The following is a 72089-nucleotide window of genomic DNA, read 5'->3' as shown; positions in this document are numbered from 1 at the left end:
AACTTTTTGCACACAACAGAAAAATGCGTACACTTTCATCTGTGAAAAGGAGTTCAAATTCCCAAGGCATGCTGAATGAGACTCCAGGTAGGTTTTAAACTAGCTTTTATAAAACTTTTTAAAATGCTTCACTAACTTTCAGGGTGGAATCAAGAAATGTTGCTTCCATTAATTATTATTTAACAGTTGGCTAGCATTTCACTTCTGTATATGTGCTCCTTCTCATAAGTAAAAACTAGTGAACATTTAATTGAATTTTGATGATAATCTTAATAGCATCATCGTACATTTATTCCTTAAAGCAATTTCATGTTTGCAAATTGCTTTTGCATTCCTTTAAGCTAGTTACATAACTTACTTTGCTCAAAGAGTAAAATTAAATTCCTACGAATATAATGTGTTTTTGATGTTTCAGTGTAAATACAAATATGTCAAGGAATGCACGGAAATGATCTCATTTCAATAGGGGTGCATCAGTGCTCGTCACTAAGTGTATGTCCATGGCATTTCTGTTGGACCACATGCTGCTGTCCTCACAGGTCTAGGAGTGGTCTTGAGATTAAGTTCTAGAATATGGCATAACTAATGAGAACTTCCTGTATAGCACAGGGAACTCTGGCCAATGCTCTGTGGTGACAAAGAGGGATGTACGTATGTGTGTAGCTGACTCAGTTTGCTATACAGCAGAAACTAACACCACATTGTAAAGCAACCATACTCCAATAACAGAAATTATTAATAATAAAAATAAATAAAATATGGCATTTCCTGGCATGCGGTCAATTGATTCAATCATCTAAACTCTCATCCGCTGACGTCCTGGACCATCAGGCCTGGAGCTGCTTAGACTCCAGAAGTGGCTCCAAACTTGGTGTTCTGAAGGAGGGGTCCCTGCTGTTTAATGGTCACCCTGAAGGGCTCATCGATTTCCACTGTGGAAGAGCAGCCAAGGGAAGCCCCTCAAGCAGGTGCTCTCTTTATCGGAAACTCTTTGTAAGAAAATCCTAATGTCGGATAGCCATCAAGGAAGAGTCCAATCTGAGTAACCTCAGAATGCTAAACTGGGTGAAGAATGGCTCTGCAAGAGAGTTGCTGTTATTCTTACTGTTAAAAAATAAAAATAATCTTTCTACAGGGCTTGTGTGTTCAGGCTCAGCCTCCAAACAGCCAGTGGACCTGCAGGGGCTGGAGTGGGAGGTGGGAAGGTGAGGAGGTGGCTATGAGTTGGGAAGTTGCATTTCAGGGAGAGCTGGGTTTCACAGTCCAGGTGTGCTGTAGGGCTATGCCATTCAGCACCCAGCTGTTATCTATGCCATCAGTTTAGTCAAAATATTGCAGGGTCATCTGTTTGGAGGCACCCCAGGTGGAAGAGAGAGGGGTGGACTTTAGGCAGTTAGGACTGTTTCCCCAACTCACTCAACAACCTTTCCCTTAGAAGATCAACTCCCTGCCCCCCTGGAAAAATGCCTTCAGGGCTACAGTTCTGATAACATCTGGAGGCCTGAGGATGTTTTGAGGACTTTAATCTCCAACCTGTGTCCTCTGCCCACACCTGCTGTCTTTACCTGGAGTCAGGAGAAGGGCCTTAGGCTAGGCTAGTCTGAAGCCGCCTGGCTCCCCAACCTCTTCTCTCTGGAGAGTCCCCTCTCTGCTGACACTTTCCCCAGTTGTGTTGACTGGCTACCAGGACAGTCTGCCTCCAAAGACCATGCTCCCCCAGGGCCCCCATACACCTTCTACTTAAACCACATCTCCGGCTTGGAGCGTCCAAGATGGTGGTAGGTCAAGTGGCTGGTGAGGTCTGTCTTGGATCAAATGCACAACTTACAGAACAGAAAACCTCCTTGTTAGCAAAAGAGAAATTTCCCTCATATTCTTTGATTCTACAAGAGGCAGGGGCTTTAAACATTCTTCTGAGAATTGGAGTTTTTCTCCTTTTATTTCTGCTTAAAATTTTTAAAAATTGAGATATAATGAGCATATATACTCTATTATATATTAGTTACATATGTACAACATTACAATTCAATACATGTATATACTGTGAAATGATGGCTGCAATTAAGTCTAGTTAACATCTGTCACCATCCATAGCTACAATTTTTTTTTCATGTGATGAGAGCTTTTAAACTCTACTCTCTAAGCAACTGTCAAATACACATTGCAGTATAGTTAACCATAGTCACCATGCTGCATATTACGTGTGTAATACAGTAAGGAGTTTCACTCCTTAATGTAGAAATAAGCAGTTTTGAAATTTAATTCACAAGGTGATCAGTTTGGACCTTCTTAGTAGGTATGTATTATACACTTTCAAAAGCAGTGCTCATTTATTAACAATGCTTGTGAGAATTAACAGAGTACAGTATAACCTCATCAATTTTTCCACCTCGAGAGGAAAGACAAAAATCAATCACACTGACCCATCAGCAGACATGATCTGGGCATTTCTGAATGAGTGAAAATTGCAGATCCAAAAGGGCCCCTGAGTACCTGCGAGGCCGTGGAGGTTGTGCTGGTAAACACTGCAGTCATCAGGTGCTGGTCACTGGGCCACTGTGCAGATGGCTATCAGGGGGTCCAAATACCATCTTCCTCTCCATCAGTGCTTTGTGTTCGCTTTATTGACGCACGTCCCATATCACCATAGTAACACTGCTCATTCCTGCCATAATTCCCCTCCAAGATAGTAGGGCACTTCAGGAGGGTTGAACAGAATCCATAGGGACTCAGGTTGGGACGTGAGAAAGCACCCCTCCCCCAAATTCTGTCATGGCTGAGACTCTACTCCATAGGATATAGTACTTCATATTCCTCACATATATTGCTGTGCTTTATGATAAATATATTTTAGACATTAATTAAAAAAAAAAAACTTTCCCCTAAATCTAAAACTTACAGGTATAAGAGCTAGCATTTCTTTCCATTTTTAGTTAAGCCTTAAAATGTTTCTGAGCTCTTCATTTCCAGAATGGGCATAAGGTTGATACAAAACCCGAAGATGGACTCTCCAGGACACCTATTCTATGGCTTTGACGTGCTTACCTGTGGTTTGGACCCATGACTAAGCTCTCTCCTCCCCCAGCTTACACCGAGTGCTTCCGGGCAAGTCGGCATGTTCCTTGTAGATGGCATTGATTCTATAAACACTCATAATCTGCCATGCTGGGTTCCCTTTCAGTGGCCATTCATCATCCTTCTTGGATTAGAGCATGTATCAAAATAACTCCCCCAAAGATATTTACCTTTGCCGCTACCACTCATAATTCACATGGAACCACCAGAAAATACTGCGCAGGCGGCTAAAGAGAATGGCTGTGTCCACATGTTCTGCATGGGGCAGGTGTTTCCTTTTTGGTTTGTGGCCCTGACTTCTCCTTCCATAGCTGGTCACCCTGTCCATCCTCACACACCCATCCCCTGTGCTGCAGGTCTATCTCTGTCTGACCATTACATCTCCACTCCAGGTTTTAAGCAATTGGAAGGTGCACACCACAGTGTTCATCAAGTCACAGCTTCCCTGGGGTTGGGTAGACATCCTCTGTTGGCATAAAATTACATTCTCACCTTGTCTGGTGTGGTTCCTTTGTATGTGAGGGAAACCAAGGGCTTAACTAATGAAATTTGGTCAGTCTCCAAATCACATAGCTGGTAACTTTCAAAGCCAGAATTCAGGTCTAAGTTGAGTTGACTCCCCAGTCTGGGAGGCTAATGTCGTTTCTTGTCCCTGACGTTTTCCTGCCCCCAGGACACATCAGGAACTGCCTGCTGCTCCCGCATGGAGACAGGGGCCATCTGCCCTTCATGGTTGTGCAGACTCCACTCTCTTGGTTTGGTTCCATTAACTAGACTCACGGAGCACTTAAAACACTATCATGATATTCACTTTCTACGTGAGGAGCATCACAGCCTTCTGAACACGAATGTTCTCCAGTACACTAGAGGAAGTGAAATCCACCTGTCTTTCTGAATATGACTTTAGGTCCACATTTCAGGCATTCCCAGGGATCCTCTGATACCTTCTTCACAATGACATCTTATCTTCTGCTGCCTGAGAGTCTTCTCGTGTATAACAAGTGAACAGAAGACTTCCCTTTGTTTCCCCTCTGGCTCTGCAAAGATAAAGAGGGGGAAAAGGCGACTATTTTACAGTACTGATGAATTTGGTTTTTAATCTGTGCTTCCTCACTTGGGTGCAGTGTGGGTTACATGGTGAAACAGGCACATCTGTTTGAATGTCGTGAACCTCTGCAGGCAAGCCAGCTCAGAAGGCTGAGGTGATTGAGTTTACTATTAAACCTTCAGAAGTGGGCTGCCCCAACTGTCACCCTTGGGATGGAGAGGAGAGCTCCCCACCCCCCATATGACAGATTGCTCTGACCCTAACGTGTGCCTGTGGAATTAAACCCAGGTCAGGCTGACACTTCCTGGTAACAGCACCTCATCCACTGCCTTTACTTTTATCCCCCCACTCCCTATTCCTAGGATCCTTTAAAAGACATCTGGGAGTTGGATGCTCCAGCACCCTCCCCAGGGCTCTGGACTCACCTCAGGTCAAGGAGCACATCATAGTGCATCACTGCTGCTGTATGCAGGTTACTCCCACCTTTAGCTATTTTTCCTGGCAACCTTGAGGGCCAGGACTTGGGACGGGCTCAAGCATACAGTTCTCACATAGGGCCCCTCATGACATTGCAGCTGGACCTTGTCCAGAGCTGCTGTCCCCCGAAGGCTGCCTGGGCTGGAGGTTGGGGTGGCTCAGTGCTGTTGGCTACGAGTTTGGCCGAGGTACCGCCTGGAGTGCCAGCAGGTGACCCCCATGATTCCAGACTCTGCGGAGCTGGATGTGCAAGCATCCTGAGAGAACCACATTGGGGTACACAGCCTTCCCTGACCACACTTCAAGAGCATTCACCGTAAGTTGTGGTTGAAGCTGCCGCACCTCCAACCGGAGTCACCTCCAACCAGAGTCAACGGGGAAGGACATAGGCCCCATCCCATGAAGGGAGAAAACCCAAAACATGAGGCACCATTTGTCATCTATGTTAGGCTTGTCCCTAATTCAATCATGCATTATTGGGAACAAGTTGACATTGGGTCCTTTGTGCTCTCATCGGCCTGCTTAGACATGACAGTGCAACATGGAGGCATTTTGTTCAAAGAAGAGAAACACAGCGGTATCTTGATGTGACAAGCAAGTCAGACTGGGGGTCAATATTTGCTGATCACAATTAAATTTTGCGTAGCATATTTCTGACTGCACATATAAATAGACTGGCTATGGAGAAGGTTCTAATGGTGCTCTAGCCTGGTTTTCTGTGGGGATATAACCTTGGAAGTGGAACCTGCCAGCCCTACATGTCTCCTGATATATCTATCTAAGACTGTTCTGGCCTTGAGGTTCACTTATTTGTCCAGTTCTAGACTTGAGTTTTGAGGAAGGAGGCAGTTCGTCGCCTGATCTCTTTCTCCAACGCCAAAGAAGGAAGGAGCTGGGTGTCTGCACGCCACCAGCCCAGAGCACTTCACTCGATGCTTCTTGCTAAGAAGTGCATGCTTATGACTGCATCTGGAGAATCTTGTTTTCCAGAAAGCTCATGAGAAAAACAACAGAGCTAAAGTAAGCCGAGGGGAAAATGCATTTGGGGCAGGCTTCTGACCCAGGAAAAGGGTTCATCTGCGTTTGTATTAAGTGCGGCCCCACCCCGAAGGCAAGCTTCCTAAGCGGAAGGTAGACAAGCAGGCTGAGGCCATGTGACATTATTTTCCATCCTGGAGACTCCTCCTTATCTCAGTACAGAAATGAGTCCAAATGAACCCAACAGAAACCTGGACCTGCACACAGGGAACTTCACCGTTTACTGTCCCCATTTGTCTGTGATCTCAAAGGTTCAGGACATAAAGAGTGACTTCTCCCCATGGAAATCAGTGGACCTATCTGCAAACACACAGCAAGGCAACAGATTCCACTGCTCAGTAAAAGAACAAGGCTCAAGGGACACTTCCGTTGGCTGGGGAAATAGCCACCCTTCTCATGGAAGTTACACTCGTGACCACATCGCTTGTACTCCTACATAGGAGCATGGCTGAAGTCTGTCCTCATCCTTGTCTTTTGCACTTGCTTATTAACTAGGGCCAACATCCCTCTTCAAGATTTCGTATCCTTAGGGGAAATATATGCTACGGTTCATTAGGAGCGCTTAAAAATATTTACTTCCAGTCCCACAACTCAATTTGTAGAAAGTAGCAGAGACTGTGCAGGGTTGGTTGTCTTGAGAAGGTTCATTGTATGAAGGTGTGATACAAGGTGAGGGAAAGCTGTGCAATAGAAGGTAGACTCCGCAGGTTCAGTTCATATTCTGCTTGTCAACCCACTGCCCTAAGGTTGATCAGGAAGGCTGTGGGGGTCATTACTAATACTTCTATTTTAAAGTTGTAGTATAGTTGATTTACCGTGTTTCAGTGTATAGCATGGTGATCTAGTTGTGTGTATTATATTTGTTATGTGTGAATAATATATATGTTATTATGTAAGTGAAAGTGAAATGTTCTCAGTCATGTCCAATTCTTTGCGACCCCATGGACTATAGCCTACTAAGCTCCTCTTGTCCATGGAATTCTCCAGACAAGAATACTGGAGTGGGTTGCCATTCCCTTCTCCAGGGGATCTTCCTGACTCAGGAATCAAACCCAGGTCTCCCTTATTGCCAGCGGATTCTTTACCAACTGAACCACCAGGGAAGCCCTCATATATGTTATTGTATGTATACATATATATATAAATGCCACAATGGGGACTTTGGTAAACAAAAATTTTACAATAAGCTTTCAATAAATAAGATGTTTTTCTCATGACTAATCTTTGGGCATTCTCCAAGAACATGTTCAGATAGTGTAACATGTGGATGCTGACATGATGTTTTTGTAAATCAACTTCCTTTTGGAAGGAAGACGCAGAATCAAGATGTACCCACACAGATGAGCTGTAGTCATAGGACCAATGATTTCATGCTCACATGCAGATAATTTGTGCAGCACTTATTATTCTGACGCAGGATACCACCTTAGACTATTTAGAAAGATGGCAATTCTGCAATTTTGTGGTGTCTTCAGCATCTATTGCACTTTACAAAAAAATGCATTTATTTCAAGAATTCTTCTAAAAGTACCTAAGGATGGCACCTTTTCCAAAGAATCCTTGTATGTCATCCAGATGTCAGATTAGGAGGGTGACCTCTCTGTTTTCTATGATGGTGCAGTCAGAGGTGGTAGAGATGTCATCTGTTTAAATTAAATGAAAATACACGAGTCTTGTCTACCCCCAACAAAAAAAAGACACTCTTTTTTTCTGAAATCATCAGAGGTTTTTGGAAAACATGTGAAGTTAACTGAATTCCTTGTTCATTTCATTTTCTCTCTCAAATAGCAACTCTGTTCCCTGACCTACATTTGGTGAGTTAAACACAGTATTTAGTGTGAATTAAAATCTACAAGGCCCTTAATCGTGGCATCATTAAAACTGAAACATGGAAAAGAATAATATTTCAGTCAGGAATGACATTACTGCTACCACTCTCTCCATTTGTCCCACTCTGTTCCTCCCCCGTTGTGTCCACAAGTCCATTCTCTACATCCGGGTCTCCATTCCTTCCCTGCACATAGATTCATCAATACAACCTTTTAGATTCTATTTATATGCGTTAACATACGATATTTGTTCTTCTCTTTCTGACTTACTTCATTCTGTATAAATCATGTGTGAAGTGGATGCCTGCTAAGAGGTGGCTGTGTAACACAGGAAGTCCAGTCTGGCACTCTGTGATGACCCAGAGGGGTGAGATTGGAGAAGGGAGTGGGACTCAAGAGGGGGGTGTATATGTACAATTATGGCTGATTACACACACACACACACACACACACACACACATATATATATATATATATATATATATATATATATCGGGCTTCCCTGGTGGCTCAGGTAGTAAAGAATCTACCTGCAATGCCAGAGACTTGGGTTTAATCCCTGGGTCGGGAAGATCCCCTGGAGAAGGAAATGGCTGCCCTCTCCAGTGTTCTTGTCTGGAGAATCCCATGGACAGAGGAGCCTGATGAGCTACAGTCCATGGGTCGCAAAGAGTCGGACAGGACTGAGTGACTAACATTTTCACTTTCATACATATATCATTTATGGCTGATAAAGGCCCTGGTACTGGGGAAGATTGGAGGCAAGAGAAGGGGACAAAAAGGACGAGATGGTCATGGCATCACCAACTCAATGGACATGAGTTTGAGCAAGCTCTGGGAGATAGTGAAGGACAGGGAAGCCTGGCGTGCAACAGTGCATGGGGGTGCAAAGATTTGGACACGACTGAAAGATTGAACAACAATGACAAATGACTGATTTGCATTGTTGTATGGCAGAAACCAATATAATATTGTAAAAATTTTAAAAAAGAGTAACGCTGTGTTGTAGGGAGCACATGAGACATGATGTGACTTCTCTTCCTAAGGACACTGTTTCTTTGGCTAGCTCTTTTGTTTAAAGAGGAAGAAAGCGGAGCACTTTCGTTTTGGTTTCTGGGAAATTCGGTTATTCTTCCCTTCTGTTTATCAACAAGATGAGTAAGTGCTATCAGCCACACTGATTAGATACTTGGCAAATGTGCCTAAGATCAGCCCCAGCTATGCTCCATGATCTTCAAAGAGAAATAAAACCTGGATGAAAAACAACGTAGACTGGGGATAAGATGCTGCCATAGAACTGAAGAAGAAAGTAGGTGACAATGGAGAGTCTTAACAGATGCTGAGAATTACCTTTTGTCTGTAACCCGTCTGATTTCCACTAATACTAGCTTTTATTAGGAAAGGAAAGGAAAAGCCTGTAGTTCTTATCCATATAGATTCCCTTGTTCTAGGTATGGCATTAAGGTTTGTGGAAAGAAAGTGAAACATTAGAATACAATGATCATGTTGCTTTCAAACACTTTATCTCACTGACATTCCCAAGCCTAGTGTGGACTTTGTAGAGATATCAATGTCTCTATGAAACAGAAGGAGACTCAGAACTTGATGAAATGTAGTAACTTTCTTGGAAGTCTCCAGAATGAGTGAAATATCTCTCTGTGGTTCTCATGACCTCCCCACTTGGCTAGTGAAGTGCAAATTTGAGGGTTAGAGCTGGTCAGTATGCTAATTCTCTCTTCTCTGTGTGGCATAGGGAACAAATACTTTTAAAGTGTATATTCTACTTGTTTCTATGCTGTATCAGAAGAAAAGGCAATTTCCTTTTCACTTTGATATGTTAAGAATGAAACATTTGAAATGCATGCTTAAAAAATGAAATATATACTTAGTATGATTATCTCACATGGTGGATCTCAATGACTATGAATCTGTAGTATTCCTCGGATCAAAGTCACAATTTTAGATGCTTAGATATTCTATATAAGAACAATATCCAGAGTAGTCATCTAGTATGTTTAGGTTTTTTGCAATCAATTTTATGACAACTCTTAACAACATTACCAAAACAACTTTACTGTTCAGCTAAGGTGAAGAAGTCTCCAGAATGAGTGAAATACCTCTCTGTGGTTCTCATGACCTCCCCACAAGTCTATTTTCACTTGGTTACTCAATCTCTCAGAAGAGATTTTGGTTAAAAATATGATCATTTTTGTTTGACTTTTTGTTGTTTAGGTCCAAGTTGAGCCTTTCTTTGGATAACAATTGGCTGGTAGATGTGGAGGCTGAGTTTTCTTTAAGGAAAAAAGTTTTAGTTCAGAAAATATATTAAGTGAAAGACATATACCAGCAACATAGATATATGGGTTTGCTATAAGTCATATAGACACAATGCATTTTCCTGTGTTGTTTCCGGGCTGGAAATATTGCCATATTGGTAACGGAATTCCAAGCAATTAAAAAAAAACAAAAACCTATATTTTTTTTTAAGGAAACTCCATATTATTCTCCATAGTGGTTGTATCAATCTGTGTTTCCACCAACAGTGTAGGAAGTGAAAAGAAGTGAAGTGAGGTTGCTCAGTTATGTCCGGCTCTTTGTGACCCCATGGGCTGTAGCCCACCAGGCTCCTTGGTCCATGGGTTTTTCCAGGCATGAATACTGGAGTGGGTTGCCATTTCCTTCTCCAGGGGATCTTCCCGACCCAGGGATCGAACCCAGGTCTCCCGCATTGTAGGCAGACGCTTTACTGTCTGAGCTACCAGGGAGGAGGGTCCCCTTTTCTCCAAGCCCTCTCCAACGTTTATTGTTTGTAGATTTTTTAATTATGGCCATTCTGACTGGTGTGAGGTGTTATCTCACTGTAGTTTTGATTTGCATTTCTCTAATAATTAGTGATACTGAGCATCTTTCTGTGTGCCTCTTGGCCATCTGTATGAAAAGCATATTGAGGTTTCCGGCCAGGTTTTGATTGGGTTATTTGTGTCATTTAAAAATTTTTTTTTTATATTGAGCTGCATAAGCTGTTTGAATATTTTGGAGATTAATCACTTGTCAGCTGCTTCGTTTGCAAATATTTTTTTCCCATTCCAAAGGTTGACTTTTTGTCTTGTTTTACAGTTTCCTTTACTATGCAAAAGCTAAAAAGCATTTAAAGAAATAACTGGAGAGGGAAGTCTGACTGTGAGTATACCTGTATTTAGTGTCAACAGTAAGGGTCAGCAGAGGCTTGAATGGTGTATCCAGAGCCCCAGGGGCAGAATGCACCAGCAGAGGTAATGGGGAGGCCTCTGCTCTGAAAATAAGAAACTGGTTACTTGGAGGAGAGATAAGGTCACAGATTGTGTGGTATGAGATGATGAGAAAGCTTGGAATTTAGCCTGAGCACTGGAACATCAACAGATTTCTAACTTCAGGCTACATCAGGACAGCTCAGTTTACCTTAAAGAAAGTGGATAAAACCGAGTGGATATTGGAGAAAACCTGCAAATTGAAACAGCCTTCCAGAAGGAGCTGAAGAAACTGTCCCAACTCCTTGGTCTTAAAAAGAGAAGAGCACACTTGATGGGTGGGGGGGTACCTAAAACACTTAAAAGCTGAGAACAGAATAATTTAATGATAGGAAAGTTACACTGAGTCGGTGACATCTGAAGTATGTAGATTTATGTAAATGGTCTTGTCAATAGGTTTTCATAGGGTGCTGAGGTCCCAAACCATCAGCAAGGGTCAGCCTGCCCAGGAGCCCCTGTTATCACAGATCTTATGGAAAATCAGGAAAACCCCACAGGCCCCCGAGGACAGGTCCTGCCCCAACAGGATCCTGAAAAATAAGGGAAAGAATGCTTGGAACTGGCTGCAATTTTGAGGACAATAATGGGGAAGAGGACAAGGGGGTGTTTCCGGAATGTTCTCTTGAGATGGCCGCAGCTTCTCATTCCACCCTTCGCTGCCCCAGTGCATGTGCACGCATGCACACACACAGACACACACACATACACATAGACTCCGTCCCTCCATCTGCCCTGGTGGATGGGACAGTGTCACAGGAGAGGCCAGCCGGTGGCTGAGCTGGTGAAATTGGATTCACTGGACATTTTGCAGGGGGTGCGGGGGGCTGCCCCAGGAAGTGGTGTGGGCAGAAGTTACAATCCTCCCTCTTACAAAGGAGGGGTTCCACGTGTCCCTGGGGGAGGTGGCCTCGGGGATGTGGCCTCTCCCGTGGGAGGAGAGCGCCAGCCCGCTCTGTGTCAGGTCCCAGCCTCCTAACTGACCAGCCTTGACTCTGTGGCTCCAGATGGATTCCTGTAGAATCCGGGCAGGTTTCCAGGAGTCTGGGCCAGAGGAGACCTGAGGGCCGGGCTCACAAGTATCTTTATCTGATACCCAAGCCCGGCTCCTCATACCTGCCCACGGTTGCCTCACTGCTGGTCCAACACACCAGACCGGGGCCTCGTCCAGACCCTGGCCAGTGGTCCTCTCGCCTGGGGTGGGGCCTGGGTGAGCCTTGGCTGGAGTGTGGGGAGGGGAGATTGAAGAAGGAGAGGTTACTTCCTCTGCCCCCACCTAGACCCAGAAAGCAATCCGCGTGTCTTTGTGTGCGTGTGTATATCTGTATATACGTGTGTCTGTGTGCGTGTGTGTGCCCATAGGTATGTGTATCTCTGTGTGTACATGCATGTGTATGTGAATGCATGTGCATATATCCATGTGTGTGTGTATCTGTGTAGGAGCATATATGTATCTATGTGTGCTTTTGTGTGTATATGTCTCTGTGTACATGTCTACACATGTGCATTTGTCTGTGTGTGTGTGTCCATGTGTGCCCATATGTATATGTATCTGTGTCTGTGTGCATATGTGTGTGTGTGTGTAAGCACACAGGGAGGAGGTACAGGCTGGAATGAGGTTATGTGGTTTGCTGTCTGAGTACTGGTATGTTCCCAGCAAACACACACACACACACACACACACACACACACACACACACACACACTCCGCATACTGGCCACAAAGCTCTCTGAGACTCCAGGGTATCTGCCCCACCTTGTGTTTCAGCACAAATATGTGAAAGCTGAGCCCACTCAGGGCCCATGGGCACAGATCTTCCCATGGCATAAAGATCCACCACTTTGACTAAAGAATGAGTTTGTGAACATTCGCAAAACCTGTTCTGAAATGACTTCGAAAACAGTTAACAGGCACAACTGGAAAGGATGCGCTTTATGCCACAACAAAGTGCCTCAAGGCAGACACTGCTCTCAGCGCTCCGACGTCAGAACGCTCCCCACACCCTCGTCCATTTCTTTTATTACTGCTGAGTCTTTTGGCCTTGTATTTAATGACATATACTCTTTTTCTGAACTAGTGTTCAGTTCCTTTTAAATCGCAGTCAGAATGGAAACTGAAATGAGGAAAAACAGGACTTCGGCATTAGCCCTGTAAGCCCTTCAGAGACACCATCCAACTCTGAGCATTGTTATCAAGAAACAAGACAAGAGTTTCTGTTTGCACAACCTAGCATCAAAGGCTGTTTTGATTTCTTTAGTTTCTACATAAAGTCCAAGGATAAATTTATATAGGTTTTTAAAGGAGTAGATCTTGTGTGACACATAACTTCTCTAAGCCAGTTTCCTTTAATTAAAACGTGCATATAATCCAGACTTACAGACCACACACACTGTCTCGCACACTGCCTAAAACACAGTAACTGTCCAATACAGTGAGTAGTTGGTGATGGGCAGGGAAGCCTGGCGTGCTGCAGTCCATGGGATCGCAAAGAGTTGGACACAACTGAGCGACTGAACTGACTGACTGAGGGCAGAATAGGTTTCAGAAAATGCTGAAACTTACTTGACAAATGAAGCAAATAGTTCATTTTTTTTTTTTAAACCAACAGTATGAAGGCATTCAGACAGGCTGTCCAAACAACATCGCTTAATCACCAACATCCAGATCAGGATTTAATTTCAGCTGTTTTGAAAAGTGCTAATATGCTAATTATTTGGTTTTCTTTCATTGATTCAAATAAACATCTAAGCCAACTAACAGAGAATTCCAGCATACAGGTCCCAACACATTTGGAAAGTAAACAGCACATTCATTAGAAATTCTGTCCCGTGGCTGGAGCACAGAAGATTCTGACGGCAAAAAGGCACTGATGACAGTTTGTGAGTCAAGCATGAAGATGGCAGAATGTGCAAATCAGGTCATCAATGTTTTCACTGGGAAGAATAGATTTTAATCTGTTTTCTAAAAGACTGAGGTGTATTCAAGACGTGTGCAACAGAAATAACTTTCCCCATAAAAGGAAAACTTTTTCCGTAAGACGCATAAAAAATGTATTAGCAATTCCTATTTAAAATTGTATCCACATAGGTTTTATTTGCATTCTAAACAAGGGTTTGAAGATAGGCTATTTATAGTGTTCTGTACCTGGAATTTGAGCTGATTTTAATGCTATTCCTGAGCTTTGGTGACAGGAGATGATGGTGTGTGTGTGGGTGGGTGGGGGGCAGTGAGGCAAAGCAACATTAATGGAAAAATTGTACAGCTTTATTTTTTCCCCATTTATTTGGAAAGATAAGCTCTATATTGTACTGCAAAAGTGATCATTCTGATTGAGATCAGGTTTCTTTTGGGAAGTTAATTCAATTACACTTCCGTTATGTCCACACCAACATGATTTAGCTGTAACATGACACATACGGAAAATAGAGGCTGTGGTTAACGTATCAGACTTGGGAAGTAGAAGGAACAAATTCCGTATTTTTCAATGAAGCCTCAACATTTTCTGAATAACATTGAGCATTGCATTACGAAATGCCTTCGGTGTATGGCTTTTATGTGAAGTACTTTGGCTACAAGAGTGATTTCTTTGAATTCGTGAAGTAAGAGGGACACTAGCATCCTATCAGTCTTGTGACTGAGGTCTGCACTCTTCCACATCAGGAAGAGAAATTTTCTCTTACTGGGGCCTAATGATACTGCCATGAGTTTATGTACCTGCAGAAAGAGTTCAGATGATGAAAAAATTAAAGCTCTTTGCCCTATCGCCAATTGCACCTGAATTAAACCTGTGCTTTGGGAGTAACTGATCGGAGCAGCCTCAGTGTTCTTGTATGTGACTGAAAAGTCTTGCAGGTCACAGCACCCTGACACTTAGTTCTGTTCAGCAACTCTTACTGTGGACTTGCTAGCAGCTGTCAGAGCAGTACCTAAAAATGTGTTTTTGTTTTTTTTTCTCTTTCCCGATGTTTTTCTTTTACTGAACTATAGCTGATTTATACTGTTGTGTTCATTTCTCTTAATTCTCACCATATCTGCTGTAACAGCAAAATATTTCAATTATACATATACATGCATATTGTTTTCCATCCTGGATTATCCTGGGATATTGAATATTGTTCTCTGTGCAATAAAACAACACCTTGTTGTTTATCCATTCTGTGTATAACAGTTTGCATCTGCTAACCCCGCCTCCCACTGCATCCCTTTCCCAGCCTTGCCCCTTCTTGGCAACCACAAGTCTGGGGAACAAATTTTTAATTAAAGCAAAATGACGCTACAGCCAATTTCCTCAGAAATAAAGGAAGGAAGAAGTTTTATTTATAACAGCATGGTGATCATGCTTACATTTTCTTAACTTTCACATAAACTTATTATTTCCCATACCATCACTCTGTGAGGATGCCGAGGTATTTAACTCTCATTTCATGAATGAAGGATGGGATGCTCAGACTTTAGCATCCTGTGGTTAGAATCTTCAGGAGGAAGACAACAACCAAGTGTTGTGCCTTCTTGTTCAGTGCTTTCACCTGATTAAATATTCACATCTCATGCAATGAAAGAGATGGAAATTATTTTACCAGTGGCTACATGGATGAGAATGCAGCTTAAGGTCATAGCTATCACCCATCACTAAAGTAGAAAATTCCTTCTGCTGGGATCTTTCATCTCTAGACACCAGATTCTATTGTAGAGCCTGGGGTCTGATTTATGGGTTTTATTTCTTTTTTTTTTAAAGCTGCTTATCAAACTATAAAGCATAATTTGAAATCAATGGAAATATATATATATATATATAATATATATATATATATATATATATTTTTTTTTTTTTCTGAAGACAGTGGCTGGCAGATCCTGAGGAAGAGAAGAGAATCTTTACAGAGTCAGAAGCATAAAAGCTTATAAATGTAAGAGCAGAGGTGAGCAGGACAGTCAGGGAGATATTCACACCCTGTGCCAACAGACAGGATGGTCCTGGAGCACTGACTGTGGAAAGGCTCTTGGGGGGATCTCCGCCTCTTGTGTTCTCATGTCCTGCAGGGTGACACTTGCCTTCTCTGGGGTGAGTGCAGCCTGCCCAGGGCAGGACCCAAGGTGGGGCTGGTGGGGATGCTCAGATATCCCAACTCTGGCTCAGACTGGTTCCAAAGCACACCAGGCCACCCCTTGTATGAAAGAGGATGCTATCAGAGGAACTTTCTGAAGCACTACCATGTGGTCCCGTACCTTTTCAGGGTTTAACTGCAGCGTCTAATTGAGAGTAATGCCCAGATCCTGAGGTCTGCAGACAGGCTGTCCAGGGGGACGTGGTGTTTCTGCTGGGTAGTAGTGGCGCAATCGAGGGTTCAAGATTTAACCCACCCAAACTCTGGTTTCCAACTTAAAATGAGGAGGGTAGGGACAGCTCCCTGCCAGGAATACTGTAAAAACAAAAGGGGACAATCCATGTGATGTGTAGGTGCTTACTCTTAGCTGCTTCTGTTCCGAATGTCCTTGTATCAGTGGATCATCTTTGATGGGAGGAGCTGAGTGCTAAAGCATCATCCGTCCAGAGTTGAAGGTCTCAGAGGACGTGCTTCCCCTTTAGCCTGGTGGGAGAGGACCTGGGCTGGATGGAGCTCACCGCTTTGGTGATGGAGGATAGTTGTCAGAGAGCTGTTGAAGCGAACCACGAACACTCGAGGTTGGCAGGCGGACTTCGTGCTGTGGGAACACGGAGGAGGGAGGTTTTGAGAATGGCCGAAGGCACATGATTTTGAATTCTTCTTACACCTCCTCTGCCGCTCTGGACCCCTCTGTGTGAAATGTGTGCCCGAGACCCTGAGTGGAAAGCTGGACTCTAGCTCTTTAGATTGGGGCGGAGAAGGTTGTGACGCTGGTTCTGTTCCCCCATTATACTCTCAGCCCCATGGGGAAGGACCAAGCTTGTTCCCATCATATCTGCACACCAAAGACAGTGTTGGCTCGGCTACAGGCTCTTCAGTTTTCTCATCACTATAAAGACAATTTTCTAGAGTCATACCTTTGGACCTTGACCAAGTCCAAAAATATTTGTTTAGAATTCAAGGTACAGATTAACAAAAAAGTGAGATCACCAGTGGGATAATCATCAAATCTATTATAGGTTAGAGCTATTGATTTCTGAAAACTAGATTGCACTCTCTTGGAGGGATGTGATTTGGTTTATTCATCTTTATTCTGGGTTTGTTTCATCAAAGTGTTTGTCACACACAGTGCTTTTCCATACGAATCTTTAAAAAACCTTCCCGCTATGAGATTAAATTTGACCTATTGAAGAGAAACAGAGCTGATGGTCTTTGAAGAGAATGAAGACCAAAAGTTTAAGAAGATCTGACTGAAGCATAGAATGACAAAATAATTGGTATATTTAATCAAAAATTTTCAGCATTATGTGGACAAAACAGTAAAAATTGCTTCAATTCTGTATGTAGTTGGTTGAATTAATCACACTACTTAGAATTAAATGCACTGTTTTTTGTTTTTCTTTTTAATTCCAATGAATTAAACTTTAATGAACCAAACCTGTCTTAAAAATATATGATTTTTGGTTGAAGATTGCCCATGATATGGACGTTACTCCTCCTATGGATTTTCCTTTTGTGAATGTTTTATCTACTTAATAAAATTTTATTGTGTGAAAATGCATACATGAGAACTGAATCTTTGTTATTTATTCTAATATGTGATACATTTGTAAAACTGAATTTTAAAATTTGTTCAAATTAATAATTAAGACTTTTCAATTATTCATTAAATCTCTTCATAAATGCCTACATTTATTAACTCCATTGATAAATGTTAATAGCCCTCTAAATACACTTACCTATTGTGTAATATTAGGTCATTTTTAATGTTATTTTCTCTGAGGGATTTGAAAATACCTCTGACTCAATTGTAATCCTTTAAAGTCTGAGGAGAACCAAGTTTAAACAAAAAATTCCCTCATCCTTCCTCCAGTACATACACTATATGGAGTTTTAAAATATTTTTAATTTTATATTGGACTACAGTTGATTTACAAAGTTGTGTTAGTTTCAGGTGTACAACAGAGTGATTCACTTATACATATATATATATATTTGTTCTTTTTCAAATTCTTTTCCTATTTAGGTTATTATAGAGTATTGAGCAGAGTTCCCTGTGCTATATGGTAGGTCCTTGTGGTTTTTTTTTGGGTTTTTTTTTTTTTTCTTTTTTTAAAACCAAACTACTTTCTGATTTTTCAAGTCAGTTTTTTGGAGATTGATCAGTTAAAAATCATAATTTTTAACCCCAGTGAAGCCAGTCACTTTTCAGTCAACTGCTTGTCAAAGGCAGGTTGGTTTATGAACCCTTGGCTGTGCTGATTTTGCAAACAGCTCCCCTTGGCAGAGGAGCTGGAGACGATAAAGCAGAGGTGAGCTGTTAGCAGAAGATGCACTCAGAGGCTCGCTGCTGGTCTTCCCAGGATTTGCCAGCCGGAACTACAGCAGTCTGGCTCAGTTTTACTGTTACAACTTCATACCTTTTAAAAGCACTGTGAAGTTGGTTAAAACATGAAGCGGCTGGGCAGCCCCTGGGGCAAATTACTGATACTTCTTAAGCATCTTAATGAGTTTAGCATATTTGGCAATCCCACTAGGTTCTTAAAGAATGTGTGACTTACAGACTTTTAAATCTACCTCAGCAACAAGCTCATCAATGGACACAGGTTATAATATGGCATTAACTTTTTCTTATGCATTTACATGGACTATATAGAATGGCGTTTTTTTTTCCACTATACCCAATACCCTCTAGAAAACTGATGTCAGTGTAGACGCAGGGGATTAAGGCATGCAAACCATTAAGCATAAAATTAGCTACAAGTTAACACACACACAACACACACATAAATTGTGTAGTACAGGGAATCTAGAGAATATTTTATAATAACTGCAAATGGAGTATACCCTTTAAAAACTGTGTATCACTGTATTGTACACCTATAACTTATATAATACTGTACATCAACTACACTTCATTAAAAAAATTAAAAAAAAAAATAAAACGGCAGAAAAAAGACGAAAAAGAAACTAAAAGAAAACTTATACCTGTATTTTAAGTCATCTGTGTTTATGCTGATCTATTTGTACCCATAGTTATATTTGATTTTAAAGTGTTCATATCTAGGAATAGATTAGCATTGAAATTATCTTATATAGGTATTGTTTTTGTTGTGTCATTGTGTCTATGTAGGAATGTTTTCAATCTCAACATCTTTAAAAATAATATTTCTAAATTCTATGGATTTGATACAGATATATGATATTGAAAACTGTAGCCACTCAGATTGTCAAATTGTCCTACGCTCTTACAGTTGGAAGCAATGAGTTTATTAATTACCACTGGAATAACAGTTTATAGATTGTAGAATGCCCTTCTCAGTGAACTCCTCAGTGTTACCAAGACCAAGTCAAGGCCTTCACGATGTAGCTTTTCCACATTCTTTACGCTTCCATGGAAATTAAACCCTGGTTTGAATGTTTTCCTACATACATGCTTATGGAGGTTTGTCTATCCCTGGAACAGAATCTGGCTGGCTGTCCATAGCTAAGATCATTTTTCCAAAGCATGCAGAAATTTTAGCTCATTTCTAACAATATAAAAGGGCTGCTTTAAGTCACTTGTTATTTTATATTTTTTAATGTTCAATGTAAATAATTTGGTATTTTTTTCCTCCCCCGACAAAATAAGGCCTGTGTAGACACATATGCACAAATCAGAGCAGATCAGACCAGATTCACCAGATGATTGACAGGTCATCAATTTCACTTTAGCCACCTGGAATTAAATATAGGAGAAAGCTGCCAATCCAACTATTTCTACTCCCTTCTTTCTTGAGAGCTACCCTTCCACAGAGAAGGGACAGACTCTTAAGCCCAGAATTTGTTTCTGAGTCCTGCCTCAGCAGTCTTTGCTTAATCTCTCTGCGTCTCAGTGTATTTATCCAGGATGTGGTACCTATCTCAGAGGGTTCTTGCAAGGATAAAGTGAGTGAATATGTTTAAAACAATTTGAACAACGCCTGGTATGCATTTGTATTTATATTTGTGTTAGCTGTACATCTCCCTAACAACAATAATAATAGTGATAATGAGACAACTCACTGTGTCAAAATTATCCAGGATGGCTTAAATTTTAAATCTAAATTATATCACTTGAACAAATCTTATGTAACATATCTGCTCTGTTTTTAATGGTGAAAGATATTGTAGCTGATGGTATCTTTCTAATATGTGTGAGTGACTTCAAGCACCCTTATTTGTTCAATAGTGGTTTCTTGACATTTCTTCCACCTTTGCAGCTCAGCAGGAATTGTCTGTGGGCCTCTAATGCACAGGTCATTTCAAGAATTCTCAGGTCACCCACCCTCTCGGCTCAGGTTGGGCAAATGGATCTCAGGGCCCAACTCTGAGATGATCTCTGTTCTAGAATGATCCTTCTGTCCTCCTTGAGCAGAGCCAGTCTTGCCTCTTACCCTGTATTGAAAATTACTCCTTCTGAATATGACGCATTACAAATGCCCATACTGACTGTGAGGTCGCTCAGAGGAGTGAGAGGCCAGCTGATATCCATTAGATGGAAAGTAATGGTGACATTAGCGTAAAAAGAGGAGAGCAGGCTTCTAGTAACTCAGGGTGCTTAAACTGCATTATTGCAATTTTGGCAATATTTACCCTAATGGACTGAAAATTAAAATGCTGCAGATCTGGACATTGTACTGCACTTCTTCATTCAGTGTGGATGTGTGTGCTTAAAATGGCCTGGCTATTTGAGATAAAAACAGAGTAAGATTCAGCCAGGGAAGTTGAAATGGAAACTAAATGTTAACACTACCTGGTGGCGAGGGTAGAAAAGGGGCACTTAGTGGACCTGGGGGTGGGCAGGGCTGAGAGTCACATCTTCCTATGGGGTGAAGAGGCCCCAGATGGAGCCTCCAGGCGAGACCTGGGAGCTGTCCCTGCGGTCAGGGCGGTGGGGCAGCATCCACGTGGTTGGATCTGTGCTTTATTGGCGGTGCTCAACCCTGAGGCCAGGAGGAAGAAAGGTGTCCAGGCCAGGCTGAGTCTTGGAGGAGATGGGATGTGAGTAGGGGTTGAGGTGGGGTCTCTGCAAGATTATAAACAAAGAGATGGTATAACTAGACTTGTACTTTAGAAAAATGCAGCAAAAATGGAAATGCCAGCAACAAAGCAGTTGAGTGGGAGTCAGAGACTCTGAAAGCTTATTGCTAATCTCATCTGCTGAACTGAACTGAACTGAATCTCATCTGAGTTAAACTCAACCAAGGCCACACCTACCTTGAACAGCAGAATCTGCTGGTACCCCTCCCCCGACCCATCTGACAACCATCCTGGAGTTCTAAAGAGCCTGAGACAATTCGACCTTGAAGAAGAGGGCTATGAGGAGGGGGAGGGATAGAACAGTGGGGAAGAGGAGACCACTGAGGTTGTTTTCCAGAAGATGGGATATCCCAGGGTGTCAGCTTCATGGGGGTTGCTGAGACAGTGAAGGAGAAGGCAGACGACCCAGAAGAGTTAGGTCAGCATCACACGCTCAGCCTGACCCTGCTCAGCTCATCATGATGGACTGTAAATTGAATTCTGAACTTCCCTTTGATTAAAACAAAGAAGCAATTAGCTTCATTACAAGAGTTCAAAAGTTTAAAACAAACCAGTTGCTCAGTCGAATCACTAACTTTTCCTGGTTCTAAGAGCCGTGAGGAGCATTTCTAACAGGCCTCCTGAAAGCGGGGTCCCCACCAGATCCCTAAAACTTCCCGGGTGGCTCAGTGGTAAAGAACCTGCCTACCAGGAGATGCAAGAGATGCAGGTTTGATCCCTGGATTGGGAAGATCTTCTGGAGTAGGAAATGGCAACCTACTCCAGTATTCACGCCTGGAAAATCCCAGGGATAGAGGAGCCTGGTGGGCTGCAGTCCATGGGGTCACAAGAGTCAGACACGACTGAGTGACTGAGTACCCAGCACACCCCCATATGTGTCCATACAGGAGCAGATTTTGGGGGGCCACCTTGGTACTCTTGTTTGTTATAAAATATTACATATATACAAGTTTTATACATGTGCCTACAGACATGAATATGAAAGGCAAGAAGATACTAATAAAGAATCTCTCTATACACTAAATGACATTACCAATAATTCTGAGACCTTCTTACCTTTCTCTGACAGCATACTATTAAACTTGCTAAAATTTTGTACTTATTGCTTGCCTGATTTGATTTATACTTTTCTTTCACACTCATCCATAAACTGCATATTATTTACTTTTGAGATTTTCTGAATCTAAATGGAATTGGTGTATTTGCATTCTTCTGCCCCTTGCTTTATCTGTTCAATATCATGTTTTTGGTAATTATCCATGCTGCTGAGTGTTTTGCAGTGTGCCCATTTGCACTGCTGTGCAAATGGTATTTTGGTGTATTAATATACCACATTTTATTTTCCATTCACCTGCCAGTGAACTGAATTGCTATTTTTCATGCATCAATGTAGGCAACAAATAATATCAAGGGTAATTTAGTAAAGAAAGGGTAGGTTTAAATGATATTGCTCAAGTGTATAGCTTTCTGATAGTCTCCAACCAGAGTATGATTTATAATCTCTAGAGGATTGAAACAACTCCACATCCTCTGGAATTCCCAGTGCCTTTTAATACCAACCAACAGAATTACAATGATTTGATATGGCAATAATCAGTAAGCCCAAATTCTCTTTTGCAAATAAGAACTCTATTTATTTTTATGTGAATCAAAATGTCAGACAAAATTGATGTTTTCATATGAAAATTAAGGGACTGACTAGACCATATGCTTAAAAAGAAGTATTTGAGTATTTGAATGGAGAAAGAAAGAAAAATAATTTTAGATTAGGTCATTTCTGGGTCTGCTTCTGACAGAAAAAAAATGAGTGGCTGAGAATCAAAACCTGGAGGTTATCAACTCACACCTGTCAGAACAGTTATCATCAAAAAGACAGCAAGTAAGACACGTTGGCAAGGATGTGGAGAAAGTGGAACCCTCATAAACAGTTAGTGGAGATAGAAATTTATGCAGCCACCATGGAAATAGCATGGAGGTTTCTCAAAAAATTAAAAATAGAACTACCACATGACCCATCAATTTTACTGCTTGGGATTACACAAAGAAAATGAAAACATTGATTGAAAAGGTATCTGAATCCTCATGTTCATTGTAACATTATTTAAAATAGCCAAGACATGGAAACTTAACCTTAGTGTCCATCAACAGATGACTGATGAAGAAAATTTCATATAATATATATATTCCCTGTTGTTTCAGATACTAAAGAATCTCTCTGCAATGCAGGAGACCTGGACTCAATCCCTGGGTTGGAAAGATCCACCGGAGAAGGGAATGGCGACCCACTCCAGTATTCTTGCCTGGAGAATCCCATGGACAGAGGAACCTGGCAGGCTACAGTCGATGGGGTCACAAAGAGTTGGACTTGGATGAACGGTTTCACACACATTATGTGTGTGTGTGTGTGTGTGTGTGTGTGTGTGTGTGTGTGTATCAGTTCAGCTGCTCAGTTGTATCCGACTCTTTCTCTGACTCATTTTATATGTATATATAATATATGTATATACATACATACACACACACACACGCATAATGGAATATTATTCAACCATAAAAAAGAATGAAATTTTGCCATTTGCAGCAACATGAATGGACCTTGAGGGCATTATGTTAAGTGAAATAAGTCAGAGCAAGACAAATATCTTATGATATCACTTTTATATGGAATCTAAAAAAAGAAAAGCAAACTCACAGATACAGAGAACAGACTGATGGTTGTCAGAGGTGGGAGTGTTGCTGCTTGTTCAGGCCCTCAGTTGTGTCCGACTCTTTGTGACCCCATGAACTGCACTGCATCAGGCCCTTCTGTCCTCCACTCTCTCCCTGACTTTGCTCAAATTCACGTCCATTGAGTTGGTGAGGCTATTGTGGTAGCCACGCGTTCCGGGAAACAAACTCACTCAGAAGGACAATGCAGATAGTGGAGTGCAGTTTATTACACCAGTGGGCCCAAGGCAGAGTCTCCTCTTAGCCAAGGACCCCGACCAGTTTTTGTGAAAACCTTATATATACCTTAAGCGTATGTGCCCAAACCCACCTCCCCAAATTCCCTGAAACTAGTCTGAACAAAGGAAAAAGAAAGATACAATCAAAGTTAACCAGTGGTTTATATGCCTTAAGTCTATGTAGTTAATAGTGGACTATTATCAATAGCTTGTGGTAATACCCCAATAAGCACAATAGACTGTATGATTCTATTCGATTACACAGATAATTAGGGTATTTTTTTAGGCAATGGACAGCCCTGGGGCTCTTCCTTCCAGGGGCCTGGTTTTCCAGTTGGTGTGTCGTTTCCATAGATACTGGGCATATAGCTCAAAGTCCACAGTCCGGCCTAAGATGGAGTCCTGCTTTCAAGATAGAGCCTGTTCTGTTTCCTCCTTCACTATAGTGACCCACTCCAGTATTCTTGCCTGGAGAACCCCATGGACAGTATGAAAAGGTAGGGAGAAGGGGCAGGCAAAATGAGGCGGGAGTCAAAGGCACAAGCATCAAACTTCTGTCTGTAAATAAATACTTCCTGGGCATGGAATTGCACGGTATGATGATTGTATAAATATGTATTGTATATTTGAAAGCTGATAAGAGAGTGCATCTTAAAAGATCTTATCACAAGAAAAATAATTTTTGTCACCCTGTTTGGTGATGGATGTTAGCTGGACTTATTGTGGTCCTCATTTCACAATATACACAAGCATGGAATCATTACATTGTGCACTGCTGACTAATACAATGTTATATGTCAGTCATACTTCAATAAATTTAAAAAAAAGAAACACTATTCTTCTTTTGATTTTCAGCCATTAAAAAATGTACAAATCCTTCTTAGCTCATGGTCCTGCAGAAGCATACAGTAGGCCGAGGTTACCCGAGGGCCACGGTATCTGGACCGTGAATTCCACCAGAGATACTCTGAAGCCACTGGTTCCGTCCCTGAGGCTCAGGGGACCTGGAGTGGAGGGTGATACCACACAGTCGCTCACTGAGAGGGCCCACGAGCTGATGGTTATGGTGGGAAGTATTGCTGATTTTGGAAAGTAAACTTACGTGTACTGTTGCCCTGGAAACACATTCCAGCCAGGATCACAGTGTAGGTTCTGTGTCTTTAACTGTAGATCTTGGAGAGGACGCTTAGCTGTCCACGGCTGAGTCTCCTCTGCTCCAAGTCATACGGGCACAGTCTGGAACCCGGCTCCCTGCAGAGAGGAACTGGCCCAGTGGTCACTGTACTGGCAGGTCAGGCCCAAGTCCAGGGGACTGAACCCGTGGCAATCTGATCTGGTTCAAAAACAAATGAAGACCTGAGGTCCATTGTGCTTTTACCAGGCTCTTATCAGACACCTAAAAGGAACCCTCAGTGAAGTGGTGACCCTGGTTGAACGACCCCTGGGACAGTCCGTGGTGCTCCAGCCTTCAAGGAGCTAGAGCACGCGGCCAGTCACCCAGAGAGTCCAGGCAGGAGGATGCAGGAGGGTGGGCTTCCTGGGTGTTGCTCTGTGCTGGTTCCAGGGCAATGCAATCTCCCTGTCGGATAAGTTGGAGCAGAAAACAGCGTTCTTTGTACATTATTATTCACTTCAAGATGCTCAACGATTCCAGGCCAAGTGCCAGGCATTTTGCTAGTTGTTGAGAACAGGTGGTAAGACAGAAGTGACATCCCCCTCCAGAAAGCTTGTAATCTAAAAATTATCATTATCTGTATTTATATCAAATCTCTATATCTATCTATCTTTGTGTGTGTGTGCAGAGTAATCATGACATAAGTGTGTGTGTGCTAAGTTGCTTTAGTCCTGTCTGACTCTTTGAGAACCTATGGACTATAGCCCTCCAGGCTCCTCTGTCCATGGGATTTTCCAGGCAAGAATACCAGAGTGGGTTGCCATTTCCTTCTCCGGGGGATCTTCCTGACCGAGAGTTCAAACGTGCGTTTTCAGCAACTCCAGTACTGAAGGCAGATTCCTTACCTCTGAGCCATCAGGGAAGCCCCAATCATGACATAGTATTAGTTAAATTAAATTGTCATAATGTGTGGGTTTCCCTGGTAGCTCAGACGGTAAAGAATCTGCTTGCAATGCAAGAGACCTGGGTTCAGCCTCTGGGTTGGGAAGATCCCCTGGAGGAGGGCATGGCAACCTACTCTAGTATTCCTGTCTGGAGAATTCAATGGGCAGAGGAGCCTGGTGGGCTACAGTTCATGGGGTTGCAAAGCCTTGGACATGACTGAGCGGCTAAGCACAGTAATACTGTGTTATTTAAAAATCCACAAAGATTAAGATTAAAATTATTCACTTTTGGCATATGCACACATAACATTTTTAGAGAATAAGTACACACATACACACACACACACTTTCGTCTCAAAAGGGAAGTATATGAACTTAGAACTGTGATGACTTACTCCAGAAACTCCTTAGGTTCTATATTGCCAAGTACCAGGGAGGTTTTGAGGGTTCATAGAGATAAACTTGAGTAAATTTGGGGAAAAGGCCCAGAAATCTGCTTTTTTACAAGTTCCCTACATGATTTTGTTGAGGGTACTACAGAACTTGCATTTAAAATTTTGTTTGCAAATATCGTCTCCTCAGAATGTGGATACAGAATTGTCTGAAATATTTTCATTAAAAATGGTCACTGGCTTGAAGCCACATGACATGACCTCCAGCGATGTTGGAAAATATTTTTTTTTCATTTTAAAAATATCTGTTCCCTTATTGCTTCTTTGATAGTGTTTTTTTTTTAAAGTGGATTTATTCAGTACACTAGGCAGATTTATTAAGCTTAGAATAGTGTAATAACTGTTTTACTCAGAAATTTTGACACACTTTTTTTGTGCAATCAGTCCCTTGAGAGTTACTTCATTCTAGTTGCTTTTCCTTCTTTCTCTTTCATTTCTTGGGACATATCTGGGTAAACAAAACACTCACTAGAATAACCCCAGTCTGCTACTGTGTGAGCTATAGACGTCAAATTGCTGGGGCTGGGGATTATCTTAGATATGCCAAATAACCAATTACTGTGATTTCTGGTTTACAAAATGTTGCATTATTGGATGCTGTTGTTCATTGGAAATTAGTAGGAACTTTTAATTCCTGAAATAGAACTATATTTGAGAAAATATCTCAAACTTTGTATATGATCATTAAGCCTATTTTTCTCTCTGCTAAACTGCCTTTGAAAACATCAATGGACACTCAAAAGCGAAAACTTAACCATTTTGCCTGGGGTCAACAGCGGTGATTCAGTCTAGAAATAACTAGATAGGAGTCAGCCGTACAGGAGACTCTGAAATTGGATCATTGCCTCTGCAGCTGGGTTTGCTCTTGAGGTTAGGATGTTTGGAAGGAGATCAATAATCATCCGACGTCTCAAATAATTACACAATATTTAATGGGTATTGTAACATGAGAGAATGGTTTTTCTTGAAATAAAGATACTGATACTATTATCTTTAAATCAAGAGAAGAAAAAACCCTACAGCCCAGACTCTATCTGTTCTCTTTGCCTCTCTGTCTCTCCCTGCATGTGTATAAAAATGTAAAATTATAAATAGCTTTACATTATACATGTAGTTTATATATACATATTACTATATATAGTTTTACATTCATACACACACACACATCTCTCTTCTTTCAAATGAAATAATGACTATAAAAATATAAGGCAGCCTGAATCTAGAAAAGTTGTCATGGATGTTATAGGTAATCTCATTTCAAATCGACATGTTCAAACTATTTCCTGATGAGTAGAAATGAACTAAATCATATCAGGACATTTTCTGAAATGCACTGATTGTTTACTTTGTTGAAATTTGTTATCTGGCATTCCCTGTAGTAGTTAACCTCTCTCTCCTACTTGTTTGGGTGGGGAGTGAATTTCTTCCTTTCCTTTCTTTTTCCTTTGTAAAATTTCTTACTCATTCACATATATATATAACACATGACAAATGTTTTGAGACTATGAAACCCAAGTGTCAACAGGAAGTATATGTATAAATATGTGTAAATATTCATTCAATATCTTGCTTTTATTTGTGCGATGGACTTCCCAGGTGGTGCAGTGGGTAAAGATTCTGCTTGCAATGTGGGAGACCCAGGTTTGATCCCTGGGTCAGGAAGATCCCTTGGAGAAGGGCATGGTGACCCACTCCAGTATTCTTCCCTGAAGAATCCCATGGACAGAGGAGCCTGGTGGGCTACAGTCCATGGGGCTATAACAAGTTGGACAAGACTGAAGTGACTGAGCATACACACACATTTATTCAATACGTAAAAATCGAACAAGATTTCAATGGCTTGTAGTTATATGCTTTTATTAAATTTTTATTAAAACTATTAGCACTTATGAAAGAAAAGACTCTGATGGGAGTGGTCAGGGAGGAGGAGATTGAAATTTGTGATAAAACGGGGAGGATGGATAGTTTTACTGCTGGGCAATAAAGGCAGAAGAGTGCTCTTGCTAATGATGATGATTCCTACCAGCACTTTATCTTAACTGTCCAGTTTTACTGGTCAGTGTGGCCACTAGGAATTTTATGTTTTCCATGATTTTCAATGAGTTTGCTCCATTTGGTGGGGAAAAGCTATTGAATGCACAATACATGTAGTTTAAATTTTGTAACTGTGTAAGAATTTCATATCTATGTAAAATTACTAATCTGAAAAAACTCATTTGTTCAACTATTAATTAAGTTTGTATATGTGTGTGTGTATGTGTATATATGTATATTCACAGAACAGAAGAAAATGATTAAGTCTGTGTTTAAATTTCTGGGGCTATGGAAGGAGCCTCTTACTTCTGTTCATGATGCTCTTTTATTTTTCATTGGTATGTTCTTTTCAAAACATTAACACAATTGGAAGAGGGGATAGTCACAGCCACTCTAGTTTGAGTGAATTTATCCTCTGTTTTACAGAAGATAAAATACTCTGTGTACACAGCTGGCTTTGGAGGAGCAAGTTCAGGATGGACCATTAGTAGGATGTAAGGGGGCTGCAGGAAATGAAGTTTGGGTACCAACTAATGAGCACCCAGAGGAGAGGAATGCATCTTAAGAGGCCTTTGAAGCTTGTATAAAATAAAGCTTAGTCATTAAATTATGGGGAAAACCTTGTTACCTTAATCTTAAATAATAGACACATTTTAAACAAGATGTTAAAAAAAAGCGACTTTATATTTGTCATTTTCACCCCTTAAAACTTCAGTTTTTTCAAGTTTAAGATAAGGTTTAGGCTTTTGGCACCACTTTTCTGGTCTTCAGAGTAATCTAAACTTTGTCTTTATTGAAAAACACATTTATCTGGTCATCTTTAACTCTTGGAATCTCTGTGGAAGGAGAGAATACACAGGAAACAACTGAAATATTTATCAATATACATTTAATTAGTGGCTTGGGGCCCTTCTATTGTTTTTTATGCAGTCAGTATGAACAGTCCTGGCCTCTCTTGATGCCAATCTTTGGTTACAAAGGTTTCTTTTCTGGTAATTACTCAAGGTTAAAGTCATCCATTCTACTCTGTGGATGTAAGAATGGCAGGTGAAAGCTGAGGATAAATAACCATTAGCTCAGGAAGCAGTGAGGCACACGGCAGGGAGAACAGACGTGGTCACAGATGTCAGGAGCTCAGGACACTCACCCTTGAGATGCAGAGGCAGAGCCTCAGAGATGGCTCAGGACGCCCTCTGACAGTGGGCAATGCTGTCTCATTACAATTCTGGACTTCCTCGTGAGCATCTGACAAATCTTCTGACAGGCAATGCTGGAAAAAAGAAGAAAAAAGGGAAGTTAAACAATGCTTGGCTAAGTGTGAAAGAAACATAACTTTTCCACGTGATACCAAACCGATCCTAATGCAACAACCCTTTCTCTGCAGTTCTCTCATTTTCTAAATAAAGCCACCCTGAGGAAGTAGTGGTATCATCATCTTAATTAAAAAATACTGCCTTCATCTTGGCTGTCCAGTGACTTGTACACGTTCTTCTTGGCTGACTTTTACCAGAAAGAGTGATCCAGCTTCTTAGAAGAGGTTGCTGCCAGCATGACAACAGCTAATGAATATGGGACCCCTCTCTTGCTCTTCAGGGACCACTAGTGTAATGAGTTAAACAGTGATCTCATTTTTGGTCATTGCAGTTTTACTGACATTGTAATAAAAGACATGAGGTAGTCATCAATTTACTTCTCTTGTTTGTTTTAGCTTTTGTGTTTTTTGTCTCAAGGAGCCACCTCTGAGGAAACATGAAACTTTTTTTTTTTTCTGTTTAATTTTTGTCACTATGAAAGCAATCCCTGCTCTTTAAAGAACTGGAAAAGAATAGGAGAAAGATAAGAAGTTACTGATAATCCTCACCACTCACATACAAACACTGTTCGCATATTCCTTGACATTGAAGCACATTTAGGAAGTCTCTGTGCATGAAGTTTGTAGGTACCCAGTAACTGGAAATGAGAAAGTACCTCGATCTGTACTGGAAACTCGACATTCTTAAATGGTTACTTAAGCCTAAAATATTTCAATCGAGTTAAACTTTGACCAACCAGGTGACTAGTTTATAGGTCTTGAAACCTTGTGGACGGCTGTGTATCAGCAAAGACCACACACCCAGAATTCCTGGACCGTGTCTGGTGTTTTCTCTCCCTAAGTATTTCAGACGCATTCTCATCTGAAAGCTCTGCGTCTTACTCAACAACCTTTATCTAAACTATGTTAAAGATACATAGAAAAGAGATGACATCAGGGAGGTGGTTTATTCTTTTAGCCTTGTGTACAGCTAAAGTTGCGGAGCGGTAATGAGTCATGCTGTCTTGTGACCAGCCAGGCACTTTTCCAATCAGAGAGACTGTTAAGATCTCTGACAACAGAACCTGTCATTGTTTGAAGAGCAGATTTCCACAGTGACCTGTACGCTTGGTGATCCAGGCTGCTGTGAGTAACAAAATGCGTTTCCATCCCTGCTGAATGACAGAACGCCAGTGATGAGGTAGCACTTAGTAAAGCTGACTCATTTCCTCATTTACAGATGAAAGGGATTGTCCGAGAAATGACAATCCCCCAGGTAAGTCATGATTCCTTCAGGTAATACGTGGCGAGTTTTTTCAAAGCAAAACTGAAGGTAACACTGTCTTGTCAGCAATGAGATCTATGAAAAAGCAAATTTCCTTACGAAATAATGTCAAACATTAAAAGTCAGGTCCATTTTTATCCTTAACCATTGCTGATTTCAGATGCTACTTATAAGAAAGAATTCCTGTGGAGGAATCAGGAGTAAAGATGATGGAAATTTTCCCATTAACTGAAATGTGGAATCAACATCAACTTTTGTTTTTATTTTCCACCAGACATGTTTTGCTGGTGACATTACAGCTGTTACTCTGGACATCTGTGGAGGACATCTGTGTGGGAGGTGTGGGATACCCCCTCCATATTGATGGACAGTCCAGGTTCACGGGGCTGGGGATTTCCAACCAAGTTGGGTAGACTTGTACTGACTCAGAGACCACTGCCATCTTGGGAAAGCAGGAGATCTCCTTCTCCTTGACTGGCTGTCTTTAGCTCTTTTATCTGTTTTACAGCAGGCTGCCTTTACAAACACATTCCTCCAAGCCAGTTTGGAGCATATTTATGTTTTAAAGTCCGAGAGCCCTGTTGGGAGAAAAACATTAGATCAACACAATCCTCTGAATATCACCCAAAGTTGTAGCTCATTTCTTAGACTAGATTTTACGAGGACTTTTTTTTAAAGTATAAACTAATAAAGTATAAATTTAAGTATAATTGATTTGCGATGTTTCAGGTGTACTACAAATTGACTCGGTTATACGTCTGTCTATCAAGTCATCAGCTACTTTTTCCCATTCTTTTCCATTACAGCTTGTTACAAGGTACTGAATCTGATTCTCTGCCCTATATAGGAGGTCCTTGTTGTTTACCTGTTCTGTATGTGCTAGTGTGTGTCTGTTAATCCCATGTGGACTTTGCAGCAGTGGAAATAGGCTCCTCTAACTAGGACTTCATTATTTTCACTCATTTATATTGTAATAACATGTAACTTGCCCTGTGTTGCCTTTCTCCCTACTTGGCATTCCTTCTTCTGAATTCTCTTGTAACTCTAACAGCTCTGCCTTTAATTCTTTTTGTTGTTGGGAAATCACGAATTATGAAACATTAAACTGAGTGCATTTAAAAATAACCTAGGCTTTCCTGCCGTTTGGGTAAGGCCACTGGCTTGTTTGGGGTTGCTAATGGGAATAAATGGCCACGTGTGATTACTTCTAGAGCCATCTTGTTTGCCCGGAGGAAAGAATTCATTGAATAGCCACAGACGACATTCCAGAACATCAGCCAACCACTTCCCAACAGAGTACCGTTGGGTCATCGCAAAGCCTGCCACCACCCCTGGCAGCGGGACTCCACATACCTGCTCACGGCAGAGGTCAGGTTTCAGTAGGTCAATACGGGCTCTCATGGCAAGAGCTTGTCTTAGTGCTTCTTCGCTCTGGTTTCTTGATAAAAGGACATTGGAATTTTTAAGTCTCTGGAAATCCATGGGACTCTACTTTTTTTTAGAAGGTATTTTCTATGCTTTGCAATGACTTCTACGGATGAACTTCGGTCTAAATATTACATTGCAGGATGGTGTGTGTGTGTGTTGGGGGGTGAGGGTGGGGTAATTTCAAATACTTCAGGGTCCAGAAGAGATTTGTCACTTTGCATGTCTTTCCTTCCTTGTTGACAAATCACGGCGCTCTGACTCCCTATCTGGAATCTGAGACTCTGCCGAGGCAGTGCGTTGGTCCCCAGGACAGTTAGTGTACCAGGTGGATGCTAAGCCTCCTCATGTCCCCACCCCTCATCTGTTTCACAAACTGGACAACTCTGTTTTGATCTGCTTTCCTGCAAGAGCTTGTTGGAGCACAAGTAGATAAATTACTTAGAAGGGACCATCAAAGCCAAGTCCAGGAAGAGGTTGGTGCCTCCTCGTGTGGTCACTGAGCCGAGAAGCTGGGTTGGGGCTCAGGTGATATGCATGAGATGCTAGTCCAGGTGGGTTCTCCTTGGAATTCTCTTGACTGAGAGCACCGTCTTGGAGCCCAGACACTGAGGTGCCTGTGTTTAGGGGTGGGGAGTCCCTTGGACAGCAAGAAGATCAAACCAGTCCATCCTAAAGGAAATCAGTCCTGAATATTCATTGGAAGGACTGATACTGATGCTGAAGCTCCAATACTTTGGCCACCTGATTCGAAGAGCTGACGCATTGGAAAAGACCCTGATGCTGAGAAAGATTGAAGGCAGGAGGAGAAGGGGATGGCAAAGGATGAGATAGTTGGATGGCATCACTGATTGGATGAACATGAGTTTGAGCAAGCTCTGGGAGTTGGTGATGGACAAGGAAGCCTGGCATGCTGCCATTCATGGAATTGCAAAGACTTGGACACTACTGAGTAACTGAACAACCACCTCTATGCAGGTGGTGAAGTTTAAATGAGGTGACCAGAGAGGTTTTCTCATGTGATAGGGTTAGAGTCCTCAGGGTAAGAGAGCAGAGAACTTCGTTTCCAACCTCCCATTCTGTCTGTCTGTCTCTCTTCCTCTGTCTCTCTCCTCCCTGTGAATGAGGACACAGTGAGGAGGCAGTCATCTGCAAGCCCAGAAGAGATGGCTCACCAGCACTCGACTGGGCCTCCAGCCTCCAAAACCATGAGAGACAAAGTCCTATTGTCTATGCCGCCTGGACTGTAGGACTCAGTTAAGCCAGCCGAGCTGACAGGGACAAAGCCCATTTGCCCACCTGGACACGGAGGGCCTCTCCTTCCAAGGGGCCAGCCCTGCTCTCCCCACCTGCCCTCTGCTGGGCAGTGCTCTGGGCCTTCTACAGGGTTTCTGCCTTCCACCTGGATTAGAAGCTCCACCCTCAGAACTCCAGTAACAGGCTGTATCATGATTTGCACCCCTCGGGTACTAGCCAAGTACGTTTCTCACACTATAAAGTGTAATATTTGCTGATTGATTAATTAGTCTGAGAGATGATGAGCTAAATTGGACCTGATATGTTGCAATAGTTTGTTTTTACTTTGGTTTCAGAATTGGCAAAGAAACATGGGGATAATTATGCACAAAATTTCTGTCTATTTGGCGATATGAATGTGCAGTTTATTTTTCTCCTGGAATGATCCAGACAGAGAGGGTTACCTCAGCCCTGCCCTTTAGCCTGCATGTGGACATAGAACGGGGCCCAGGACACCAGAGTCTACAAAAAGCTCGCTTAATTGTCTTTGAACACAGGCCATTTTATCAATCATATTACAATCCCATTAAATTACCTGATACTAGATCAGAGTGCCTTCATGCTGCTCTCTTCTTTGTAATTATTTAATCTCTGTTTTGTAGAAAAGGGGGAAAATCCCTTGAACCAGAAATGATTCCTTTCTACTTTGTGTTCCCTTTTTTGCTTTGAGTGAAATAAACTAAACTCTTTTCTTCAGGCCACTCGATTTAATGTGGGGCAGGATTTTCAATTAATGATACCTTGAGCTTGATCAGAAAGTCAAGCCACAAGAATTGAAGCTTCAAGGGATTCAGTTCAGTTCAGTTCAGTTCAGTCGCTCAGTCGTGTCCGACTCTTTGCAACCCTATGAATCGCAGCACGCCAGGCCTCCCTGTCCATCACAAACACCCAGAGTTTACTCAAACACATGTCCATTGAGTCAGTGATGCCATCCAGCCATCTCATCCTCTGTCGTCCCCTTCTCCTCCTGCCCCCAATCCCTCCCAGCATCAGGGTCTTTTCCAATGAGTCAGCTCTTCACATGAAGTGGCCAAAGTATAGGAGTTTCAGCTTTAGCCTCAGTCGTTCTAATGAACACCCAGGACTGATCTCCTTTAGGATGGACTGGTTGGATCTCCTTGCAGTCCAAGGGACTCACAAGAGTCTTCTCCAACACCACAGTTCAAAAGCATCAATTCTTCGGCGCTCAACTTTCTTCACAGTCCAACTCTCACATCCATACATGACCACTGGAAAAGCCATAGCCTTGACCAGACGGACCTTTGTTGGCAAAGTAATGTCTCTGCTTTTTAATATGCTATCTAGGTTGGTCATAATTTTCCCCTTCCAAGGAGTAAGCGTCTTTTAATTTCATGTCTGCAATCACCATCTGCAGTGATTTCAGAGCCCCCCAAAATAAAGTCTGACACTGTTTCCACTGTTTCCCCATCTATTTCCCATGAAGTGATGGGACCAGATGCCATGATCTTAGTTTTCTGAATGTTGAATTTTAAGCCAATTTTTTCACTCTCCTCTTTCACTTTCATCAAGAGGCTTGTTAGTTCCTCTTCACTTTCTGCCATAAAGATGGTGTCATCTGCATATCTGAGATTATTGATATTTCTCCCAGCAATCTTGATTTTTAATTCTTTGTACAGAATGACTGTGTGTCAAAAAATAATCCCAAAGGATTTTTCATTTGTTTTATAACCTAAAATGACCCTCTGCTTAATTTAACATGCTAGATGTATGTCACGGAATCATGAGTTACTTTTTCTATTTACATGTAAAAATCAGCTTTAGTTCAGATGATATTTGGGGGACATTTGCTTAATCAACACTCATGTTCAGAAATGTATTATCTCTCATGTTATCAGTTCTATACTTTGCAAATATATTTTAAAAAACTGCTCTGCCACCTTTACTTTAAATTATGACATCTGAGTGAAAAGGCCACATCACAACTTGGTGGCTATGTGACTTGCCTGAGCCCCACCTGACTGACGCTGTCAGTTGCATCTCAGCAAAGCATAGGTAGGAGAAGCAAAGACTTAATCATCTCAGTGGTTTTGGCCACAGTCTCCTCCTCCACAACACAGGGCAAAACAACCCATAGAGACAGTTGTTGTTATAAAAGTTTTGCTCAGACTGTTGGATTGATTATTTAGATAACTGCTTTAAAAACTTCTGCTATATCAGCTTCAGGCATCCTAGAACCATGAGAATAACCCTAGAGAGCAGGGAGGAGGGGTCAGAAATGAGAGGAGGAAGCTGATCCTTGAAGATGTTAACTATGAAGCTTCATTAGCTCTGAACTCTCCTCCTTGGTACTTATTTTTATGTGAGTTAAATATAGCCTCAATCGTAAATGCCTCTATTAATTGCACTCTCCTTAACTTGCAACTGAATGATATTCTAAATGCATCAAAACACTGAGTCATTTCAGAAGTAAACACTCAAGGAATCAATGTAGGTTTTTGGAGGAAGCGTCACAAAAATGTACCTTTTGGTCAACGTCTTGAATAGAGGGAAATATTTAATAATAATATTATCAATTGACATTTGTTGAGAGCTCCTTGTGTTCTGGGGGTGACAGTTTCAAAATTCATCCATACAATGACCTGGTGAGCCAAACTATCCTATCCTCAGTTGCTTATATGGACCCAGGATGAGAAAGAAACTAAGAAATTCCCCGATCTGTGGAATATTGCCTCTCTGGTCAGCAGTAGATAGGGAGTTGTTGCCAGAGTTGCCTTACTCCAGAGCAAACGCTTTTCTTCTTTGCACAGAAGCTGGCAGGCAAATTAACTGAATATATACCCCAAGAAAACTCATTCTGAGGTTGATGGGACGTTAATTGTTATGGCGGTAACAAGCCTACCATGACCTATGTTCTAAAAGGTCCTAAGTAAATGCATTAACAGAAAACTCTTTTAATGATTAAAAGACATAACTGACTGATCTAAAGCAAAAGAATAAAACCAGCTAACATGAATCTAGGGCTCCTATGTGCTGGACACAGTGCTTATGCATCTGGTACTCAGTTGACGTCTCCCAACAGCCATGTGAGGGGATGTTCTTTTACTTTCCCCACTTCATTGATGATACAACCAGATACAGGGAAGTTATATCAACCTCCAACCACAGGACTGAAATAAATGGTGGGTCAGAGATGGAAGCCAGAATGTCCAGTAGTATTCTGTCCCTTGAGCTTAAGTTCAGTTCAGTTCAGTCTCTCAGTCGTGTCTGACTCTTTGCAACCCCATGGATTGCAGCATGCTAGGCTTCCTTGTCCATCACCAACTCCAGAGCTAACTGAAACTCATGTCCATCGAGTTGGTGATGCTATCCAATCATCTCATCCTCTGTTGTCCCCTTCTCCTCCTGATTTCAATCTTTCCCAGCATAAGGATCTTTTCCAATGAGTCAGCTCTTTGCATCATGTGGCCAAATTATTGAAGTTTCAGCTTTAGCATCAGTCCTTCCAATGAATATTGAGGACTGATGTCCTTTAGGATGGACCAGTTGTATCTTGCAGTCCAAGGGACTCTCAAGAGTTCCCCAGCACCACAGTTCAACAGCATTGATTACTTGGTGCTCAGCTTGCTTTATAGTCCAACTCTCACATCCATACATGACTACTGGAAAAATCATAGCTTTGACTAGACAGACCTTTGTTGGCAAAGTAATGTCTCTGGTTTTTAACATGCTATCTAGGTTGGTCATACCTTTTCTTCCAAGGAGCAAGTGTCTTTTAATTTCATGGCTGCAATCACCATTTGCAGTGATTTTGGAGCCCCCTCAAAATAGTTTGTCACTGTTTCCACTGTTTCCCCATCTATTTCCCATGAAGTGATGGGACCAGATACCATGATCTTAGTTTTCTGAATGTTGAATTTTAAGCCAACTTTTTCACTCTCCTCTTTCACTTTCATCAAGGAGCTCTTTAGTTCTTCTTTGCTTTCTTCCATAAGGGTGGTGTCACCTGCGTATCTGAGTTTATTGATTCTTCCAGCAATCTTGATTCCAGCTTGTGCTTCATCCAGTCCAGCATTTCTCATGATGTACTCTGCATATAAGTTCAATAAGCAGGGTGACAATATACAGCCTTGAAATACTCCTTTCCCTATTTGGAACCAGTCTGTTGTTCCATGTCCAGTTCTAACTGTTGCTTCTTGACCTGCATACAGATTTCTCAGGAGACAGGTCAGATGGTCTGATATTCCCATCTCTTGAAGAATTTTCCAGTTTATTGTGACCCACACAGTCAAAGGCTTTGGCCTGGTCAATAAAGCCAAAGCAGACATTTTTCTGGAAATTTCTCCCTTATTCGATGATCCAACAGTTGTTGGCAATTTGATCTCTGGTTCCTCTGCCTTTTCTAAATCCAGCTTGAACATCTGGAAGTTCATGGCTCATGTACTAGTGAAGCCTGGCTTGGAGAATTTTGAGCATTACTTTACCAGCGTGTGAGATGAGAGCAATTGTGCCATAGTTTGAGCATTCTTTGGCATTGCCTTTCTTTGGGATTGGAATGAAAACTGACTTTTCCAGTCCTGTGGCCACTGCTGTGTTTTCCAAATTTGCTGACATACTGAGTGCAGCACTTTCACAGCATCATCTTTTAGGATTTGAGATAGCTCAGCTGGAATTTCATTACCTCCACTAGTTTTGTTTGTGGTGATGCTTTCTAAGGCCTACTTGACTTCATATTCCAGGATGTATGGCTCTAGGTGAGTGATCATACCATCATGATTATCTGGGTCATGAAGATATTTTTTGTGTAGTTCTTCTGTGTATACTTGCCAACTCTTCTTAATATTTTCTGCTTCTGTTAGGTCCATGCCATTTATATTCTTTATTGTGCCCATCTTTGCATAAAATGTTCCCTTGGTAGCTCTAATTTTCTTGAAGAGATCTCTAGTCTTTCCCATTCTATTGTTTTCCTCTATTTCTTTGCACTGATCACTGAGGAAGGCTTTCTTATCTTTCCTTGCTATTCTTTGGAACTCTACATTCAAATGGGTATATCTTTCCTTTTCTCCTTTACCTTTCACTTCTCTTCTTTTCATAGCTATTTGTAAGGCCTCCTCAGACAACCATTTTGCCTTTTTGCGTTTCTTTTTCTTGGGGATGGTTTTGATCTCTGCCTCCTGTCCAGTGTCACAAACCTCCATCCATAGTTCTTCATGCAGTCTGTCTATCAGATCTAATCTCTTGTATCTATTTGTCACTTCCAGTGTATGATCCTTCCCTAAAAGAATCCTTAGTAATAATTTTTTCTTTTGGGGATTTCATTGAACAAGGAGAAGGAAAAGGTGATTATATCTCTAAAGGAACCACCTATTTGTCATCTTGCACACTGATGAGAGCAAAATTCCACGGGTTAATTCATGAGGGTATTTGCCCAAGTTTTCTACTGTCATAGCCATGGGGAGGGAAACAATTGAGTTTAAAATTCTATTTTGATATGAACAGTCTGATGAGCAGTTTTGAACTTTACTCTGAGTGTACAAAAGCCACAGAATATTTTCTTTTTTACTTTTATTTGAGCAATCAAAACAGTCATCAAAGAAACAAGCAATTCAGTGGATAATACAAATGCCAGCTACAATTAATTGAATTAATGGAGTGATAGAGTTGCCAAAGGCTAAATTTCTAAGTCTTATGACAGCTTTTGCCTGAATCTTCAGACTTGTTAAGAAGATTCCAGAAAGTTTGCATCCTGGACTAGGGATGTGTCGCTTGCTCAAAACAGTTTGGAACTCTCTTGTGGGTGTTTTAGAGCCTCCCAACCTTCAGTACTTAGGAATTAATGACCTTGTTTGAAGCCCAGTCTTTTCATGGTTCTTAGTGGTGGTGGGTGATTCACTGGGAGAATGTTGACTTCTAGCAAAAACAAACAAACAGAAGTTGAAGTGTGACTCTGAAGTCATTTTGTGTCCAAAATTCAATCCCAAAACCTTTCCAAAAGAGAAATTTCCTAATTCCTTTTCATTCTATCTTTTGAATTTGAAACTGTGTGACTCAATGAAAAAATGAAGGTAAAAATGAAAGAAGTGCATTGGTGGTTCTGTATAGTTGGATTTCATACATATACACACACACACACACACACAGAGGACTTCAAGTCCAAGCAGGAGGAAACATGCTTGTGAATGCATAAAGTCATGCTCACTTCACTTTATTTTCCTTTTGCATCACTCTGGTACTCATCCACACCCACAGCTCCCACTTCTGTGGGCTGACAGAGTTGTGATCCTCAGCTGTCAGCATCTGAGCGGGAGCACTGTATCTGTCTGAGCGGAGCACTGTGTATCCCGGAGGTAACATGGCAGCAGCCTTCCCTGTGCGCAAGTGTCCACCTCAGCTCTCCCTAATGGCCTGGCTGTGTCTGTCCTAGGCCTGCTCTGCCCTCAGGCTTCCGGGCAAGGATTTCTGGTTTCTTCTTGCCCTTGACCCACATCTCACTGACCCCTGCAGACAACTGACAACTGGAGCCTGCCTTCTTGTAGATAGGAGAGGGCCTGCTCTCATGTTCCTGAGGCTGTGAGCAGAGCTCTGGGTGATGACTAGGCACTTCTGCCACTTGTTTGGAAGATCAGTGCATGGCCATTGGGTGACCCTCACTTTAGGACCGAGCATCGCCTCCAGCCTATTTTTTACAACGTTCGCAGATGCTGCGTCCATCCTCATTAATGTCATTGGATAGTGGTCATTTCAACCTTAACTGACTCTTTGATTTTTTCACTTTTTGGGAAATACACTATTAATACAATTTGTCAGTATTCTCTGAGGAGCACTTATTATGCTGCAATTTTAGTATGTTTTACCAATTTAGTTGTCATAATGGGCTGCAAGTGCCTTGATTTTAAAATCTTATTTCCCAGGCCTTTTGAGAGCTGGCTATAACCTGAGATTATTTCCCTAATGGACTGTTTCTATAATGTACTTCTTAAAAGCCAAATGGTACTTCTCACTTCATTTTGCATATCCAGTGACATTTTTAGCTTGGTATTAATAATCCAACATTATAATAAAAATAATAATAGCAAGAATTTGAAAATCCATTACAAATCTCCTTAAACCCAGGTGAACTCATTAACTCTTAGATAAAATAAATTGGATTAAAAAAAAAATACTTGATTTTATTCTGCCTCTCATGATGACTTTGAGTAGGAATAAGAAGTAGAAGTGAATTCTCCCGACTTCAGATCTGGTGTTGGTTTTGCTAGAATGACCAATTAAGATAGGTTGTGAGATTTAAAAATGAAAACAGAGAAAGAAACTTCTGTCTTCTCTTTGAGTCAAACAGATGAATGTGAAAGCAAAGGCCGTGATTTCTGCTTTTGTCATCTGAATGAGGTGAGATCAGGGGAAACAAGAAAGATGCTTGATTAAGTCACCCAAATTTACAAACCAAACATGTAGACAAGCTAGAATTTTCAACAACTAGAGTCTTATAAAAACAAGTTTTCTATCTTGCGTTTCAGCCTAAAATGTCAGCATTTTGATCATGCTGAGGGCTGTGTGAGTTCAGTCATTTGTGGGCTTCACTTAGGTGTAATGGGCTGTGCTGTGCTTAGTCATTCAGTCTTGTCTGGCTGTTGGTGACTCCATGAACTGTAGCCCGTCAGGCTCCTCCGTTCGTGGGTTGAACTGTGTCAAATTCCTGTGTTAAATCCTAACCCCACTATCTAAGAATGTGACCTGATTTGGAGATAGGGTCTCATGGGGTTGTGGGGGGAGGTTAAGTTAATGAGGTCATGGGGAGGGTCCTAATCCAACAAGATCAGTGTCCTTCTAAAAAGAGGAGATTAGGACAAGGATGTACACAGTGGGTAAAGGCCATGTGACAGCACAGTCAGAGACTGGAGGATGCGTCTACAGGCCGAGGGCTGGCAGAGGTTGCCATGACAGCACCTGCACCAGGAGGGAGACCCGGAATAGACTCTCCCGTGGAACCTTCAGAAGGAATCACCTGCTGATACCTGGATCTGGGGCTGCTCCAGAGCCATGAGACACTGGATATCAGTTGCTGATGCCACTCAGTGTGTGCTTCTTTGTTATGGCAGCCCCAGCAGACAAATACACTGGACACCCAGGGAGTCAAAACCGTGACCAACATAATCCACACCCATCAGGCGCTTATGGTGAATTTAGTGAGCGATCCCCCTGAAACACTGAGCAACCACAGGTGCATCCTCGGGGGAAGGCCCTAGAGTAATTCAAACTGTAAATACTATCAGAAATCAGAGGACCAAGAGAAACAGAGACTGAAACCTCCAAAAAGTCCCACGGCTTAGAGTGAAAGAAAGAGGAGGGATGCCAATGAATCTAGAGGAAGAACCCAAAGCCCGTAGCTTGGGGGATGGATGCTGGGAATAAAAGTCAAGGGACTTCCCTGGTGATCCAGTGGATAAGACTTCACCTTTCAATGCAGGAAGTGTGGGATCCATGCCTGGCTGGGAAGTTAAGATTCCACATGCATTGTGGCCAAAAAATCAAAACAGAAGCAATATTGTAACAAATTCAAAAAAGATTTTAAAAATAGTCTGCATCCAAAAAAAAAAAAAAAAAAAAAATCTTAAGAAAAGAAAGACCAAAAGCCAAGACCCCATCTCTTTTCTGACTAATAATGTCCTGTGTTCTCACTGGCCATCCAAAGAGACACAGCCTGGTGGAAATGACCCCCTGGTAAGTGAGAGTGTCAGGTGGTGTCAGGGAGGAGAAGGTCATCACCAGGCTCAAAATTTCCAGGAGGGTGTGTGTTTCTTTACGTACCATTTCAAGCAACAACAGAAAAACAAAACTGCAAAATGTAATTTTGCTACTTCCATAGAGCTCTATAATTGCTGTTAAAAGTCAACACACAGGACATGCCTATGGCAAGGTCCTTATTGCCCAGGAATGACTTTATCATTTAAAATCATTAAAGAAAAATTGGATTTTATACTTAAAGATAGAAATAATTCTTGCCGTTTGTAGAGCTTATGAAACTCAACTTCATTTGCAACGTTCAATTACTAGTGAAAGTGAAAAGAAACTTTATTTAATAATTGACTTGGATTGCCTTTAAATATAGTTTTGGCCTGTTTTGTGAATTTTTTCTTTAATTTTCTATTAGTAGGCATAACTGCGTGCTCATATTTGTTATGACATATCATAATTGTACCTTCTTTTCAACAGCTCATGAAAACTCTACTTTTATGGTGCAGAATAAAACCCCATGATAATTTTACTTTCCTCTGAGGAAATTCCTGAAATATAAGTTTAAATATTAGAGACAGTGAGACAGAGGCAATCGCTTAAAACCACAATGGAAATTTGACTCATTCTGGAACTTCAAAATTGCAATGTGCTACTAAAAATAATTAGTCATCCCTACTGCCTGGCAAGATTTCTTCTTGGATATTCTATACTTGTGAAATGCACTGCAAGTAACTCACCCTTCTTTCAACCCTTGGTTTGCTGCGAGCTATTGATCCCTGTGTTGACATTAACCACCTCCCAATGCTTTCTTACAAATCTCTCCCTGCACCAATCAGAGCAGAGGAGGTTTATCTAGGCCATGTGTGCTTATTAAGGATATCACTCATTGAATTAAAAATTAAAAGTGAGTAATTCTATGATGTGATTGTAGTAATTAAAGTACAAAAGGAAAGTTTGATGTCACATTTAAAAATGAGCCTTGGAGTAATTGGATAGAGAACTGATAAAAGAACAATCTGCTTACTTTGCATGTAGAGCTCTTCAAATTAATAAAAGCCAATGTACAGCTGTCTGTCTGTCAAGATGTCTGTCTGAGACATCTTGTACTGTTTAGAAGACCAACAAGAAATTATCATTGTTTTTCCTGAATACGTTGGTCACCATTTTGGTAATACCCACTCAGCCTCTCAAAACTTGTCTGCAGCTTATTAGAAATACAGGTTAGATACAAACGAAGGACAGACACCATTTCTCATGGTGCATACTGTGCTACTGTTCACCATTTGTCTCAGGAAAAAGTGACACTTTTTTCAGCTTCATTGAAATATAACTGACAGATAAAAATTATGTGTATTTAAGGCACATGGCATGATGGTATGATTTATATATAAGTTCTGAAATGATTGTATTTATTTTATCCTTAAAAAATAAGTAACCCATATGCATAAAGGAATATTGGAAAATACAGTATTGTATTACTATAATATTATTGTAATAATATTATAATATTTCTAATTGTAACATTGGAAAATACAACATTAGAAAATACAGAACAGCAGGCCAGAAAAAATAATCAAATATACCCACTGCCCTTTTTTCTGGGAAGAGGTTGTCAATATACTGTGTACATACACACTATTATATGTGACTTCTTTTACTTATATATCCAAGGCCTTTTCTGTTTTGGAAGAACCTTGAAAAATATAATATTGAATGAGTGTGCAACGCTCTATTAAGTGGTTATACCAGCACTTAACTAACAATTGCATTTTTATATTACTTTTTCCAGTTCTTTAAACCATAAAGAACAAAACAGCAAACACTGCTATGCCATCATTCCCCCCTCGCCCCCCCCAAATCCATAGATTGAAGTCCTAACCAATATTGTGTCTATTTTTGGAGTAAGGAAGTAATTTAGATAAAAAATGACAGAATTCCAAAAAAAAAAATCATTATTCTACAGTTATAAAAAAATGCCAGGATATATGGGAGTGCTTGAACATGAACTTAAATCCTCATAAGACTTGGGGAACAACAGTTTAGGAGTAAACACAGCTCTCAGCTCCAAAGGGATGGCTATGTCTGTCTCTGTCTCACCTTTCATGGTGGTGGCAAACCCATGGGATAATGAAATCTCAGGACACCCCGTGAGTCCTGGGTTTTGCTCGGTAAAAACAGACTGTGCACCTTTCACCTGCTTTTAATGGCTGAGCTTCAGCTTCCTTCCCTTCTTGAAGTTGCTTCCCTCGTTTCATGGTCTTTGAGTTACAACATCATTACCTTTTCAGTGAGATCAGGTCAGCCTCTCACCTTTGTAACTGGGCAGACTCATGGAATCACTCCCAGGAAGTTGGCACCATTCTGCCTTTTGCTGTATTTAGGACATTATATTGTTTTACTTTATATTCGATTGCTTCTATAAAGGTACACACACACAGTGTGTGTGTATTTCCTGGTCACCTGGCTGTCTAGCTGATATCCGGGGAACTGCAAAGGTGAGTAAGACATAATCATTTCCTCCTAGTGGGACACGATATAGGCGGGGAATGAGCTACAAGTCAACCAAGAGTAATGTGCATTCCAATGCATGGTTTCAAACAGTCATATGTTTAGAAAAAAGTAATTTTCTTTTACTAGCCCAACTGAAAACTGTATTTGGTAAATACTATGTACAGGTCTTTAAGAAAATTATTTTAGAATCTCCAAGTGTAATAAACATGCTTTCTGTGATTTCCTTTCTTTTTAACATTTTTAGGAAAAGTAACTTGGTCTATAAAATGCTACCAAAGTGAAGTTGAATCAAAAACAGTTTTTAGTGAATTTTCTTATGAAGTATAAATAGGTTACAGAAAACAAAATTAAAAACATAACGTTATGATTTTGTCAGTTAATATGAGAGAAACTAACGGATCGTGGAGGTCAAGCTTTTGAAAACTTCCAGAAGTCCTACCAGAAGACAAAAATAGATAGAACTATGCTTCTTTTTCAAAGAAATATAATTCCTTCTCCCTCCACCTCCTCATTCCCTATTCTTTTTAGAATTCTTATGTTAAGTTTACATAGTTCTCTTTTCAGTGTCATTATTTACAACACTGTCACTGTTTCCATAGTTATGCAGAAGGTCTGTTTCCATAGCAACACTCTTGGTTTCCTAAACAAATAGTATCACAGTGTTAATCTTGTTTCACTGTTATTGTGCTATGTTATTAGATACAAAATTCAAAAAATAATTTAAGGAGGGTTTGAAGCTAGGTGGGTTGGTTTTATTATTTAGTGCTTTTGATATTAAATTTCAATTTCATATTAAAATACATATCTGTTTGAAAAATAGTGGGAATTTTGCATAGCAAACATGATACCAATTTTATTCATGTTATAAAACACTATAATTTAATAAAAGAGTGTTTCAATATGTGAACAATATACAAGGAGAAGTTTACCCATCTTCAGATTAAAATGACTGTTTTTCAGTTGGCCTGGATAATTCAGCTTCCCTAAATCTCTAAAGTCATTTATAAGTCACCCACAGCAATATTTCCTTTTGCCATTTTTCATTTTAAGTAATTTCTACCCATTTTTGCCTTTTTATTTTACAGCCCCAAAGGAACAACTACGAAACAGACTTCAAGGGAAATTTATGGCTTCTGTTTTCTTTGATTGAAACCAAAGAGAAAAGTTAGTAGGTTTCGGATCTTTGCTTTTAAACTGGTTCATCATTACCCTTAACTTCTTTTCAAAGAAGCAAGTCATTTGGACTCTTTCAGAAATGGAACTGTGGCCTCCCCCCAGCTTCCAGCTTATCCAGTTTGCTTGAGTTGGGTGAATTATGTCTGCCTCCTCCGGGAGGGCCTCAGGGCACTTGGAGCAGAAGGTGGCCCGCCTGCAGGACGGAGGGAAGGGGAAGATTGCTCTTATTTACCCAAAGTGAGGGAGCTGTAGTAACAGTCCCGAAACACTGCCATGTCCTGTTAGATGTTTGTAAAAGGCCGCTGGGCTGTGCACGTCCGCATCTTAGTGCTCTGAGCTCTGCCTCATTTAGCAGGGCGTTTCAGAAGCCTACTCTTCACTCTCATTTTGAATATGTCTTCCTTGAAGAACAGATTTAAATGAGTTCTCATCTCAATCTAAAAAGATTTTTTTTTAATTGGGGTAGAGTTGCTTTTCAGTATTGTGCTAGTTTCTGCTGTATGAGAAAGGGAATCAGCTCCAAGGATACCTGTACCCCTCCTTCTGGAGCCTCCCTCCCACTCTCACCCCACCCCACCCCTCCAGGTCATCACCGAGCCCTGAGCTGGGCTCCCTGAAAGAGCAGCTTCCCACCAGCTGTCTGTTTCACACGTGGCAGGGTACCTACGTCTAAATGTAAGTCCAGATACTATAAAACCTTTAGAGGAAAACAGAGGAAGAACGGTCTTTGACATGAATCACAGCAAGATCTTTTTTGACCCTCCTCCTAGAAAAATGAAAGTAAAAGCAAAAATAAACAAATGGGATCTAATTAAGCCATCTCAGTTTTAGCAGGAAGGGCCCTGAGATAGGGTTATAATCTAGTCATTTGCAAAGTTGAGTTGGTTTGCTCCCTTGTGGGGAAAGGAGTCCATAATGACAGAGAAGTATTAGTTGATTCAGTCCTGTCCGACTCTCTATGACCCCATGGGCTGTAGCCCTCCAGGTTTCTCTGTCCTTGTGATTCTCCAGACAAGAATACTGAAGTGGGTTGCCATTCCCTTCTCCAGGGGATCTTACCGGCCCAGGGAGTAAACACAGTTCTCCGGCATTGCAGGCAGATTCTTTACCATCTGAGCCACCTGGAAAGCCCCTAATAATGACAGAAGTTGGTGTCAAACTTGGGATTCACTGCACCCTGGGTGGAGAGCTGGGGGCAGCCAGACTCTGAGCCAGCCCAACTCAGCTCTGACATCTAAGCTGTGGGATTTTAAACTTGTGATTTCAACTCCTCTGAGCCTCTGTTACCTCATCTATAAAATCAGGAAAGTAATACCCAGTGTGCAGAATTGTTGGGAGGTTGGAGATATAAACAAGGAACATGGTGACTAACTAAGCTAAGAGGTGGTCATTGTGATTTACCGACATTTGCTCCTTTTTTTGGATAATTTGGAGTTTGGGGTCAGAAAGAGCCCGATTCCCCTGTAGTGCTGCGAGGAGATGTCTGTGGACATTCTGCCCTGATCAGGCCTCTTCAGGTTTCACTCGGCTGACTTCTGCCCACTTGCAGCAGCAGGCAGCCTTAACTCTTCGATCCAGGGGAGGCTGGCATTCAGACTTTCCAAAGATGCCACGTCATGTGGGTTCCCTCCACAGACAGCAGCCCTGTGACGTGGAAAGCCGCTAAGAAGAGGTCCTTTCCTCCTCGCCACCCTTGAAGTGTAGTTTCACCCGTGTCTCTCAGCCTCTCGTGTACAAACAATTACCCAGGACCTTGCTGAGATGTGGATTTGGGTTCACAGGTTTGTGTGGGGACTGCGTTTCTGTGTGGTTGACAAATTCTTGGGTAATGCCAAAGGCTCTGGTCCAGGGACTACATTTTAATGAGAAGAACCTACACTCCCCAAATCAGAGTTTTTCTCAGATTTTTTAAGACCCCAATTAGGGGCCAGTTCCTGTAACAGTGGGTACCCAAACTACCTTGGTGTATTTGAGGTTCTTGTTCTAGTACAAGATCCAGACCACCCAGTTTCATTGAACTTGGCCTCCTTGTGGGTTTGATCCCTGGATCAGGAAGATCCCCTGAAGGAATGCATGGTGACCCACTCCAGTATTCTTGCTTGGAGAATCCCATGGGCAGAGAACCCTGTCAGGCTACAGTCTATAGAGCCACAAAGAGTCTGACATGACTGAAGTGACGTAGCACACACATAGCACATGACTTCTTTGTAAGATGGAGAGTGGGTTGGCTGAAATCTCTTGGGTCCATCTCAAAGATCAACTGTGATACTCCTCCTCCATCTGGATGTAGGACAAATCCAGATAGATGCAGAAGTGCATATATTCAAATCAGCTGATTTGACTCTCCTATGACTGAGGGCAGGAGGAGAAGGGGGAGACAGAGGATGAGATGGTAGGATGGCATCACTGACTCAATGGACATGAGTTTGAGCAAACTCTGGGAGATAGTGAAGGATAGGGAAGCCTGGTGTGCTGCAGTCCATGTGTTCACAAATAGTCGGACACAACTTAGTGACTGAACAGCAATGAGTTCAAGGATCAAAATGATCCAGTTGTATTAGGAAAAATGTATAACAGAATTTGAATTGATCATCAGAAATAGTTTAATATGCCAACTAGAAGTTCAGTGACTCATCTACAAACAAGTAGAGATTCTGGCTGTATATCATAATTATCAACAAATACAATACACTGAATGTTTTGGAATTCTCTAAGAAAGTATGTTTTTATTTCCTTTTGTTATGTAGACAGTATAACAAATCCAGTTAGATTTTCTCAGATGAAATTGTGCTTGGTTTTCTGTTCTCTTATACTTCTGAAACTTGTTGGTGTTTTAATTGTTATATCTTAATAGCAGTGTTTCTTTCATGGAAACCTTTGAATGGCAACTTGCTCTTTTCTGAGATACTTTAAAAGGAAATTGTATTTGAATGGTCTAAAAAAGAATCCAGGGCTTTCTAGGGGATTTTGTCACTTGGGTTTTCTTTACTTATGATCTCATTGTCAAGGATTGTATAAGCTTCCAAGAATCAAAGGGATAGTGGTTTCTAATAAGTCCATGCAAACACAGGATTATTTTCGTTTTTATTTGTATTAAATACATTCACTCCACTGGCACCAACCTCATAGTGAATCACGATGAGTCTACTTGCCCTCCTCAAAAATAGCAATAGAATTATAACAAAATCAGCTTTTTTTAAAAAATGAGGCATCCAGTTTTCCAATAGTGCCTGCTTGCCATGGAAAATTCCTCGACTGTCAATGATAAACTAGTATGTAAAAAATGTGGGTGACAATGGTGTCGTCCTCACATGATGAGGGGCACATGAGCTTACGATAGTTAAGGTGTTAGAGTGGCATGTGGCAAGTGACAATGTTCAATAAGTATTACGAAGGATATTACTCCTGACTCTTATCTCATTGTATCTAACAAACAGCACTGAAGTAGCATAAGCTCTCCCCTGCTTCTTATGCACATGTTGTTATATGTATATATAGATATGCCCTTTTATAAATGATGGTTTCAAATGCTGTAGAAAAATCTGACAGTCCAGTAGAAGGAAATAATGCAAATATTCTCTGAAAGTCTATAATGACCATAATTTGAATATTCAGTTCAAATAGATAACCATTCTCTTGATTCTCTGTTAATAGAATGTTGATATAGGTGATCATAATTTAGAAAGAAACTGTTCTCCAAATAAAAAAGCATGGAGGAAAAAAAAAAAAAAAAAGCATGGAGGAAAAAAAAACCAAAAAACCCAAGCCTATAAAACACAGATGCAAGCAAGTATATTTATTTCCATGAGAAATGCATGTATGTTTTTCTACTGGCTGTATTAAGTAAAATTAAACATTCATCTTGTCCTATTGCATCTCTGGTTGTGCTATAAAGCACTAACACCGAACTGGTGTTTGCACAGAACAAAGAAAAAGGGAAACTTAGCAAATAGTTGGTTTAGTGAAGTCAATCCACCATTCCAAATCACCAGGGCCACACATTCAGTCGGATGGATAGTTCTCACTTGCTGAGACCATGAAGCCATTCTTCTATGTCTGTTTTGTGCAAACGTGAAGGGGGATGCACAAGCAAAGTCTCCATGATTTTATGGGGCTTTTCTGCAGTTTATTTATGCAAGGTGAAGCTCAGAAGATTTTCCCTGTACATGAACACTTCAAGATAGCTATCAGGTTTGCCAAAGGTTTTCCAAAGCCCTGACAGAATAACCTGGGGGTGACTCACCAACAACAGGCAGGAGTAGCATCTGAGGAATATGATTAAGCTCCAGGACTCAATGGTTGGATGCCTCAAGTTCAGACTACAGCTCAACACTTGCTGAACTGCTTGACTTTGAGAGATTCACCTCTCTGTCCCTCATATGACATAGTCATCTTGGCAACAGGGATCTCGGTACCTGATGGGAAAGGCCATTGTGGGAAGGAGCAAGATCACGTACACGGGGTGACTAGAGCACTGCCTTCTGCCCAGTGACCAAGAAGTGCTAGCGGTGATTAGAAAGTGAATAATGTTTCCTGTAACTGCCATGGAGACCATTAGTCATAGAGTGTGCGTTTATGAGTTGCTTCCCATTTGGCTAAAGCTGATTATAAACTTCTTACACTTTGATTCTGTAATCCTGACAAACATGTAGCTGCTCTGAAGCTTCTAAGTCAGGTTAAGATCTCAGATTCTAGAGGGAGCTTAGTAATGGGTCAGGTACTAGCAGAAAGGTCTGGGAAGACCAGGACTTTTAGATAACTTCAGATGTTTTAGGTATGAAATAATTATTAAACTCTGGGTTTAACTTTGTCAACATAACCTCAGTAGTAACCATGTGACCAAATGTTTTCATCAGCTCTGGCTGCCATAACAGAATACCCGCAGAATAAACAACAAGTTTATTTTCTTATAGTTCTGGAGGCTGCAAGTCCAAGGTGAAGGTGCTGGCAAATTCAGTATCTGGTGAGGACCCCCTTCCTGCCTTGTGGATGGCTCTCTTCTTGCTGTGTACTCACGTGACCTTTGATTTAGGATTGTCTTGCAAAGAAATCGCTGATATTTCTTAATAAAAATCGCTGAAATTTTGAAAAGTGGTTCTAATAGGCATGCAAATCAGATAAAGATCAGAGGCTATTCTAATTCGGGGAAATTCCAGATGCAGGCACACGTCAGAGATATTTTGGGCTCGGTGCCAGACCGCTGACATAAAGCGAATATCACAATAAAGCAAGCCACAAGGTTTTCTGGTTTCCAAGTGCACGTAAAACTCATGGTTACACTATACTATCATTGATTAAGTGTGCAACAGCATTATGTCTGAAAAAACAATGTACGTACCTTAAAAGTTCTCTTGTTAAAGATGCCAAAACAATTGCAATAGCAACATGAATGGTCACTGATCACAAATCACCATAGCAAATATAATAATTATGAAAAACATGGCAATAGTGCGAGAATTACCAAAATGTTACCCAGAGACAGGAAGTAAGCAATTACTGTTGGAAAAAATGGCACCAATAGTTTTGCTCCACTCTGGGTTGCCGCATATCTCCAGTTTGCAAAATACTTGGGTCTACAAAGCACACTAAAGGAAGTGCACTAAACAAGGTGTGCCAGGCTTGGATAGTACACATTGGGAGGGGTTGGGGTGCTGTTTCTGACTATTGATAAAGTCGTTTCCAAGGCTGCTTGAAGCAGAAGCTATGGGATCACATGGCACTGTTGATGAGAGTGACTGAGAGTTTATGACCATGACAAAGGTAAGGTGCTCAGCTTTAGGGAGGAGACAGATAAGGGAGTAACAGGAACACACAGCAGGTGCAGTGCAGTCTCTGCCTGCGAGACGACACTGGTTCTGACTTAAAGGAAAGGATGCAGGAGAAGCCAAAGAGGAAGGAGAGGAGGCTGAAGTCCTGGGAAAGCTGTTCAAAGATGGTAAAGGGAGATCTCTGTTTAGGAAACCACATAGTGACATTGAGGGAAGAGACTGAAGAATGATGCTTAAAGACGTGTAGATACAGATCGACAAAGTTACAGTAGTGAGTGAGTGAGTAAAAAAAATAAATCACAAGGAAACCCCAGTCCTCGGCAGTTATAGTCTTCACCACTCACAACAGGTCACATGTGAGCTAGGTTTTCACACTAAGAACCTTGAGTGCCCTGGACTTATAAACATGATAATTTTATATGGAGGACCAAAAAATTTTAAAAAGAAGGATTTCTTACCCTCTAGCTCTCTTTCAAGTTCACATGGCCCAACTTACCAAGTCATCTTTATTAAAGAGTATTTGCAGTTGAACGTTCTGGATCATTCAGAATCTTTTATTTCTAGATCATACAACTGCTTTAGGTTTTTAAGGGTCAGGAAACACTTCCTTCCACCCACGCAGACTCAGCGCACGCTGGCCCTGTGACTCTGAAGGACGCACCCTTGTTCCCAGGCTGGGCCCTGTTGCCCTCAGCAGTGGTGCGTTTCATTCTCCGGAAGATCTCTGAGGACTTGCACTGGGGTCAAGTGCAGCTCAGGGTCAGTCCTTACTCCTGACTCTTCCCATCCTCACTCGCCTCTATCCTGTCTTAGAGTGTGAACGTTGACACGGGTGGTCCTTCGCTCTCTGCCTCTTATCCTGGGTCTCATCTTGTCCACACTGCCCGAGTCAGCGTGCTTAGGCACTCATGTCCTGTGTTTCCTCCAGGTCTGACTCCTGGGGCAGAAACCCCTTTTTTGGGATGTCATCCCCCCCACTCTGCCTGCTAAGAGCAGAGTCTTTCTTCCCCACCCGGGCTGACACTGAACTTGACTTGTTTAGCATGAAGCTTCCTTGGTGAAGAGGAAGTGTGAGTTCAGCTTTGTTGCAGGAGAGAAGGAAGAGACAGTGACCTGGTGGGAGACTCTGCTTCTGGGTCACCTGGATGCCTTGCCCACCCCCCAAGCAATGGTCCTGTTTTTGGTAGCTTGTGTTGGAGATGGATGCTTAACTGTTTTCCTTCTTTTAAACATCAACTCTTTGAGGAGAAGTCTTCTTCAGTTCAGTTCAGTCACTCAGACGTGTCCAACTTTCTGTGACCCCATGGACTGTAGCACACCAGGCCTCCCTGTCCATCACCAACTCCTGGAGTTTACTCAAACTCGAATCCATTGAGTCGGTGATGCCATCCAACCAGCTCATCCTCTGTCGTCCCCTTCTCCTCCTCCTGCCTTCAATCTTTCCCAGCATCAAGGTCTTTTCAAAAGAGTCAGTCCTCTTAGGCATTCTCTTTTTTTTCCTGAAATACTTGCTGATTGTTTTCTTTCATATGTTATCTCACATAATTCAGTGTTGGTATTTTTCTAAAATGATAATTCCTCTCACTTTGCAGAAGTTTCCGGGAGTTCAGATTCCTTTCTCTTACTGATCAGGTAGGTGACCCTTTAAGCTGCCTCTCCTCTGGAGATAGGGGGTCACGTTCTGAACTGCTTTGAAAGCAAGAAACTTCCAGAGACCTAGAAAAAGGATTTGATCTCAGGATCTAAATGGTTAATGGGAGTTCTTTGCAGATGAGGTAATGTTTTGGTTAAGGTGAAAGGAACTGGACTCTATTATCCTAATTAACTTGCTACGGAGGTTTTAACCAAACCGAAGTTCATGTCAGGTAAAGAGGAACCCTAATGACAGCCAGAGATACTGATCTGGCCTTCAAGTAGGCATTTTCTGACCTTCCTAGGGATTTCTCACCTCCCCAGGATTCACAAGGACTTTCCCTCGTCTCTCTAGCTCTCGTTGTGGGTTTTCCTATTACTTATTGTGCTCACAGGAGGGTAATGATTTCTGAAGTCCATTCTTTCAAACCCCTGCTTTCAGATCAGCATCTGGGAGCGCCGATAAACAAGTCAGTTATTATCGACGTCACAGCGAACTCCAAGCCACGGGTGAACTGTGCAGAGCTTGAAACCCAAGACAGAGACAGAGTGATTAAAACTGTAAGCAGGGCTAGTTCCTGCTAGTGACAATCTCCAGCAGCAAATGAGGAGTAAGAAGAGATGATGAAAGTTCCTCCTTCAACCACATAACTAGGGAAATAAAAGGACTTATTTTCTACCAGTTAGTGAACAATGATCCCTGCAGGGGTGGGAGGTATAGGCCCCACTCTGCTTATCAGTAAATTCCATGAAGACTTACCTCATGCTGGGGGCATCCTGTCCTGTCCTGGTTCAGCCAGACAGACTGTGAAACACTTTTTATTTTTTTTTGATTAATCAAAACTTTTGCATTTTCTATTGGAGAATGGTTGATTTACTAAAACACCTTCTGGGGCAGGCTGAGTAGCGGTTCTTACCAGACAATTATCACATGCTCAAAGGGATTTGCTGGGTTTCTCATGTAATTCTATCCATCATCTCAAATTTCTAGATGTTTCCTGAGGCTCCTGTGAATTCAAGGCAGGTGGGGAAAGTAGTAGATTAGAAGAAATCCACCCTTCTCTCCAAGAATTCCCTGGCAACATTGAACCTCGCATGCCATTGTCTGGGGTCAGTAATGACCACGGCAGTTCAGTATTGGGAGGGATGAACCTCTGAGCTTGAGGTGGCCCCAGACACAAATGTGTGTCCCCAGACTTCCCTGTCCTCCTCCCTTCCGCTCCCGACACTACGAATTCATTTATTCCTCAAATATGCTTGATCAACAGTCACTACGGAGATGAAGAGTCATCATTCTTGACTTCAGGGCCAGTTCTCAAGGAATTAAGCAGCTACTTACACACTACTTACATGGGATTCCCTGGTGGCTTAGACGGTAAAGCAATGTGGGAGACCCGTGTTTGATTCTTGGGTTGGAAGATCCCCTGGAGAAGGAAATTGCAGGCCACTCCAGTACTCTTGCCTAGAAAATTCCATGAGTGGAGGAGTCTGGTGGGCTACAGTCCATGGGGTTGCAAAGAGTAGGATAGACTGAGTGATTTCACTTTTTTTTTACACACTGTCAGAGGGCCGGGCTGGGGTGGGGGTGGGGGGAAGGGTACCTGTGGGCAAGGTCATGACCGCCCAGCTTTGGTCTCTGTGCTTATCCTCACACCTGGCACATTGACCTCTGTAAATAAGTGTGTATTAAATAAGGAATGAATTGGAGCTCCAAGATAGGGTGCTGTTTTCCAGGATGCTTATCTCCTGGCGTGGTTCCCCTGATTCGGGACCAAAGGTACTAAAATCTGCTTAGTGTGCACCAGGATGTTGACAGACTAAGCTGCATGGCCGTCAGCAATTTTATGGACGGCCCAAGGGATGGAGTCTAGGAAAATGTGGGCGGAAAAAATGTTGTTGCTGTTTAGTCACTAAGTCATGTTGGAGTCTTTTGTGACCCCACGGATGGTAGCCCACCAGGCTCCTCTGTCCATGGAATTTTCTAGGCAAGAATACAGGAGTGAGTTGCCATTTCCTTCTTTCGGGCTTCCCTGGTGGCTTAGATGGTAAAGAGTCTGCCTGCAGCTTAGGAGACCCGGGTTCAATCCCTGTGTCGGGAAGATCCCCTGGAGAAGGAAATGGCAACCCACTCCAGTATTCTTGCCTGGAAAATCCCATGGACAGAGGAACCTGGCAGGCTACAGTCCATGGGGTCATAAAAAGTTGGACACGACTGAATGACTTCACTTTCTCCAGGGGATCTTCCTGACCCAGGGATGGAGCCCAACTCTCCTGCATTGGCAGATGGGTTCTTTACTGCTGAGCCACCGGGTGAGCCCAGAAAAAATATAGGTAGACGTAAATTTCCCATAATTATATGTTTCCATTAATTCTTGCAATTGTCAATCTATATTTGGAATCTGAAATACTGAGTTTCTTTTGATATCAGAAGTAAATATCCAAATTTCCTTTGTACTGTCGTATCCATAGCTGATCTCATTAAAACTGTAAGAAGAAAATTACCACCTGACTAGTAATCTCAGTTGACTCGATTATTTTGTTTGTTTGTTTTTTCATTTATTTTTATTAGTTGGAGGCTAATTACTTTATAATATTATAGTGGTTTTTGCCATACATTGACATGAATCAGCCATGGATTTACATGTGTTCCCCATCCTGATCCCGCCTCCCACCTCCCTCCCCATCCCATCCCTTTGGGTCTTCCCAGTGCACCAGCCCTGAGCACTTGTCTCATTCATCCAACCTGAGCTGGTGATCTGTTTCACACTTGATAGTATACTTGTTTCCATGTTATTTTCTCAGAACATCCCACCCTCGCCTTCTCCCACAGAGTCCAAAAGTCTGTTCTCTATGACTCGATTATTTTGATTCAATCAAAATGGATTTTTTTTAGCATGATACCAAAAACATCTCCCAAAAGTCTGCAACTAATAAAAAGTTGGAAATAACAGCTTTGATTATTGAACCACTTCTCCCACCCCGAGTGCACACGTAACACACACACCCTGGTCCTATGTTTAATTTTAAAATAAAATAGGTTGATACATTCAATTTTATGTAACTTTATTCAGCTCTGGATTGCTGGCTTGTTTGGTTGCTACTAGTGTGATGAATACAGATCTTCATCAAACAGGCTAATAAGGATCTCTTTCCAGGATCAAAGGGTGTCTTTGTTTCTGGGAGTTTTTTTTTTTTCTTCCTCTAACATGGTGGTGTTTGTTTTTGTACACATTATCCTTTTTGTTTGTTATCTAAGATGCCATAAAAATGTTGCTGTCAAAACTTGGTCACTGAGTCAAGCCCATTTGGCCTCAAGTTTCTCTGGGGAAGTCTGTTCTGAAGGGCCAGGCACCCTTTTCTGGGCTCAGCTGCTCTGGCTGGGGTGAGCTTCACCTCCCCACCACCTTGTCGCCCTGGGGCATTTGCCAGTCCCACCTCTCCTGTTATCAAGGGCTCTCTGGCCAGAGGGAGCTCTTTTGGTTTCATCTTCAGGCACCTACGCTGACCTCAGGAATGTTTGGCAGTAGGGAAAAAAAATAAGAAAGGTCAGTTTCACTTGAGGACAGATGATCTCAGCGGTCATTTCCCACCAATGACCTGGCCATGACTCAGCTTTCACTTTTCTTGTGACTGCCATTTTTGATAACATCCACATTCCACATTAGCCAAATAGTGAGTTTTAGTGAATCTTGACATCAACAAGGATGTACCCAACCTCCAAGCCCTCCTCTCTCTGCCTCTTGTCTTTTCCCTTCAAAGAGTAAAACAGGCAAGAAGACCCAAAGTTACCTGCTTCTTGGGTCCCAGTTTGACCTACATGGTGCTTTTAAGGGGAAGAATATGAGAGAACATTTGAAATAATGGGAAGATTTTATTTACACACCTAGATTCCCATCTTCTGCTGGAGGTGATGGAAACCTAGCCAGGTAAGAGCCACTTTTCTCTGATACCACAACTGGCCAGAGATGAGTATCACTGCCTTTTTCTAGAGGAACCACTCTCCTCATTTTTCCACAGTCTCTAGTATTCCCTACAGTTTCCCCCCACTGAGGTCAAGTGCTTCCAGTCCATCATTATTGTACTTCCTGCCCATCATTATTGTACTTCCTTGTCTATTTTTCTTACTCTTAGCCTCCATTTCTCTCTATGTGACTTTTTTGGACCGGGGAGGCATTTGGATTTACACTCTCTACTCCACATAGTATTTTATTCCTGACATCTTAATTTTGGGGGTTTTAGTAATAATCCAATCAGACTGCTAATAGTGCATTATTAGTAGCATATTATAATAGTGTAATGTTACATTCACTTCTCCTACCCTGTCATCATCATGTGAGATTCTTTCTGTCTTTCCAGCAGCAAGGTGGTGTTGCTTCTCACCTGACAGAGGCTTGTGTTCACAGATGTCATTCTGTCAAGGTCTGTCAAGGGACAGACATTCTGTCATTCTGTCAAGGCCAGCTCTAAAAGGGACATTTTATCATCTATCTTTTATAGATGGGAGACTCAAGGGGGCTAAGAGCTTACCCAAGACCACAAGTTTGGTCAGTGGGGGAGCCCAGAGGCAGTCCAGGGCTCTCGACCTTCCAATTTATAGCACCCCTCTCCTGGTCTTGCAAAAAAATTTTTTTCCCTTTTTAAAGAGGTTTAAAAATTTTTTTTTTTTTAATGTGGACCATTTTCTAAATTTTCATTGAATTTGTTACAGTATTGTTTCCGTTTTATGTTTCAGTTTTTTGGCCATGAGGCACATGGGATCCAAGCTCCCAAACCAGGGTTTGAACCCACATCCCCTGCAGTGGAAGGCAAAGTCTTAATCACTGGACCACCAGGTAAGTCCTGTCTCTCAAGGTTTTTATTTTTTTTGTTTCTTTTTTTTCTCTCAAGGTTTTTAAAAGTATTTTTCTAGAATAGGATATATACATATATGGCTGAGTTTCAAATATTAAAAAAAAAACATTTTGCAAAAGTCATTTACATTGAAGGAGAAAATTGATTTGTGTGCTCCCCTCCTCCCCAAGTGTGACCTGATTCATTTCAGGACAATGGTTTTGAACAGAATCACAGACATAGGGTAGCTTCATCAGTGCTTACACATATCTTTCTGAAAACTGAATCCATACCCATCAAGTATCCTACAGAAGAGAACAGGTCATCCATCTGAACTCTCTTTTTGCCGTCTGTCTCAATTTTTCTAGGAGAAATAATGCTCTTGTGAGGGTTCTTTCTTGCCCTGAAAATATTGGAATTCATTCAGTCTTTTCTAATTGAACTCTCAGCATCTGAAAGTACTTCCACCTCAGGAATCAACCCCTTACTTTGTCTAACTGTCTCCTTTAAGGGAGCTGAGAGCCCAGTGGGTAGCCTTTCCCTTCTCCAGGGTATCTTCCCATCCCAGGGATCAAATGTAGGTCTCCTGCATTGCTGTTGGATTCTTTACCAGCTGAACCACAAGCTTATCATCCCTAAAAGTTCAGATTGCATAAGGAATGATCATAAAACAATTTGAAGTCATAGGGAAGACTGAGCTGTACATCATTTACACATATTCAGATCTAGACTAAATGTGAAGATGTTCACTAGTGGTGACTGATTACAATGGTAGAGAATTAGACAAAAACAGTATTTCCATTAAAAGAAAAAATGGTCTGTTGACTCTTGTTCACCATTGAAATAATTCTCAGAGTTGTCACTTACGACAAAAAATTCTAAAAGGGAAACATAAGTGATAGAACTGGCTGCTGCCACTGACTTCTAAAGACGAGTGGACATGAAATGAAATGGCCTGGGACAGTAGCCAGGGGCTGCTTGTCAGTTGTTGTTCAACCCTCTCAGCACTAACCCCTCCATCTGCCCTGTGACCCATTTCTTCATTGTGTGTTTTATCTCACTTCTTATCTCCATGTCATTCATTCTCTATCTTTCTCTCTGCTGTTTTCCCTACTTTTGGGCCTAACTGAAGTAAGAAACAGTGAATGGCTTTGCTCACCCATCCCCCAGGTAGAAAGGTAGCCTAGTGGCCAAGTTGGCAGTGAACTGCAATGACTCTCACAGATTAAGTATATCTGGCTCCAGAGTGGACTCAACAAATCAAAAAAGTGACCTGGGGCAAGTTACCCAATACACACATATTTTAATGAACGCTAACTGAATGCGATCAGTCCTCCTCTAAGGTTCCCATTTATAGTCTGCTTCTTCCCCATGCATGGCATTCTTCAATGACCTTTGTCTTTGCTAGCACTAGTTCAGAAATCTTACTTTTGACCTCTTGATGAGCTGGCCCAGGACTGTTACCAGCCCCATCCCTGTCTGTCCCCTCCAGGCCTCGGGTCCACGTGACTTTGCTGCATTGGTTCTCCAGGCACTTACTCTGACTGAGTGCTGTCCATGTGGCCCTCCCTGTCAGCCTGGCTGGAGCCTGACCCCTCAAGGAGCCTGTCCTGCTTTGTTTCCATCTTCTGGAATCTAGTGCCTGACCCAGAGGAAGGCACAAAGGATGAAAAAGTGGGTGAATCAGGGAACCAGTGAAGTATATGCATGTGCTTTAAACTAGCTGTAATGCACCTTTAGAAAGTGTTGGAGGCAAGACACTTCCAAAACTGCTGAGAGGCTATGCAAAATCCTATTCTGATGACCGCGTGGCAGTTTGCTGGGTTAGCCATAGGTTTTAAAAGGTGTTGCGTGGGTCTAGAATTTTAATAGAGAGCCTAGTGGCGTCTCTCTAGCCTTCTTCATCTCTAGGCAGCAGAATCTATTGTTGTAATTTAAATTTTCCTGTGTTTCATGAGAGGCGACCTGTGTCCAGGTGGACTTTCCACGAAGCTGAAGAGGCTTCCGGCCCCATGTGAGCTCATGGGCATGTGTGTTGTGAACGTTTCCAGGAGTGTGATATGCCATTTTAAGAGCCACTTGAGATGCCATTTGAGAACGTTTCAATCAAATTAGAAATTCCAGACTTCTGAATTTGAAGAGTACCTTTATTTAAAGGTTGGTCTTCCCAGGTGGCACTAGTGGTAAAGACCCTACCTACCAATGCAGCAGATGCAAGAGACATGGGTTTTAATCCCTGGTTTGGGAATATCCCTTGGGGGCACAGTAACCCCATCCAGTATTCTTGCCTGGAGAATCCCATGGACAGAGGAGCCAGGTGGGCTACAGTTTACAGGGCCACAAAGATTCAGATACAACTGAGCATATCACAACACATTATTTAAAGGATATCTTTAAACTTTTACAAAAAAACTGAGAGGGAAAATTCAGACAACAACCAACAGCATATGAACTAAGAACAATCAGTAACAAGCAGTAACGTTGACAGAAATCATTCTCAAGTTGAGAAGTAAGATGTATAAAAATTTTTGGGGTCAGACTGAAAGCCATCATTCACTAAAAGGAAGAGGTAAGTTTCTAATAGAAGCAGTGAGTATTGTGTACAATTAATTATTCTGTAAGAAAACATAAAATGCCCTGAAGTTTTTACAGATTATAGGTTAAAGATGTTGATAGAGGTTCTCCAGAATTTGACGAGAGATGTAAATTATTTACCTGACATTATCAATTAGGAGTTATGAAGCTGAAAAGAACTTTTCTAAGCTAAGGCTGACTAAAAAACAATAACAGCAACAACTACTTTTGATGACTCTTGCTAGAGAGAAGACAAGATTGTCTTCCTACCATCTCCAGAAAATTATATTGTAAAATTATTGCCATGGAGAGGCAATTAAAGAAGAGACAAGTAAAAGAAGAATCTGATAGAGTGATGTTAGAGTCATCAGGTCATTAATGAGTCAAACAAAATGAATTCTTCTGGAATTTGTGAAGTTTGTGGTGATCCTCAGCTTTGTAACATTTATAATCTGTTTTGATTTCTCTTTCCCAGTTGTTGTTCTCTCACTCAGTCATGTCCAACTCTTTTCGACCCCATGGACTGCAACATACCAGGCTCCTCTGTCCTTCACTACCTCCCAGAGCTTGCTCAAACTCATGTCCATTGAGTTGATGATGCCATCCAACTATCTCAACCTCTGTCATCCCCTTCTCCTCCTGCCCTCAGTGTTTCCCAACATCAGGGTCTTTCCCAATGAGTTGGTTCTTTACATCAGGTGGCCAAAGTATTGAAGCATCAGTTTCAGTATCAGTCCTTCCAATGAATATTCAGGACTGATTTCCTTTAGGATTGACTGGTTTGATCTCCTTGTAGTCCAAGGGACTCTCAAGAGTCTTCTCCAGCACTGCAATTTGAAAGCATCAGTTCTTCATCTCTCAGCTTTCTTTATGGTCCAACTCTCACATTCACTCCTGACTTCTGGAAAAACCATAAATTTGACTAGATAGACCTTTGTCAGCAAAGTAGGCTGACAAAGGTGAGGCTTCCCTGGTGGCTCAGGCAGTAAGAAATCTGACTGCAATGTGAGAGACCCGGGTTCCATCCCTGGTTCAGAAAGATACCCTGGAGAAGGGCATGGCAACCCACTCCAGTATTCTCGCCTGGAGAGTCCCACGGACAGAGGAGCCTGGGGGGCTACAGTCCAGGGGGTCTCACAGAGTCAGTCGAAGATGACTGAGAGACTAAATACTTTGACTTGACAGAAGGGTGGAAGCAGGTCCTGTGGCTGCTGGGGTGTGAGAGCAGGTCTGGCGGGCACAGGTCCAAGGGGTGTAGAGAGATGCGGTGAGTAGCGGAGTAGAACAAGGTGGCTGAAGCCCACGACGAGCACGTGGTTTCCGAGACAAGCATCCCGCAAGTCACCAGGGAGCCGAGGCTTGCCCAGTCCCCGAGAGTCAGCGTGAGGCTGCGCGGATGCGCAGGTGTGAGCCGAGGTGGCTCACCGCGGTCCTGGCCTCTCCACGCGCTGGGGCCATCGGGAGGGGCGGCCCATGGCAGAGACAGGCATGGAGGGACCTCCCGGGAGAGGCTTGCAGTGGTAAGCTCCCCCAGCACCCCGCCCCGCCCCGAGGGAGAGTGGTTGGTCCCCGCGCGTTGATATGAAGACGTTCCACTCTCGGGGGTGAGTACACGCAGGGCATGGGGTGGGGTGGGCCCCGGGAACGTGTGTGTGTCTGTCTAGGTTTGTCACAGTTTTCCTTCCAAGGAGCTAGTGTCTTTTAATTTCATGGCTACAGTCACCATCTGCAGTGATTTTGGAGCCCAAGAAAATAAAATCTGTCACTTTCTCCCTATCTATTTGCCATGAAGTGATCCTGACTTTTTTTTATGTTTGCAGTTGTATTCTTGTCCACAACATGGAATTTGTAAACTTTCAGTAGAACCCTTTCTATGAATTTAGGGATCTGTGCATTGTACCACTGTCATAAGCTCAAGTGTATTCAACAAGCCCAACAAGCCACTGAAGCCTTCCAGGAGGTTTCTTATTAGTGCTTTCGAAAGGCGGGGCTATTAGGTGTCTCCTGGTGGCTCAGTGGTAAAGAGTCTCCTGCTTGTAGTGCAGGAGACACAGGAGATGTGGGTTTGACCTGTGAGTCAGGAAGATCCTTGGAGGAGGGCATGGCAACCCACTCCAGTATTCTTGCCTGGAGAATCCCCATGGACAGAGGAGCCTGGCGGGCTACAGTCCATGGGGTTGCAAAGAGTCACATGATTGAAATGTCTGAGCACACAGTAAGCATGGGGGACAAGGGGGCACTCTGAGTCTTTTCTAAAAACGCTTTTGATGGAAAGTCCCTTCTTTGCTTATTTTCCCTGATTCCTATCTTCTATTGTTCACAACAAAACAGAAGCAGAAACAAAGTCTTAAAAGACTAAACTATCACATTGCTGCAGAGGCCTTTGGACCTAGTCCCCAGTTAACTTCTGAGTACTTAAAGGGCAGGGCGTGGATTTCTGCTAGTTTAAAATAATTAGTAACGCTTCTCAGCAAATATTTTTCTCCTGGATTTCTTAGCAGTGGATGAATGGGCTCCAGCCTCTGATTCAGCTTTTACTGATAACTTGAGCTTAGTAGATGATAACTACGAAAGGACAAACAGCAAAGTGGGGACCATCCTCTACGGTGTGGGGACAGGCGTGATTCAGTGACCACATATCTTGGAAGTGGACATTGTTAGGAGAGCTTTATAGCGTCAGAGCCTTCAGCTTTGGCCCAAATGGCCATAATGGGATAATTTCCGCATAATAATAAGACTAATTCTCTTTGGCAAAAGCAGGAAAAAAAGACGGAGAAAAGCAGCAACCGATAGAGAGATCTCTCTTCTCGTTTAGTATTTAAAGTCCCATGAGGCACATTCTTCAGGGAATGTGTGCTCCGCGAGGAGAGGTCAGGGATATGGCCAAGCCCAGCTTGTTAGTGACGGGGGTGTGAGTCAAGTCATTTCAAACAACGGTTTAAAAACTCATCTCTTGTAGATATTCTACGGCATCTTAGGCTTCCTGTCGACCCAACTGGTCCCTCAGATCATTTGATGCGTTGCAGTCTCAGTTTAAGAATTGCTCCCATATTTGCAGAATGATATCATTTACCCTCACATCTAGAGATCAAACAGGAGTTCCACAGTGACTTACGAAAACCAGAGCTGAAGGTAGATTACTCCAGATCCAGTCTGCCTTTCTCTCCATTTGTCTTAAAATCTATGTGGTCCAGAAAGCCAGTCTCCTAAGGAATGTGAGGTCACGCCCTCTGATGGTGTAGTCTGAGTCCAGGACCAAAGAATCCGGCCAGAGCACAGGGACTGTAATTTTTTTTGGTTCAAATTGGTAATTAGTTAGTCTTTGAGAATCAGTTTGATTTAAAATTGTGGTCTGATGTACCTTCATACAGGAGTGTGCATATTAACCTTTCACACGCTTAGAAATGATTTCTACATAGTTACAATAGCTTTGTCATTACGCTTTCCTTTACCTGGTTCTCTGGCCATTTCTTGGTTCATTGTTGACTTTATCCATAAGAGGAATGTTTTTACAGAGAGTGGAGCCAGGAGTTGCTTCCATCATTGCAATCATTTCTCCCGCCTGCCTTTTTGTCAACGACACATAAACCTGCAGAAGAAAAATTATGTTTCAATATATAGCTTTCATTATGCTTTTGATGTTTCTAATATTCCTTTCTAAATGCCGTAATTCCACACATGCCACTTGTCACCTGGCCTATGTAAACACGGACTCGTTTGGACGTTATTGCACAATTCTATCAAAATGCCAAGCAGAAAAAAAATGGCACCCAATATTCACCCTGGGGTATGAACAAGAAACTTGGATTTGATGTAGAAGCATTAATAATTTGATCACAGACAGGCATTTTTCAGCAGTGCACACAGATTGCCAGGAAAAGATCTTTCTTCCCTTGTGGATGTGTTACATCACACATCTTCCACTAGCTGGGGAAATCTTGCATAGACAGTGCTGGGTCCACAGTTTCTCAATGGAGGGAGAAAGAAACACCCCCATGTGACTGTGAGCCTGTGCATCTCTCAGGACCTCAAATAAGTTGTTTCAAATCCAGAACAATGTCACCCCAACCAACTCAAAAGACGGGAGGATCACCCTGGGCATTTCTCTGAATCGCTTTCTCTCCCAACTCAGTTCTAAGGTCATCTGTGAACATCGTGGTGTGTATGAGTTTGACACTGAATGCATGTGTTAAAGATGAACTCTGACTTTGATTTGATGCTTTTGAACTGTGGTGTTGGAGAAGACACTTGAGAGTCCCCTGGACTGCAAGGAGATCAAACCAGTCAATTCTAAAGGATATCAGTCCTGAACATTCATTGAAGGACTGATGCTGAACTTGCATTACTTTGGCCACCTGATGCGAAAATTCGACTCACTGGAAAAGACCCTGATGCTGGGAAAGGTTGAGGGCAGGAGGGGAAGAGGGTGACAGAGGATGAGATGGTTGGATGGCATCACTGACTCAACAGACATGAAACTGAGCAAACTCTGGGAGATAGTGGAGGACAGAAGAGCCTGGCTTGCTGCAGTTCATTGGGTCACAAAGAGTTAGACCTGACTGAGTGACTGATCAACAATAACAGTCTGAACATGAAGACTAATCCTTTGTCATTGGGGAGCGTTTGCTCCCCCCATCTGACTTCTAATCTTAGAACCACATAGCCCACTCCCTGTGTCCCCAAACTTTGCCTCTGTCTGTTCTTCAGGAGTTGGTCAGGGTGGATGGCCGGGAGCAGGGATTACAGGTGGTGTTACAGATTCTTGGTCTCTTCTCTCTGGGCCAACAATAAGAACTCTTAGAAATTTTAGGAGATAAGATACAGCGAGCAGTCACATGACTCTGTCCCTGAGCACGTGTGTTCTTTTCTTGCGTGAGTGACCTCAATTAGATGGTACCTTTATGACCTTCTGCACCTCTCCTGATGGCTCACACGCTGCCTTCTGATCAGGGAGCTGGAAATGACAATCTGAGCAGGGCTTCTCTGGTGCAACCTCCATTCACAGAGGTGCCGAGGAGATGCAGGCGGGGCTCTGCAGGGGGCCTGAGGGGACCATGCACGTGCCTGGTGGGATCGTTACAGGACTTGCTCCTGGGTTCTTTAGTCCAGGGAGACAGGGCTGTGATTGAAGAAATGCTGCTGGAGTTGAGGGGTCTGCTCTGAACCTTTTTCACCTGGAAAAGCCTTTTTCTGTGCAGGAGAAGGGGATGGAGTCATTCTCTCCCAGTCCTCCTCCCAAGCGTTCTCCTCAAGGTCAAGCTTACCGGGCCCAAGGCCCAGGGTCCACAGAAGATGGGGAAAAGGAGGGGGTTTTTGACCTTCATTTCTGTGTTCTCTGTGCAGCAGTGATCCAGTTCTTGGGCATCAGTGGGGTCAGGATCCCCCAGGATGATGCCACCTTCCCAGCCAGCACTCCTTGGACACTCATTTGCAGTCATAGGACTCACTTCATTTCAGTTGTCCATGATGATGTCTGTTTCCCATGCCAGGCAGGGAAGACTGCACACTGAAGGGTCTCATTTTATTTCCCTTTGTATTTCCAGCCCCAGCCTGCTGCCTGCTGGTTAGTACCCAGGGGACACATGTTCTTTAAAAAAATTGGGAACATCTTAAAATACAATTTTACTGATGGAATGAACACAGATGTACTCTGTGTGAAATCCTCACAGTGCAAGTTCAAGAAAAGACAGGATTTGTTAGATGCAAGCACTGGAAAAGAAGACATACACCCTGGTGTTTCCAGGGAAAGTGACAAAACATCGAGTGACCGAGGGGCTAGGTTTGCTGGGGCTGGGCAGATGGAGAAGACGGCCTGCCCTCCAGTGTGTGGATGCTGGTTTTGACCACATTTCCCTCCATGGAGAGCGATAGGCAGGAAGGAAGAAGAATTCAAAGCAGTCCAGGAGAGACTGACAATGGTTTGTGCTGGAGATGGGGGCAGGTGGGGGTAGCCAGATCCTGCAGGGCTGGGAGTGTGATGGTGTTGTAACTCACCATTTACTCAGCACTGAGTTCTGGGCTTCTTTATCCATTCACAACAGATGAAGGAGTGATCATCCATGATCAATGCATGTTGTTGTTATTCAGTTGCTAAGTTGTGTATGACTCTCTGTGACCCCACGGACTATAGCATGCCAGGCTTTCCTGTCCTTCACTATGTCCCAGAGTTTGCTCAGATTCATGTCCACTGAGTCGGTGATGCCATCCAACCATCTCATCCTCTGTCGTCCACTTCTCCTCCTACCTTCAATCTTTTCCAGCATCAGGGTATTTTCCAATGAGTCAGCTCTTCACATCAGGTCACCAAAGTATTGGAATTTCAGCTTCAGCACCAGTCCTTCCAAAGAATATTCAGAGTTGATCTCCTTTAGAACTGACTGGTTTGATCTCCTTGCAGTCCAAGGAACTCTCAAGAGTCTTCTCCAGCACCGCAGTTTGAAAGCAAGAGTTCTTTGACTCTCAGCCTCCTACATCTATACAGGACTACTGGAAAAACCAAAGCTTTGACTATATCAATCTTTGTCAGCAAAGTGATGTCTTTGCTTTTTAATACCCTGTAACTGTATAGGCTATCAGTTATTGAGCCCTTATGTGTTTGCAGGGCTTTGAAGGCATCAACTCAGTTCAGCTGGTCCTCGTGGTACCCACTCCAGTGGGCGCTGTTATTATGAGCCCATTTTGAGGAACAGTGAGGTTAATCACCAGCCCAAGGTCGCCAGGATATTGTTGTGGTTATTCTACAGGTTCTGAAATGGCAAGGTGACAGAATGGCAGTGAAGAAGGACACAGACATGCCACAAATCGTGTGATAGAGTCGGTTTTTCATCTACCTGTCTATCCAGGTGAGGCTGAGAGATGTGTTCACTCAAAGTGACTCACTCCTTACCTATCACATCAGTGACAAAAGTATTATATGGAATTTCCTCATAATAAAAAATTTTCACCTGAGTATCTGCTGCTAACCCACATCTAACCTTCTCTCTTGTCCAAGATCAAGGGTCTACTAGCTCATTTGATTCAGTTTTCTCATTTGTTATATCAAGAAATTAATGGCTTGTCCCTCTGCTACTGCTGCTGCTAAGTGACTTCAGTCATGTCTGACTCTGTGCGACCCCATGGACTGCGGCCCACCAGCCTCCTCCATCCGTGGGATTTTCCAGGAAAGAGTACTGGAGTGGGTTGCCATTGCCTTCTCCGTGTGACAAATGACAAATAATGTTGCATATAAAGTGGGGAACTGTGTCTTTCCCAATCTAACTGCTTAGTAATTGTGAGCTAGTATTATTAGCAAATAAGAAAGTGCATTTTGTACCATTAGCATGTTCTTAGATGCTTATCCTAATGTATTATTTTTTTTAAAGTTACCAACTAGTTTCTTCACCTCTTTGTATTGCATGAACAAGTCACAAATAAAGCCTACTTGCTTTCCATATAAGACTGAGACCCTCCTCAGAAACGAATACTACCATAGTATAAGCATCTCCCTTCAAAAGGTTTTAGACTGTTGAAAGCTCTTTTGGTAAGCTCTGTTGGAAATATTTAGATGTCACAAAACTGTTACTTAAACGCAGTCCAGGAGTCCAAGGAGATTTGGGTGGACAAATGTTTCTTCGGTCTGCTTTCAGTGGGTAGAACCATGATGAACTCTGAGTCCTTGGTCCACAGTGCAAGGCGCTGTCCTGTCCCAGGAGGAGGCAGAGGCCCAGGGAGGTCCAGCTGCTCGCTCAGGACCTCAGGCTTGTGTGTCAAGCTGGGACTTGAGACCTTTGCAGCCAATGTTCCACCCAACCCCTGCCATGCCCCTCTGCGGGCTCAGGCTGTGTGGGTGAGCGGTGGATTCGGTGTGTGTGCATGAGTGTGTGTGTGAATGTGGCATCTCTGGTAGGTCCCATAGCAAATGTCCTGACTTGCATGGTTCTTCAGTGACAGACACTTTGTTAAGAAGATACATTGTCTCTTTCCTTCACTTGACAGGTTTCAGCCTTTTTTGGGGGAAATAGTACAGTTAGGATGAGAGCCCAAGAATATGCCAAAATTATGTAAACCGCAAAAGGTATTTCCAAGAATTTGAGGAGACCCTCCCTTCTCTTTTGGTAAACAATGGTCTTTGGGAGAGACCTGGCTTTGTGTCTCTTGAGAACTGGTGGGTGCTCGGATAGCTGAGAGAACAGCTCAGGGCCACCTCCAGCTCCATTGCAGCCTGGTGAGTTCACAGACGTGAGCGTTCAGTTTTAGCCATATTGGCCATCCTGTGGGATATTGTCATTTCCGTAAGGGCTTCCCTAGTGGCTCAGATGGGTAAAAAAAATCTGCCTGCAATTCAGGAGACCTGGATTTGATCCCTCGGTCGGGAAGATCCCCTGGAGAAGGGAATGGCAACCTCTTCTGATATTCTTGCCTGGAGAATCCCCTGGACCTTTGCCTATCTGCCCAGACAGAGGAGCTGGGCAGGCTACAGTCCATGGGATCTCAAAGAGATGGGCATGACAAAGCGGCCAACACCATACATAAATTTGCCTTCATCTTCCACGAGACATGATCCTGGAAATCTGGCATTGTGGCTCCTTTCTCTCTTCCCAGCCAGGCTTTTCAGAAACCTCCCTGCCCCATTCCAAACAGGAAGTTTGGGCAGCAGTGGTACAAATGGCCCCGCATTATGTGGGATGTCACCCATTGTTGTCGGGACAAAGACATCCTGAAATTAGGACAAAGGCTTCAATCCACCAGGGTCCGGACCCTTCAATAGCCCCACATTGTATCTGGGGAGTGATTGAGTGAACTGGGTCAGTCCGAGAATATACCTAAGCTTCTGAAACTCTGCTATTATCAGGCTGCCAGAGCGGAGCTCCACAGAGCATAGGCAAACAGTACTGGGAGTAACTGGGGGCTATCTGCTCTGCATACATGCAAAGCAGGGACTTTCTGAATAGACGTGCTTCCTGGCAACTGGATAAGTGAATGGGAAAGAGTGTTAGGGGAATGATCCATAACTCAGTCCTATGAGGAAAAGCAAAATGTTTATTCATTGAAAGTGTTATTGAAGTTTCTCTTTTGAAATGCTGAGCATACCTCACACAGTTCTCAAACTCTGAAGAGTGCGTGTATTTTCTATTTTGTTAGAAGCGAATATTGTGTTAGAACAAACTAACCAGCTTTACCCGAAGCTGGGTGACACTCCTGTTCAGCTACAAGTGATTTTCACTGATGGCTTCTCTTGTCAAAGAATTTCTGGGTGTGGGATTAAGTACCATGAACCGTGTTTATCAAGTGGAGCCTGACCCTGCTCAGACAGGACTGCATGTGGCAGCAGTTTTCTCTGTCTTCATAGTAAAATTTCTAAAATATTTTCAAAAATGTTATCTGAGACTGTGGCTTGTTGTTGTTGCATCCAACTCTTTGCAACCCCAGGGACTGTAGCCCACCAGGCCCCTCTGTTCATGTGGCAAGGACACTGGAGTTGGTTGCCATTTTCTCTTTCAGGGAATCTTCCCAACCCAGGGATCAAATCCACGTCTCTTACATCTCCTGCATTGGCGGGCAGGCTCTTCACCACTGGCACCGCCTGGGAAGCCCTTGAGATTGTGGATACAATAGGATTAAAGAGATGGCTATTCATTGTTTTTCCTTTTCCCTCTGTTGACTAGACAGTTCACCCTCCACCCCAGCTCTGTTCCACATGTAACCACGTCCTCCTCCTTCAGTCCACCGTCCTCCCTTGGCATCTGTGTCACATCCATGGAGACACATGTGAGTGACTTGTCAGGGTGATTGTGCCTTGACGGACAAGATATTCAAGTAAATCCATAAATCCACATCGAACCCCCCTTTTCTAAACACATTTTTGAATGCGTTTATTTCCCTTTGAATTCCCTCTTCTTTAATCCCCCCCAACAAGCATGGGACAAAGATGGAACAGGTCTTATTTTTTAAATTTTACTTTATTTGTTGATCACCCACCCACAACAGTCAGATTCTTTTACCAGGAAATGAGACCTAAGGTGTTCACAGCCTGAGCCATTTGGGAATTGGTGCCTGTCGATCCTGTGACCCTCTCTATATCCTGAGATGTAGGGAAGGGGTCCCACCTGTAGGTCAGTCCTGCAGCCTCAACCCCTCTCTGCCGTGAGGCCCCAGGACATCTCAGAGTTGAGCTGAGACCCCCACCCCCAGGCCGTCTGTGCGAAGGTGAGGCTGGGCATCTGGGATGAGATAGAAAATGTGTGGCAGACTAGAAGCTCTTCTTACAGCAGCCGGTAGAGCATCTCAAGGCTGGTGTCGCCTTCATGTTTCTTAGTCACGTCATCCCCGACCTTTGAAAACACCTAACTTTGCAGATTTGACTGTAAGTTATAATTTTCTCCTAAAATGCAATAAAACATAACTAAAAATGTTAACTGACCTCTTCACATCAGTAATGCTCTTACTGAAAAGGAATAAAGCAATTTATAAAGGCATTAAAATGTGATTCAGCCAGAGTGCTTGCCTAAACCACCCATAAATCCCTTCACTGGTGTCTGTGTGTCCACAAGGCTGGGCCGCCCGAGCCCCATCTTGCAGCCGCCGGCAGACTCGACAGCCTGGGTGCAACTTCTCCTAAACCTCCCTGTTCTCACTAAGCCAGCTGGCATTTTGATTTTACAACATAAGAATGCAATTGTCTTATAATCAATTCAACCCTCCAACATGTCCAGTGGCTTTGATGGACCCAGACGGCACCAGGGACTAAGAATGGGGCCCAGCAGGCCATCACACCTCCATGGGCACTGCTCTCCCAGAATTCCAGGGAATAGTACCCTCTGGAGGTGTTCAGTGGTCCTGCACTTCTAAGAGCTTACATTCTTGGGGGACTGATATAGACACTGCTATAGACTGTCTGTGTCCCCCAAAATTCATATGCTGACTCTTAACCCCCAAAGTGATGGCATCAGGAGGTGGGGCCTTTGGGAGGTGATGAGGCTATAAGGGTGGAGCCCCCAGGATGGATCAGGGACCTTATAAAGGAGAGCACACCCCTGCCTCAGCCCTTCCTCCAGGTGAGGACACAGTGAGAAGATACCGTCTGTGAACCAGGAAGAGCCCTCACCGGACACTGAGGCAGATGTCACCTTGATCTTAGACTTTTACCTTCCAGACCCATGTGAAATCTGTGTCTGTTGTTTGTGAGGCCCACTCTGTTCTATTTGTCACAGCAGCTAGAGTGGAC

The 72089-nt window shown here is 42.4% G+C and overlaps 1 long non-coding RNA gene across 2 annotated transcripts; it reads left to right on the top strand.

The window, feature by feature from the left end:
- Window positions 1-30534: 30534 nt before the first annotated feature.
- On the top strand, window positions 30535-68735 carry LOC136159328 (uncharacterized). 2 transcript variants are annotated; one of them, XR_010661452.1, is made up of 3 exons: window positions 30535-30844; window positions 58215-58314; window positions 66430-68735. It is a non-coding gene; the product is annotated as an uncharacterized lncRNA (long non-coding RNA). The 2 variants fall into 2 exon arrangements; XR_010661451.1 differs by having other exon boundaries at window positions 30535-30974.
- The last annotated feature ends 3354 nt before the right edge of the window (window positions 68736-72089 follow it).

This window comes from Muntiacus reevesi, chromosome 2 (genome assembly GCF_963930625.1).
Source record: "Muntiacus reevesi chromosome 2, mMunRee1.1, whole genome shotgun sequence".
In the NCBI taxonomy this organism is placed as follows: Eukaryota; Metazoa; Chordata; class Mammalia; order Artiodactyla; family Cervidae; genus Muntiacus; species Muntiacus reevesi.
The sequence above is the reverse complement of the archived record's forward strand: the minus strand, read 5'-3'. Positions and strand labels throughout refer to the sequence as shown.